General features: G+C 41.5%; 2 protein-coding genes across 3 annotated transcripts in view; one reads left to right on the forward strand and one right to left on the reverse strand.

Moving 5' to 3' along the window:
• lonp2 (lon peptidase 2, peroxisomal) overlaps positions 1-11,371 on the forward strand; it is a 67,409-nt gene extending 56,038 nt beyond the window's left edge. Inside the window, exons 12-17 of the mRNA XM_038274720.1 lie at positions 3,624-3,750; positions 7,694-7,815; positions 9,304-9,389; positions 9,474-9,681; positions 9,764-9,954; positions 10,049-11,371. Coding sequence (XP_038130648.1) covers positions 3,624-3,750; positions 7,694-7,815; positions 9,304-9,389; positions 9,474-9,681; positions 9,764-9,954; positions 10,049-10,279 — 965 coding nt within the window. The 3' untranslated portion in view covers positions 10,280-11,371. The remainder of the gene's footprint in view (positions 1-3,623; positions 3,751-7,693; positions 7,816-9,303; positions 9,390-9,473; positions 9,682-9,763; positions 9,955-10,048) is intronic.
• Positions 11,372-23,908: 12,537 nt separating this feature from the next.
• On the reverse strand, positions 23,909-48,811 carry siah1 (siah E3 ubiquitin protein ligase 1). Of its 2 annotated transcripts, none has more exons than XM_038274725.1 (5): positions 48,670-48,811; positions 34,540-34,596; positions 26,116-26,297; positions 25,633-25,929; positions 23,909-25,252 (listed from the first exon to the last, which is right to left on the reverse strand). In XM_038274725.1, exons 1-5 carry the CDS (start codon positions 48,740-48,742, stop codon positions 24,881-24,883), a joined length of 981 nt encoding a protein of 326 aa, XP_038130653.1. In that variant the 5' UTR covers positions 48,743-48,811; the 3' UTR covers positions 23,909-24,880. The 2 variants fall into 2 exon arrangements, with proteins under 2 accessions (XP_038130653.1, XP_038130652.1); XM_038274724.1 differs by lacking the exon at positions 48,670-48,811 and adding an exon at positions 42,339-43,288.
• Between the last annotated feature and the right edge of the window lie 12,137 nt (positions 48,812-60,948).

A 60,948-nucleotide genomic window follows, 5' to 3' on the forward strand; every position in this document is an offset into this window, starting at 1 on the left:
ATGGATGGATGGATGAACGGACGGACGGAATTAATGAAAGGATGAATGGAATTATTGGAAGGATGGATGGATGGATAAATGGATGGATGGATGGACAGATGGAAGGAGGAAGGATGGATGGATGGATGGATGGACAGATGGAAGGAGGATGGATGGATGGATGGATGGATGAACGGACGGACGGAATTAATGGAAAGATGGATGGAATTATTGGAAGGATGGATGGATGAACGGACGGACGGAATTAATGAAAGGATGGAGGGAATTATTGGAAGGATGGATGGATGGAGGGGTGGGATGGATGGATGATCGATAAATGGATGGATGGATGGATGAACGGACGGACGGAATTAATGGAAAGATGGATGGAATTATTGGAAGGATGGATGGATGGATGGATGAACGGACGGACGGAATTAATGAAAGGATGAATGGAATTATTGGAAGGATGGATGGATGGATGGATGGAATTAATGGAAAGATGGATGGAATTATTGGAAGGATGGATGGATGGATGGGATGGATGGATGGATGAACGGACGGACGGAATTAATGAAAGGATGAATGGAATTATTGGAAGGATGGATGGATGGGATGGATGGATGGATGAACGGACGGACGGAATTATTGAAAGGATGAATGGAATTATTGGAAGGATGGATGGATGGATGGGTGGGATGGATGGATGGATGGATAAATGGATGGATGGATGGATGGATGGATGGATAAATGGATGGATGGATGGATGGATGGATGGATGGACAGATGGAAGGAGGATGGATGGGTGGGTGGGATGGATGGATGAACGGATGGACGGAATTAATGGAAAGATGGATGGAATTATTGGATGGATCGATGGATGGATGGAATTAATGGAAGGATGGATGGATGGAAGGAGGATGGATGGGTGGAGGATGGATGGATGGATGGAATTATTGGAAGGATGGATGGATGGATGGATGGATGGATGGATGAACGGACGGACGGAATTAATGAAAGGATGAATGGAATTATTGGAAGGATGGATGGATGGATGGATAAATGGATGGATGGATGGACAGATGGAAGGAGGAAGGATGGATGGATGGATGGACAGATGGAAGGAGGATGGATGGATGGATGGACAGATGGAAGGAGGATGGATGGATGGATGGACAGATGGAAGGAATTAATGGAAGGATGGATGGAATTAATGGAAGGATGGATGGAATTATTGGATGGATGGATGAACGGACGGACGGAATTATTGGAAAGATGGATGGAATTATTGGAAGGATGGATGGATGGATGGATGAACGGACGGACGGAATTAATGAAAGGATGAATGGAATTATTGGAAGGATGGATGGATGGGTGGGATGGATGGATGGATGGAATTAATGGAAAGATGGATGGAATTATTGGAAGGATGGATGGATGGATGGATGAACGGACGGACGGAATTAATGAAAGGATGAATGGAATTATTGGAAGGATGGATGGATGGATGGATGGGATGGATGGATGGATGAACGGACGGACGGAATTATTGAAAGGATGAATGGAATTATTGGAAGGATGGATGGATGGGTGGGATGGATGGATGGATGGATAAATGGATGGATGGATGGATGGATGGACAGATGGAAGGAGGATGGATGGGTGGGTGGGATAGATGGATGAACGGATGGACGGAATTAATGGAAAGATGGATGGAATTATTGGATGGATGGATGGAATTAATGGAAGGATGGATGGATGGAAGGAGGATGGATGGGTGGAGGATGGATGGATGGATGGAATTATTGGATGGATGGATGGATGGATGGATGGATGGATGGATGGATGGATGGATGGATGGATGGATGGATGGAGGATGGATGGGTGGAGGATGGATGGATGGATGGAATTATTGGATGGATGGATGGATGAACGGACGGACGGAATTAATGAAAGGATGAATGGAATTATTGGAAGGATGGATGGATGGATGGATGGATGGATAAATGGATGGATGGATGGACAGATGGACGGAATTAATGGAAAGATGGATGGAATTATTGGATGGATGGATGGAATTAATGGAAGGATGGATGGATGGAAGGAGGATGGATGGATGGATGGATGGATGGAAGGATGGGTGGATGGATGGAATTAATGGAAGGATGGACAGATGGAAGGAGGATGGATGGGTGGATGGATGGATGGACAGTGTACGTATCGTTGGGATAAAGTCACATGACTGATAGAGGAGCTGTTTCTAACTGACCTGTTGAACTGTGTGTTGCTGCTTCTGCCAAATGCATCATTATCAAATTCATCAGAAATATAAAGATGCTTCAAAGCAAATGAGATTCAGCCTGTTGGAGCATTTTGACCTCTTAAATGGTTTAATTTTCTTGTTTCTCCTCCTGTTCCTCTGTTATTGAAACATCAGTTTACTTTAAATTGATTTTACTGTACTTACTGTTATAAATCCTAGTCCTAGCAAACATCCTGCTTCACATTTTTATTTTAATGTGCTCATATTATTTATTGACTGCATCTAAAAATAACAAAGATATTTTCAATTTAAACAAAGATGGGAAAATGATCCCATATAACATAGAATGACATCAAATCGAACGAGTTTAGTCCATGCATCCATAAAGTCGGTCCTCGAGGGCCGCTGTCCTGCAGGTTTTAGAGGTTTCCCTACTTTAGCGCAGCTGATTATAATGATTGCAGTAGACCAAAAGCCTGTTAATCAGTTTCAATGAAAATCAGCTGTGCTGGAGCAAGAAAGCCTCTAAAACCTGCAGGACAGCGGCCCTGAAGAACTGACTTTGGGGATGCCTGGTTGAGTCTGTCAGACAGGCTGCCTGCAGGGATTTAAAGGTCCAGCAGGTGTCAGTATTGAGTGAAACAGTATAGACGCAGCATCAGTACATTTTGGGGGGAAAAAACACAACAGTGGTGTAATAAGTACACACATTTGTTACTTAAATAGAAGTATAGATACTGCAGTTTAAAAACACTCTGGTAAAAGTTGAAGTATCAACTTGACCTCTTTACTCAAGTAGAAGTGAAAAAGTATGTGCTCCAGAAACTACTTGAAGTAGAAAAGTATAAAGTAACATTAAAAAAAACAGTCAGATGCCACTATATGAATTGAAGCTAAATTTTTCCGACTATTTTGAAAAATTGTTTTAGATAGAGCCAAGGATGAGGGAGGTCTTGTTGGTTTCCATCTCCCGATACGCTCTCGCCTGTGTCCGACCTGTCAGAATGCTTGTAAACGCTTTAAAACGGGGCGGCGGCGATCCGGTGGCTTTTGAGAGGTTAAAAATGTAAGGAATAGAAAGTTCAGATACTTGTGTGAAAATGTAATGAGTAGAAGTCAGAAGTAGGAAGAAAAATAAGTAATGGAGTAAAGTATAGATACCTAAAAAGTGGACTTGTTTACAGTAAAAAAGTATTTGTTCTTCATTACTTGACACCTCTGCTTATTAAATCATAACTAATGGTTGGTTAGTTGTTTAATCATAACCAGGATCACTATATTTGATCAGTTTGAACATCTGAATCAGACCTAAATAGCCGTCTTTTCCAAATCAGTAACCTAGAGTTGTTTGCCCTGAACATCCTCCATCTTTGACCATCAGGATACACACAGGAGGAGAAGCTGGAGATTGCTCACCGTCACCTGATCCCAAACCAGCTGGAGCAGCACGGACTGACCCCCCAGCAGCTGAACATCCCTCAGGAGACCACCAAGGACGTGATCAGCAGGTACCAGAACCGGGTCTAGGATAGGAACCCCTCTGCTGCTCTCTGGGATGGTTTAGACTTGTTTTTAGCAAGTTCTGATGCTACAGCTCGGTCTGCCCATAGAGGAGGAAATTGGTTGTCATCTCATCTTTATTTACCTGGAAGATTATTCTGACGTAACCATAACAACCAAAAACGTTCTGTTCCGATTCTTTCTAAAGTCCCTACAGGCTGGGCCGGATTTTAGCAGGGGCTTACCGGGGCTGCAGCCCGGGGCCCCGGCATTTCGGGGGCCCCGAAGGATGTTTTATATTTTTGTGAATGGATAGTGTCAGAATTTAATCAATGACTACGATGATTTTGACAGCACAGATTAAAAATGTTCCAATTTGTTCTGACAAACGTCCATCATGAATGCTTGCTTGTTATTGGTCCACTTTTGACGTATCTTACGCATTGGGGAGGAAGAGCGCCAAGGCCAAGGGCATATTATTTTACAATGGCGGACAACAGAAAATATGACAGCGGAGCGCAGAAAAGAAAGAAGAGAAAGGAAAAAGAGCATCGCGCCAAAGAGGCGACAAACAAAATGCCTAAACTGACAGGCTTTTTTAAACCTGTTAGCGGAGATGGAGCAGAAACATCATTATCCCCCGCTCCTCAAACCCTTAGCTATAACACCGGCACTAAGATCCCGCCAGAACCTTTAACCGTGACTGAGTCGGTGGCTGGACTGGCGTCTGTGGAGTCAGAGTTGGTGGAAGCGGGATCTTCTTCCGCAGATGGAAAGACGACTGTGGATCCGTACAGTACCGATCCGGCGCATTGGGGGGAAATTGACGAGTCCGTGCGAGCTTACTGGGCTGAGCGAGGACCGGAGAGCTGTCAAAATATGAATGTTGGCTTTCAAGCATCAGAACGGGTGTACAAGCATCAAAAGCGTCACTTCTCCAAATCTCACTTTAAACGCAAGATGTTAAATGGTGAGTACATCGAAAGACCGTGGCTGCTTTACTCTCCATCCACCGGAGCTGTGTTTTGTTTTGCATGCCGCATTTTCACCAATGCTAATACTCAGTCAAACTTTGAAACTGGATTTAGTGACTGGAAGCACGCGACTGAACGCATGAGATAGCACGAAAACAGCGAACATCATAGAAAAGCTATGCTGACATATGTTTCACTTGCAGCAGCCAGCGGGAGGATAGACACAGAACTGCAGAAACAATTTAAATCTGAGTGTTCATATTGGACTGAAGTGTTGAGAAGAGTTGTGTCTGTTGTCAAGTTTTTAGCAGAGAGGGGACTGGCTCTGAGAGGAGCCAGTGACAAATTTGGAAGAACTGATAATGGGAATTATCTGGGAATACTGGAGTTAATCAGCGAGTTTGATCCTTTTCTGAAGTCTCACATAGAGAAATATGGAAATGCAGGTTCAGGGAAACCCTCATATCTTTCTTCCCAAACATGTGAGGAATTTATTCAGCTGATGGGTGATCGTGTTCTATCAGAAATAGTGAGTGAAGTAAAAATGGCAAAATACTTCTCAGTCTCTGTTGACTCCACGCCAGATGTGGCACATGTTGATCAGTTAACATTTGTGTTAAGATATGTGTCACCTGAAGGACACTCGCAGGAACGCTTTCTGAAGTTTCTACCAATTGAAAGTCATACTGGGGAAGCTTTATGTGCGTCTGTACTTAAGGTTTTGGAAGAGATGGGGATTGACATCGCAAACTGCAGGGGGCAATGCTATGATAATGCTGCCAACATGTCAGGAGTATATAAAGGACTACAAGCACGTATAAAAGAACTCAACCCACTAGTTGAATGGGTTCCATGTGCTGCACATACCCTGAATTTGGTTGGAGTTAATAGTGTTAACTGCTGTTTTGAGACAGCTGATTTTTTCCAGTTTGTGCAAAACTTATTTAACTTTTGCTCCAAGTCGACAGCAAGGTGGAAGGTGGTAACAGATGGACTGCAGCCTAATGCAAACAAGCGCATTGAAACATTGAAGTCCCTTTCGAACACTAGATGGGCTGCACATGCAGATGCCACACAGGCAGTGCATATTAACTATGCAAACATTCAAAAATCATTGAAGAATATTGTAAATGACACAAACCAAAACGCAGCAATAAGAAATGAAGCAAGATCACTTGATAAAAAAATGGACAAGCTTGAAACAGTTTTTATGTGTACATTTTGGCATAGCATTTTACAGCGCTTTGAAAAAGCAAGTGCAGCTTTGCAGTCTGTGGAACTGGACTTGTGTACAGCTGTGGATTTGGTGGGATCCTTGCGGGAGTACATTGGAGGTCTGAGAGATCAATTTGATAGGTTTGAGTCTCAAGCAAAGAAGTTGTCTCCAACAGTTTCACAAGCTTACAGAGTTACTGGTCGAAGATCAAAGACTCCAAAACCATTTTTTGGAGAGAGCGCCACCTCAGAGGTTGACTTATCAGCTCAACAAAAGTTCTCCACCAGTGTTTTTTTGGTGGTTGTTGACAGATTGCTTTCTGAAATCAATCGCAGGTATATTGCATATGATAACCTCAACAACACTTTTGGCTTCCTGAACAATATTTCTGGTGTTACTGTTCCAGAGCTAAGAAACAAAGCATCTCATCTCCAAAGTAAATATTCAGCTGACTTGGAGATGGACTTTGTGGAGGAAATTGTCCAGTTTAAAGATTTTATTCATGATAAAGGCATCACATCTGCTCGATTGCTTTTACAATTCATTAGGGAAAAGAAACTGCAGGACATCTTCCCAAATGTGGATATTGCTTTCAGGCTTTACCTGACATTTCCTGTCACAAATGCAAGTGGTGAGCGATCATTCTCCAAGCTTAAAATAGTTAAAAATAGACTCAGATCCACAATGGGACAAGAAAGACTGAACCATTTGACTCTCATGTCTATTGAGAGTGATCTAGTGAGAAAGCTGGACTTCAGTGATCTTGTCAAGGAATTTGCAGTAAAAAAATCCAGAAAAGTGGGCAACTTTTCAAATTTCATATCAGACTAAGCTTAAATGTCTGATAACCCTTTCACTCATTACTGAAAGGCTTGGTGTTACTGGTTAGGGCAGTGGTGTCCAAACTTTTTGACATGAGGGTTAAAATTATCTCAAAAGAACTTTGGGTCTGTAAAATAATTTGAAAGCAAACTTGGTCTTTTTTAAAGTTTATCTGCTAAATTAAAGTAAAAATTTAAATGATTGTAGATACAAAACAAAGATTGTGCATGTGCATTATAAGACAGGCTCAAAGTTTCAAACTTTTCAGGGTTTAGTATTGTTTTCTTATTTGGTTTGCGTTCGAGTTCCTACTAAGAAGTTAAATGAAAAAGTGTCATTAATAATTGGAAATCTGTATTTTGTTCTTCATATTTTTCAAAATTTCTCTGTAAAAACCTTGGTCTAGAAGATGAAAATTGTTCATGTTCATGTCCACCTCTGCTTTGGACTGGACAGCACTTTGGACAGGATATTTTCTGAAAACTACAGTATGCCTGATCTCTTTTATATTGTTTATATCCATATTCTGTCTGACTGGCAGAGAAGTACTTTTTTTTACATTTATTTCCTCCAGAGTTGTTTGTAGTTTGTGACAACTGGCTTATTAAAGTTGTAAGTTGTCAAAACTTACTGTTCGGCCATTTTCTGCTCATCCTCTAAAACAAAACAAACACATACTATATATATATATGTATATATATTTTTTTTATTTTTTATTTTTTTTTTTTTTTTGACTCTAGCCCAGGGGCCCCCATCCTGACTCCAGCCCAGGGGCCCCCATCCTCCTAAATCCGCCCCTGCCTACAGGGCCGTCTCCTCATGTTTTCTTTCTTCTTCTATAGCTTTTCTCTGCTTCTGTAGGTGTTAACAGCGCCCCCTGTCAGCTTTTATTTCATTTTCATCAAAGTTTTTCCCATTATTCCGTCTCTGCTCCGACAGGTACACCCGGGAGGCAGGTGTGCGCTCCCTGGAGCGGAAGATTGGAGCGATCTGCCGAGCCGTGGCCGTGAAGGTCGCTGAGGGTCACAGAGTCCCGGAGACATTTTCCTCTGGACAAGAAGGTGGGGCCGTTTGTCTCTGGTGCTTTGGGATCAGCCTTAAAGCAGGACGTTCTGTAGAACTTCATGTTCTGGAGGAACTTTTTTTTTTTTTTTTTTACGTAATTATGGGATAATTTTGTCCCATTCTTCTTCTTCTTTTGTTGTTTTCTTGATGGACCTTGAGGGTAGATCCAGGGAAGGTGGGAGCTTCCACAGCAGATCTGAGGTGCTGCTGACATTTGGAAGGTTGGACAAGCAGCTCTGCTTGGGTGGTGTTGGTCCCCTTTCCAATCTCAAGAGGGTTTTCATGTCGTACCAGAGCAACTTAAGAGATTTAGGTTTGGACTTGGACTAGGCCACTCCAAAACCTTCATCCAGATGTGGACTTCCTGGTCTGCTAAAGATCATGAGCTGATGTAATCCAGCTTCTGAGGCAACAGATCAGCCCCAGAACATCCTCGTACCACCTTGACTGTTGCATTCATTCCAAACGTTGATATTCTGCCAAAGTTGAAATTCGTAGGGAAGCGGCCGTTCCAACCGTTTCCGAATTCTTCCGAGTGGTGCCGGACTTTTATACGAGAGAATAAAGGGAATGGGATTGGTTTATCAAGGAGGCGGGATTGTTGTGGCGGAAGGTCCGCAAACAAGTTTGGTTGTGGCCAGTTTGTTGGAAGCATCTTGCTAACCAGTTAGCAACTTAGTGCTAGTAGGTTCCCAATGGGAAATTCCATTGGGACCAAGTAGCACTAAATTGGTAACTTAGAAACGACGCTGTCAAGGAACGCTATGGACAGAGGAAACATGCAAGAGGAGGAGAGTTTAGTGTCGGAGGTCGTGGAGGAGTCTCCTCCGTTATCCATTTTTTATTTAGAGGAGGAAAGCGGGGATGAAGATGTTGTGAAAGAGGACGCCAGGGCGGCAGAAGCTTGGTTTGGTGTAGAAGGCTTCCAGCCGTACATGTTTGAGCCCTCGCCTCGCTACGCTGCCAGTTCTGTTAGCTCTACGCCTGCTGAAGACACAGACGTCCATCCCTGTGAACACTGGGACGCAACTCAATGGGAAAGGAAAGGATTCTGATTTCTAAATTTAGGTGTTCAGGCTGACGTATAACTAACTGGCCTGCATAAGATAACAAAGAAAAATAAAACTGAATTTAAGACGGGATTTTTTTTTAAATAGAAATTTTTAACTTTTGGGACAATACCTTCTGATAAAGAGTGCATTTATATACATGTTTAAGCCAGAATGATTTGACATTTAAATATGATTTCCCTAAGACTTTAAAACCAGTTTGACCGTTTTTCCGTTGAATAAAACAAGGTGCTTCCTCATCATCATCCTGCTGGTTCCTGTCGGTCAGAAGTGGTTCTGGCTTTCGAGTCTTTGGCCAAGTTGAATCATGAACTTTGACCTTCAGGGCTTTAAGTACGGTGATATTAAGGTTGGATGTTTTAAAAGCGGCCATGTTCCTCTGAGTCCGTAGCCTGATGATGCGTGTTTTGTCAGATAAGTCGGCGCCGCCTGAGATGCCCATCGTGATCGATCATCTGGCCCTGAAGGACATCCTTGGGCCACCGCTGTTTGACATGGAGGTGAGCAGGAACATTTCTGCTGATCTTTGGTGGATCTCAGAATTACCTGACCCCCCCCCATCATGCGGTTCTCTCCGTCTCCAGGTCTCTGTACGCCTCACTCTACCCGGTGTGGCTCTGGGTCTCGCCTGGACGCCGCTCGGCGGGGAGATCATGTTCGTGGAGGCCAGCCGGATGGAGGGTGAGGGTCAGCTGACTCTGACGGGTCAGCTGGGCGACGTGATGAAGGAATCTGCTCATCTGGCCATCAGCTGGCTGCGTGCGAACGCTAAGCGCTACCAGCTCACCAACCGTGAGTCCGTTTGGAGCGAAGCTGCTGCGGCTCAGTGAGGAGGGCAGGCTTCATCCTCTGTCTGTCTCTGTGTCCCCCATAGTGGTGGGAGGTCCGGATCCGATGGAAGGGACGGACATCCACCTCCACTTCCCTGCAGGAGCCGTTACCAAGGACGGCCCCTCCGCCGGCGTCACCATAGTAACCTGCCTGGCATCTCTGTTCAGCGGCCGGTTGGTCCGATCGGACGTGGCCATGACGGGAGAGATCACGCTGAGGGGGCTGGTTCTGCCGGTCAGTTTCCACCTCCACACACAGAGGAAGAACTTCAGTCCAGATGTTTCAACATTCTGTTGTTGAAACTACTTGTTTTCTCCAATCGCTGTAGGTGGGCGGGATCAAGGATAAGGTTCTGGCAGCCCACCGAGCCGGAGTGAAGCGGGTCATCCTCCCCAAGAGGAACGCCAAGGACCTGGAGGAGCTGCCAGCCAACGTCCGCGCCGACCTGGACTTCGTGATGACCGGGAACCTGGACGAGGTCCTGAACGCATCATTCGATGGCGGTTTTCCAGGGCAGGCCAGCGCCCGCCCCCCTCCTCAGCTCAGCAGCAAGCTGTGAGGAACCAACCATCTAATACCAGCGGTGACGGCATCAGGGGACTGGAGTTGGATCGGCGCCGAGTCTCTGCTGGTGTTTCACCGTCTGGGTTCATTTGATTGTTTTTATTTCTCTTTATTTCTTGGATGATGATGTAACCTGATGCAGCAGCAATCAACCAATAAAACCTCTAATCTAATGAGTTAAGCTCAGCTGGAGAACCTCTGGGCTGAGGTGGGAGATGTTTCCCCCGTTTAAAACAAAAAAAAACGTACTTTTGTTTCACACGTGGAGGGAAAACATTCCTGAACCTGATGCGGACTTTTACAGATCCGACCACCTGACCCCCTCCCTCTCCAAGGAGACTCCTCAGTAGTCGTCAGACTAGAGCGGACAAAACATTCCTCCAGGATAAAGACCCCAACCAACCTGATAGGAGACGCAATTTGTCCCTTAGTTTCAGAAACACGTTTTTTTACAAACACAACACTAAAACTAACGAGGATTAACAGGATAAAATGCAGGAAACTCCAAATTCAGTTAACCTGTTGAAGCAGAACCCCACCAGCTCTGTTTGTGCTGCTGTCACGGTTGCCTAGAGATGGACCAAACACCCACTGGTCACCCTCCATCTCTGAGACGTTACCACAGCCTCCAAAGGAATCGGCAACAAAAATATGGACCCGAGCGTGAAGAAGGAAAACCTGTGACTGAAGGGCGTCAGGAAACGATCAGAACCGACGGTGAGCGTTAAGAGACGCACAGCCGGACAGAAACGGTACAGACACAGCAGTGTCAGTCCTTCATAATCCAACCGAGGCTGATATGGTGCAGAACAGCGCGGTCATTAAGGTTCCACTGAATGTTTACGATGTGCAGTCGATGGTCGTTTCTTTAATCTAGTGTTAAAAGAACTGTTTAAATACGAACAGTAAACAAATATTACAGAGTTCAGCAGTTTTTCTGTCCTTTTCTAGATTAACACATTTCTATTCTGTGTGCCTTTGAGTCACAATGTTGATTGTTTTTAGGAATTAGTGATAATTTCAGATGAGTTTGTTCTTAACAGTGCAACAATATTTTTAATAAAGTTCTTTGTGTGCAAACAAACCACGGATGAAGCCCCTTTAGATGCAACAGCCAGAAGTTTCTAATTAACCAGGTTAAAACTAATTTTATTGGTCTCATTGTTAGCATAAGGATCCGTCTGCAGAGGCTCTTTGCTTCATTAATGTTTCAAACGATGAACTACTGCCTAGTTTTTCATTTTACGCTTCACTTCAGTGCCTCTTTAATCAAAACAAACACTGGCCTCCTTTAAATCAGGATCGGACGTCATCCGGCACGCAATTATGACCAGAGCCACCCTGAGCACCCAGCACAGGGTCTGCCTCCAATACTGGACGCTGAGGTTGGTCCTTGTTGGCGCACCAGAACTGGATTCAGGGACCCGGAGGTCCAGTCAATTCATTTTAGTCCAATAAAACTTTATCAAACTGAAAGGGAAATTAAATATTTACAAATTAAATTAAAGATTAAATTCCTTTAACTTGTTTTGCTTCTCAAATCATTTAGACTTAGACAACTTTTATTGTCATTTCGTATACACAGTGTATACAAAACATAAATACCAAATTTCATTGAGGTTGAATTCTGCTGAAAGAGAGCAACAGGACATTAAAGGTGTGGTTGGTCTGCAGCAATAGCTCAGTAGATGGGAGGGGTCTCAGCAGCATCCAGCTTCCACACAATGTTTGTTCACGTCCAGAATTTTGATGGATAAAACATTGATGTTCTTTATAAATGCAAGGCCGATACTTCTAAAGGTTTCAACATAAAAACCAGAAACACACGAAGTAAAGGAGGTAGGACAGAGGAAAGGAAGAACAGAAAAAGGTAAGGAAGGATAAAAAGGAGACTTTAGACCATTTCTTGTCCTCACTACCCGCTCTCTTTAAACTGTTTTTTTTTTTTTTTTTTGTTTTAGAAAGAGTTTACGTTTAAACTACAAAATATCAAGTTTAACATGGTTTGAGCTCTAAACGGATCAGACGTTTTAATTTATTTTAAAAACAACGAAAAAAGGAAAAAATCTCAGAAAAGCGCCTTTTGGGGTCACAGCATTTACTGACAGTAGGGGGCGCCGTTTCCCCAGTTCGCCTCAAAAGGCTTTCCATCAGTAAACAGCAATGGAAACAAATTCATTACTTTAGTCTGAATGAAAATTCATATTAAAATTACACAAACACACACAAAAAAAAAACAAAAACTAAATTCTGTGACAAAAACATTGCCCATTGCTGAAGGGAACCAAAACCCCATGTTTCTTTGTCTTTAACATTTTAAAGATTAAAACTTAAAATATAACACAAAACGACTCAAAAAAAAAAAAAAAATATATATATATATATATATATATATATATGATTGCAGATGTGTGAGTTTATTAAACCTTGGGATAGGCAGCCTGTTGCGCGTCAGAACTGATGTTTTAATCTAATTAAGACAGTTCCTCTATCTAGATATACAGTTATAGTCTTAATTTTGTACGTTGCAAAGATTTGGAATGGAATGAGAGCGGTTTCCTTCAGCTAAGAAAAAAATTTAATATTTTGATAAGGCTGGAGCCATGTACAGGTGCTGGTCATAAAATTAGAATATCATGAAAAAGTAGATTGATTTCAGTAATTCCATTTAAAAAGTGAAACTTGTATATTATATTCATACATTACATACAAACTCATATATTTCAGATGTTTATTTGGTTTAATTTTGATGATTACAAATGACAACAAATGAAAATCTCAAATTCATCATATCAGAAAATTAGAATATTACTGAAGACCAATAAAAACAAAGGATTTATAGAAATGTTGGCCAACTGAAAAGTATGAACATGAAAAGTATGAGCATGTACAGCACTCAGTATTTAGTTGGGCCTCCTTTGGCCTGTATTACTGCAGCAATGCGGCGTGGCATGGAGTCGATCAGTCTGTGGCACTGCTCAGGTGTTATGATAGCCCAGGTTGCTCTAATAGTGGCTTTTAGCTCTTCTGAATTGTTGGGTCTGGTGTATTGCATCTTCTTCTTCACAATACCCCATAGATTTTCTATGGGGTTAAGGTCAGGAGAGTTTGCTGGCCAATTAAGAACAGGGATACCATGGTCCTTCAACCAGGTACTGGTAGCTTTGGCACTGTGTGCAGGTGCCAAGTCCTGTTGGAAAATGAAATCTGCATCTCCAAAAAGTTGGTCAGCTGCAGGAAGCATGAAGTGCTCTAAAACTTCCTGGTATGTGGCTGCGTTGACCCTGGACCTCAGAAAACACAATGGACCAACACCAGCAGATGACATGGCACCCCAAACCATCACTGACTGTGGAAACTTTACACTGGACTTCAAGCAACGTGGATGAAGTGCCTCTCTTCTTTTCCTCCAGACTCTGGGACCTTGATTTCCAAAGGAAATGCAAAATTTACTTTCATCAGAGAACATGACTTTGGACCACTCACCAGCAGTCCAGTCCTGTTTCTCTTTAGCCCAGGCAAGACGCTTCTGACGCTGTCTGTGGTTCAAGAGTGGCTTGACACAAGGAATGCGACAGCAGAAACCCATGTCTTTCATACGTCTGTGTGTGGTGGTTCTTGAAGCACTCACTCCAGCTGCAGTCCACTCTTTGTGAATCTCCCCCACATTTTTGAATGGGTTTTGTTTCACAATCCTCTCCAGGGTGCGGTTATCTCTCTTGCTTGTACACTTTTTTCGACCACATCTTTTCCTTCCCTTCGCCTCTCTATTAATGTGCTTGGACACTGAGCTCTGTGAACAGCCAGCCTCTTTAGCGATGACCTTTTGTGTCTTGCCCTCCTTGTGCAAGGTGTCGATGGTCGTCTTTTGGACAACTGTCAAGTCAGCAGTCTTCCCCATGATTGTGTAGCCTATAGAACTAGACTGAAAGACCATTTAAAGGCTTTTGCAGGTGGTTTGAGTTAATTAGCTGATTAGAGTGTGGCACCAGGGGCCATCAATTTTGAACCTTTTCACAATATTCTAATTTTCTGATATGATGAATTTGAGATTTTCATTTGTTGTCATTTGTAATCATCAAAATTAAACAAAATAAACATCTGAAATATATGAGTTTGTATGTAATGTATGAATATAATATACAAGTTTCACTTTTTAAATGGAATTACTGAAATCAATCTACTTTTTCATGATATTCTAATTTTATGACCAGCACCTGTATGTCACATCTGCTAACATACACTTACCGGCCACTTTATTAGGTACACCTGTCCAACTGCTTGTTAACACTTAATTTCTAAGCAGCCAATCACATGGCGGCAACTCAGTGCATTTAGGCATGTAGACATGGTCAAGACAATCTCCTGCAGTTCAAACCGAGCATCAGTATGGGGAAGAAAGGTGATTTGAGTGACTTTGAACGTGGCATGATTGTTGGTGCCAGAAGGGCTGGTCTGAGTATTTCAGAAATTGCTGATCTACTGGGATTTTCACGCACAACCATCTCTAGGGTTTACAGAGAATGGTCTGAAAAAGAAAAAACATCAAGTGAGCGGCAGTTCTGTGGGCGGAAATGCCTTGTTGATGCCAGAGGTCAGAGGAGAATGGCCAGACTGGTTGGAGCTGATAGAAGGGCAACAGTGACTCAAATAACCACCCGTTACAACCAAGGTGGGCAGAAGAGCATCTCTGAACGCACAGTACGTCCAACTTTGGGGCAGATGGGCTACAGCAGCAGAAGACCACACCGGGTGCCACTCCTTTCAGCTAAGAACAGGAAACTGAGGCTACAATTTGCACAAGCTCATCGAAATTGGACAATAGAAGATTGGAAAAACGTTGCCTGGTCTGATGAGTCTCGATTTCTGCTGCGACATTCGGATGGTAGGGTCAGAATTTGGCGTCTACAACATGAAAGCATGGATCCATCCTGCCTTGTATCAACGGTTCAGGCTGGTGGTGGTGGTGTCATGGTGTGGGGAATATTTTCTTGGCACTCTTTGGGCACCTTGGTGCCAATTGAGCATTGTTGCAACGCCACAGCCTACCTGAGTATTGTTGCTGACCATGTCCATCCCTTTATGACCACAATGTACCCAACTTCTGATGGCTACTTTCAGCAGGATAATGCGCCATGTCATAAAGCTGGAATCATCTCAGACTGGTTTCTTGAACATGACAATGAGTTCACTGTACTCAAATGGCCTCCACAGTCTCCAGATCTCAATCCAATAGAGCATCTTTGGGATGTGGTGGAACGGGAGATTCGCATCATGGATGTGCAGCCGACAAATCTGCGGCAACTGTGTGATGCCATCATGTCAATATGGACCAAACTCCCTGAGGAATGCTTCCAGCACCTTGTTGAATCTATGCCACCAAGAATTGAGGCAGTTCTGAAGGCAAAAGGGGGTCCAACCCGTTACTAGCATGGGGTACCTAATAAAGTGGCCGGTGAGTGTATATGATGTAAAATAAGATGATGTGGCAGACTGGAGGTGTATAAAATGCCTTTTTAACTGTTAATCAGGGCCACTTCCTGAGAGGTGAGCAGCTGCCTTCTGTATATTCTAAGCAACTTCTCTGATCAGAATCTGTTGTCATGTCTCCTGGTTATTTAATGTATATAAGTTATGTCATTATAAGTGTCATTTAAAGAGTTTTTCCTGAGTGATCTCTTTTCAGGAAAAGATCCAGAGAGATAGAGCATCAGGGTGCAGACACAGAGCCTATCTTTAACAGTGACAATGGAATTTTGAAATAACTGAATGAAAGATAAAATTCCCAGCTCATTGTTAAATATATTTCATTATAAAAAAAAAAAAATAAAATATATATATATATATATATATATATATATATATAAATTCCAAACCAGAAGCTGCAATCAGATGCATATTTAGCTCAGTGCTTAGCAGTAAAAACTTATAATCCTAATCATTTCATAAATATGATTACAGACACTCAAAATAAGAATCTTAACACTAATCCATCCATTATATTATAGAAATAAAAGCTACTGTAAGTCATTTAAAAAATAAGCATCAATGGTAACGTCCATTACTGGGAGAAAATAATTGATTGGATAATTGATTAGATAATTTTATATTAATTTTATTAAATATTGAGCAGAAGCTGTTACCTGGAAACAGTTTTTTTTTTCATAACTTTATTGCCACATCGAATATCAACTTATTTAATCAAGTAGGTGTTTTTTGTTTTTTAATTTTTTTTTTTTTTTTTTTGAGAAAATTGAAAACCAAAAGATTTTACTAATTATGTTTTAAAAACTTCAGCCTCTAGATGGCGCTCGCATACTTTTCTGGTTGTTGTATCACCTCATTCTATCCAGAGGCCTGTCCACGAAGCAGGATTTTAGGTCAGGCTCCACCCAGCAGCCAATCAGCTGTTAGGAAACAATGACGTACCCTTTGATTGAAGACCTGGTTTAATTCAGAGGGAAAAAGAACTTAAAACATCAAAATATATTCATACATATATAACTATAGAATCTGAACCGGGCTTAGACTGCTTTGATCCAGTTGAACTTTCAGAATTAGCAAAACTATTGTCTTCATCTAAGCCTTCAACTTGTATGTTAGATCCAGTTCCAATCAGGTTATTTAAGGAGGTATTCCCTTTGATCTCCTCCTCCATTTTAGATGTGATTAATCTATCTCTGTTACAGGGATATGTATCTAAGGCTTTTAAGGTTGCTGTAATTAAACCTTTACTTAAAGGAATAGTACACCCAAAACATGATTAGCCTTCATTTTCTACTCACCCCCATGCTGAACAACACTCTGGAGTACTTTTTTGATATCTCAAATGCATCTGGAGATCTGGGAGGCTTCTTGCTGTCTGCTGACATTCAAATAATGGAGGTCTATGGCGCCCGAGGCAGAAAGGTCCATAAAAGTCCACAAAAAACGTGTCAATATTCCTCCATACTGCTCGTCCAATGTATTCCAAGTGTCCTGAGTGGGTAGCGTCCAGAATTTACTCGAAACGAAGTCATTTAGAATGTTTTTAGAGCATAAACAGTAGTGTATAGGATTTCCTGAAAGCGCGTTCACGACGCTACGGAAACCGCGGCAGACCAAACCAGATGAAAGTGCGCATTCAGCTCGGCAAATAACTCATGCTCTTCCTCAACACTGAAGTCCTCAGACATTTTTCTTTCGTTGTTTCTTTCTTTGCACAGGTAAACAGCACATTTCTTCTTCTATGCTTGCATTATCGGCAGAGCAGACGCTGAATGCGCACTTTCATCTGGTTTGGTCTGCCGGCTTCCGTAGCGTCGTGAACGCGCTTTTAGGAAATCCTATACACTACTGTTTATGCTCTAAAACATTCTAAATGGCTTCGTTTCGAGTAAATTATGGACGCTACCCACTCAGGACACTTGGAATACATTGGACGAGCAGTATGGAGGAATATTGACACGTTTTTTGTGGACTTTTATGGACCTTTCTGCCTCGGGCGCCATAGACCTCCATTATTTGAATGTCAGCAGACAGCAAGAAGCCTCCCAGATCTCCAGATGCATTTGAGATATCAAAAAAGTACTACAGAGTGTTGTTCAGCATGGGGGTGAGTAGAAAATGAAGGCTAATCATGTTTTGGGTGTACTATTCCTTTAAGAAACTGTCTCTTGACCCAGATGACTTAGTTAATTATAGACCTATATCCAATCTTCCTTTCTTATCTAAAATTCTTGAGAAAGTAGTTGCCAAACAAGTTTGCGATCACTTACACCATAATGAACTCTTTGAAGAGTTTCAGTCTGGCTTTAGAGCTCATCATAGCACTGAAACAGCTCTGGTGAAAGTCACTAATGATATTCTCATGGCCTCAGATAATGGACTTGTATCTGTGCTCGTCCTGTTGGATCTTAGTGCTGCATTTGATACAGTTGACCATAATATTCTTTTAGAAAGACTTGAATATTTTGTTGGAATTAAAGGAACAGCTCTAGACTGGTTTAAATCTTATCTATCTGATCGAATTCAGTTTGTTTATGTTAATGATAGATCTTCAACACGCTCAAAGGTTACCTGTGGAGTAGCACAGGGATCAGTGCTAGGACCAATTCTCTTTACTTTATACATGCTCCCAATTGGTAGAGTTATTAGACAGCATGGGATTAATTTCCACTGTTACGCTGATGATACCCAGCTATATCTGTCTATAAATCCAGATGAAGCTAATCCATTACATAGATTACAGGCATGTCTGAAGACATAAAAACCTGGATGACTCTTAACTTTCTGCTTCTGAATGCAGACAAAACAGCAGTTATAGTCTTTGGACCAGAGTCTCTGAAAAATAAGCTGATTAGTCAGTCACCTTACCTGCATGGGATTAAATTTATTTTAGGTAATGAAGTAAAATATCTTGGTGTTATTTTTGATCAGGACCTGTCATTGAAATCTCATATCAAAGAGGTTTCTAGAATTTCCTGCTTTATTACTTAAACTATAAATATCCTGTCCAGGGGTGATGCTGAGAAACTACAATGAAGCCAGGAGCTGCTGCCACAATTGATTCATATTTATACAAGAGGTATTGTAGTTTAGTATAGGGAGAATGGAGATGAAAATCGACAGACAGATCAGTGCAGATGCTATAATGCAAATGCTGTGGTTTAGAGAAAGCTGAGAGAAGCTCAGATTTAGTGGTCAGTCTACACTCCAACCCTCACCTATGGTCATTAATCTTTTTATATCTCTGCTTCTGTCTCCTTGAACCCCAGTCGGTCTCAGCAGATGGCCGCTCACACTAAACCTGGTTCTGCTGGAGGTTTCTTCCTGTTAAAAGAGAGTTTTTCCTCTCCACTGTCGCTACAAGCATGCTTAGTGTGAGGGATTGCCTTCAAGTCAATGAGTCGATGCAATCAACTGGTTTTCCTTAGATAGAAAACTTTCAATTTGATTGTATGATCCGGTGAACTCAAGTGCCTTGAGATGACGTGTTGTGAATTGGCGCTATAGAAAAAAATCTTGAACTGAATTGAAATAATCTGGATCATGAGCCAAAGAACCAGATCCTGGATCCAAGCGGCTTAAATGAGCTTCCTCTGTAGGGAGGCAAGGCTCTACCTTAGAGGGTGAGGAGCTCATCATCGGGGAGAGGCTCAGAGTAGAGCAGGGGTTCGTTTCATGAAGCAGGTTTACTGAAAACTCAAGTTTCTTTAAACCTGAAATATGGGAAACTCAGTTTTCTGTTTCATAAAGAGTCTCCTCAACCTGTTTCAGTCACCATAGTAACATTCTCCCCAGATCTAACCTGGTCAGTAGCAGGTTTTCTTCAGCAAACTGAGTATCCTCTCTCTGCTCCCTACAGCCAATCACGTTTTAGTTCCTGATTTAATCCGATTTTTGTCATAATTTTGTGCATAAAAAAGGTAAAAAAAAAAAAAAAATCATTCCACAAGGTTCGTTATACATTAGGTTTTAAAACAAACATTGCATGTCTGAGGAGGATCTTATTAAAGAATGATCTGCACGTTTTCACAGAGAAATACATACTCTGTAACAGGATAGATTTATGTGTCTTTGGTTTGTTTAATATGAGCGAGATGCAGATCATTTTATTTATATTTAAGGTGCATGAAGAACTACTGAAATTATTTTCAGATTACGCATAAATAGATCCACTAATTCCACAGTGAAAACCAATAAATTTAGGGTTAGGATTCACTCTATGATAACCTACTGAGCCTATTGGCACAATCTGAAGCCATTCTATGGACCTGATAGCTGCTTATAACAACCATTTATTGGGATAATATCCAAAGCACGGCTGCAACAGCCTCTTAGTATTTATTGTGAATCAACATGAGGAGGAACCCATGATGATGCACGGGTCCTATATATCGTAATGTTTTTAGACTTCATATTCCCCTAAATAGATAAACTGATTATTACTACCATTCAAAAAATAAACCCATAATGTTATTGCGGTCAAAACACTTTATAGTCCCGTTTACACTACCCTCAGAAAACCGAATCAGTTTTCACACCACGCTAGCACGGTTCCTCACCTCCTAGTTGCGATCTACGTTTCTACTGATCTCTATATGGGAAATTAGCAAACCAACATGGCGCTGACTGTAACTTTCAGGAAGTTTGCAGAGAGTCAGGCAAAGAAGGCAACCTTTGGAGAATTTAGTAGACAGAGTCGGCTTTGGGGAAGTGGATACGATAAACGCAGAAACAATGACAGACGTTGAGGTTCATCACACTAAGCAGAATCATCACTGGAAATCATGTGGCACGGTAGGGAAGCTATTATGAATGTCTAAAATTTCATGATTCTGGAGGCTGACTGTAAGGAGAGGACGCGGTCTGCTCATGTGCTCTATGTTATCAGAGAACCGAGCCAGAACCGAACCACACCGAGCCCTACTGATGAACTAGTACCATGTTAGCACAGTTCGGTTCAGTTGTGCATATCATCTACACATGGGCGGATTAAGGAAATTTGGGGCCCTAGGCAAAGACATGCATAGGGCCCTCTGAATTGAAAGGATAGCACATAAAAAAGCACCATTACACAGATACAGAATTTTATCTTAAGTTTTATTATTTATAAATAAGCACTTAAAATAAGTGCTATAAGGATCTGAAAAGTTGCTAAATAAAGTGACAAAAGCGCATAGGGCAAAGCTGGCAGCACTACTCTTGGCACCGTTTGTTTTCAAACGCTCAACTGCTGACTGGACCTTTCTGCACTTGCGCAGCAAATCGACTGGTCCAATGTTGTGGATACTAACGGGATGTTGGTATTCTGCATTCTGATGGCATTTTAGAGAAAGGACATAATTAATGTGCACAAATGAGTAATACCTGAATTAACCATACATGTAAAAGGAGGTTTATGGGGCCCCCACGAACTTGGGGCCCTAGGCAGCCTAGTTTTGCCTAATAGTAAATCCACCCCTGCATCTACACTCAGTTATCTCGGTTACGATGCTCTTGGCACGGTTTCAAAAGGTTAGCGTAAATGCGGCTTATGGCAAGCTGCTTTAATATGCATTAGCTTTACTGAATATATATTTCTTGGTCAAAATGAGCATTTCAAACACATCTAGAATAAACTTTCTGGATGTCTAGAAATTAATTTCAGATCTCCATATTCCTAATTTTAATGGTCAGCATTGGTATTATTTTGACTATGAAGAAATGTTTTTCAGATATAAAAACATTTTGTCAAGCTGATAAATGTCAGACCAGCCACTTAAAATGTGTAAACATTTTTAGATATATAAAAGTTTTTTAACTTTTTGAAATTCAGTTTCTGCTGAAACAAAATAATTTAGAAAATATAATACAGGTCAGTCTAGGAGCGTGATTTCGATTGACCAGCAGAGAGGGTGCTTTTAATAAATGTATAAAGGGCCTGCCATAGACCACTATACATAAACCTATGCATCAACTTGAGCAACAATCTTCTCCTTTGCAGCTCTAGAGATGTCTTTTCAACATTTTTTTTTACCAATTTCTTCATTCAAATCTCTGGCTCCAGTGGGGTGACATTGGCACCTCCTGTTGTCATGGCGACTCTTTGAATCAGAGCTCCACTGATTTTAAACTCGTCACGCACGCGCTGAACTCTGAGTGGATTTTCATAGCAGCTTGGGTGAAACCGGAGTTCCCGACTTTAGGCTAGATCAATTCAAGTCTAAGCTGCGGATTTCAATCTGAATTTGTTAAACCTGCTTCCTGAAACTGACCCCTGCTTCTCCTCCACATGCAGAGGAGCCAGCTGAGGAGGAGCAGAAATGTTTTGGAAAAAAGGTATTCAACTATACGGCCCATTTAAATAAGTCTGCGCTTCATTCCTTTGCAAAGAGAAGATGGCATGATCTAGTTTGTCTCACTGATTTAAACCCTGCAGAAAGGCTGTGAAAGTGCTAATACAGTTAATCAAACTGATAACTCTCCACAGCAGCTGCTGCTCCATCCATCTTCTTCTGCTTATCCAGGGTCAGGTTGCAGGGTAGGGTCCATTTGGCTCCACCAGTATATACAGCCCTTCGTTGTCATGCACATCCTTGTGACGGTTGGCATAGGGCGTCATTTCTTCAAACTGTAAAATCCTTGCAACAAACTAGATAATAATAAAACTAAATTGCTTTATTTAAACCAAACTCCAATGTTCCTCTTATATTTGGTGAATTTATGTTCGAATATTTAGCAAAAATATGTTGTGGTGCATGATGGGGTTTTGCAAATAAAGGATAATGTTTCCCGTCTTATGTGCATTGTTGCCAGGTTGGGATGTTTCCCAATCTGGCAGTTTAGGATGGCCGTCAATGGGTAAAAAATGTTTTTCCTTTAGATTTTGTTCAAATTGGGCAAGATTTCAGTGGCGGGGGGGGGGGGGGGATCCATAAGTGGTCTGGTGTAGATTGAAAAATGTCAGCGCCGAAAATCGTTCCCAGTCCGAGTCTGCATCCAGTTCAGTGAGGGCTGTTGATCACAGCCTGATGAAGCCAACAGAACATCATCTGCAAAAAGTAGAGATGGGATTTAAAACGGCCAAAGAGGATCCCCTCGGCTCGGCCCCTGGGCCGCACCTACAAACGCTCCATAGATGTTAAGAGTAGAATCAGAAAGAAAGGGCGATACTGGCAGAGTCCAAATCCAGTCCTACTTCTAGCAAGGCGTACCCAGCTCTGACAGCTGTCAACCAAGGACCTAACGGCCCCTAAAGGGCCCGGAGCTCCTCAAAGTTTGACGTGAAAAATCCTAAATAAATTAAACAATGTCTAACCTTTAAGGGTAGTTCCTCTCCTGAACGGGCTGAGTTTAGAAAGCACCGGAGAATCGTTTGACCAAGCCCCCTTTGGTTCCATCAAAATGTAACGATGGGCCAGATTTTTAACCTTTCCTAAATATTTAGGCCCCGTCCACACGAAGGCAAAACGAACACGAAACGCTAATATTTTCCAGAACGTTTGTCGTAAAGACGGAGACGTAAAATAAATGTGATCGTCCACACGAATACATGAAAACGCTGCAAAATGTATGCCAGGCCTGTAAGTGGCGCTGTGGTGCCAAAGCAAAAATAGGCGACGAAATGTTGGGCATGCGCAAGTAGAATCAGTCAAATTCAGGTGCTGAACTATGTCGTCGATATTGCTCTGTTCTTCCTGGAGATATTCCAGAATAAGAAGATTCTGTTGTAAGCCCGACAGCAGGGTGAGTAGCATGAGCAGCAACCATTCAACACAGTACGGCGCCATTGTTGTTGTGATACTGTGTCGCACATGCGTGTTTAGAGGCGACGCTATGACGCATGCGTGTAAGAAAAAAAAATGCGGTTAGAGCTTAAAGATGGAAACGCGAAAACGGCGTTTCAGAATCTTCCCACTCAGAAGGCTGAAGAAAAAAAAGATCGTTTACAGACCCCCGAAACGCCGGCTTCGTATGGATGAGAGGCTGGTTTGGTGAAAAGTTTGTGCGTTTAGGCCAGGGTTTGACTTCGTGTGGACGGGGCCTTAGGCCACTTTATTTCAGAGGAAAGGAAACAGTGACGATCCTTGGCAGCACTGATCAGGTCCCACCAGAACCAAACCCACAATCATCAACCTTAGAAAGGAGAGGAAGCAGAAAAAATGAAAAAGATAGATTTATTTAACGACAAATGAAAACAGAGAGAAGTCATGGAGCTTCTGAGGAAGAGCAGCAACATTACCGAGAAGAACGGGGGTGGGGTGGGGGGGTCCTCCACAGAGAAGAAAACTAAACGGTAGAACAGAAATATCTCACCAACATGAGAACAGAGAGGAAAACAACCCAACAGACTTTTCTTCTTTTCACCAGAAACACTGAAGTTTAGCCACTAATTTCACAAACTGCCTTTTAATTCATAAAATTCTTTACAAAAGATGAGAATTATGATCTATTTGTTTTTAACGACAGCGACGTCTGAACCGTAGAAAGTTTCCCTGGTTCCAGGCTGGGCGTTGGATGGCGGCGAGTCCGTCGACCTCTCAGACAAAAACGATAAAACAAAACAAAGAGTCTGAAGAACTGAAATGCAGCTTTGCCCTCGGACCGGATCGGACCGGACCCCGGCGATGCAATCAGAACCAACCGAGAGCAGCTGAGGTCCGCTTCCAAACTTCTAGATCTGGTCCAGATGGACCCGTATGCAGATGGGAGGATGAAGGTTTGGGTTCAGAGACGTTTTATATGAGAGGGGGCAGCCAGGTAGCAGGCTGGGTTCTGAAGGGCGGGTCAGAACGTCTTTAGTGAGACGGGCCTCGTCCTGAAATGTTGGGGAGCCTCACGTCGAGTCCGGTTATGACACATGCGCTTGGCGGGTCCGAGTGTCTGGGAAGATGTCCTCTACACGGTTACATCCTTGTTTTTAACATCCATCCATTCACTCATTCATCCATCCGTCCGTCTGTCCGTCCATCACCCCTGGGCCTTCAGCGCTGCCCCAGCACGGTCCAGTTCCACGTCTCAGGGGTGTAGCAGAAACAGGGTGGGGCCACGGGCTCCCAACTGATAGGGCCCCCTATTAAAATGGCCCCCTCCCTAGCAGCCTTGCACTCTAACGTTCGTCTGCCGAGCGTTCTCAGCACATGGAGATGGTGACGTTGATGCCCAGGTTCCCGTTCTCGGCGAACAGCTGCGCGATCGACGTGTCGAACACCAGGCAGTCGCTGTTCATGATAGCCGTGGCGATGCCCTCGTGGATGGAGCGGGGCGTGGCCTCCCAGGTGAGCCGGCGCCGGTGGCCGTTCAGCTCCAGTCGGTAGGCGAAGTTCTCGGCCTGCTTCCGAGTCCCGATGAGCTGCACGATGGCGAAGAACTGCTGGTGTCCGTCGTACTTCTCCTGCTTCTCCAGGACCAGCATGAAGTGGAAGCCGAAGCAGGACTGCATCATGACCCAGTCCACGGCGCCGGGGAGGTTGATGTCCGTGGCCAGGAAGACGATGTCCTCCCCCTGCAAGCAGGAAAAACAAACGTTCGGTTCATTCCTGCTGTTCAACCTGTCCTCCAGCAGAGGGCGCTCTAACTGATCACAGCTTGGTAGTGAGGAGGAAAACATCCTGAAGACAAATTCACAGAAATTCCTGCAGATTAGAATCTGAACTAGAAAACATGATAGTAGGAAGTTTTCCAGCCTCAGCACGTGGGAATGTTTCCCTGTGCTGAATATGACTGCTGCTTATAAATAAATAGTCTTAAACTGTTCATTTGATCCAGCTGTGTTGATGTGAAACTACACGGCGGCGGCACTCAGCGATGGACGCCGCTGTCCCCTGATCTAAAACCACTTCTCAATAAACAGAACCCAGAAGGTTTAAACTGTGCGGTTCTGACCTGCAGCGTGGTGATGGACTTGTGCTGATGCATCAGGTGCGGCATGACGGCGTCCAGGGAGCCCTGCCATTTGCAGGAGGCGCCGGGACAGGGGCAGGAGTACGGCCGGAACTCGCACAGCTCCTCGTGCTCCGTCTTGTCGGTGTGCGGCAGCGTGACCTCGCAGCCCGACGAGGCGTACTTACAGGGGAACAGGACCGAGTTGGCCACCTTCTCCATGGCCAGGTTCCTGATGGAGCCCAGGGGACCTCTGCAGGTGGGACAGCAGGTGAGCTTTGGCCGGCAGTTGGAGCACACCTGTAGGGGGGAGGGGGGGACAAGAAGAAGGTCGTGACTCGATTTGGAAAACAGACGTAAAACTGAGTTCATCTGCCTGAGCTTCAGGGTGAAATGTTGTAAAGAGGGAGAAGCTAAAGCTAAGACTTCACTACAGTTTGGAGCTGAAGGTTCTGGACGCCCGCGTGGTTCTGGGGAGGGACGTACCAGGTGTCCCGACTGACACTGCAGGATGGGGGGCAGCACATAGTCGAAGCAGACGGGGCACTCAAACAGGCTGGCCAGGTCACTGTTGGAGGCGTTGGTGCCCGACAGGGTGGGCACGCGCTGAGAGGGGGGGCACTTGGAGGTTCCTGTGGGCAGCGCGGTGGCGGTCTGGCGACTCATTTCTGTTGGTTAGACGAGAAAGCAGATCAGATGGTTAAAGCCCTTCAGATCCTGGATCCCAGCGTTTTAGAGGAACGCTGCGTCTGGATGTGGGGGCGGGACGACCAAGGAGAGCGAGGAAAAATAACCAGAACCAGATTTAAAAAATACATTTTCATCAACTGAAATAAAAATACAAAAAATAGACCTTGCAAAAAAAAAAAAAAAAAAACATCTAAAGACTAACAAACTATAATACATTTTTAAGAAACAAGGTTTTAGAGATGATCTTGGTTTGTTTGTTTATCATAATGCACTGATACAAGTTCTGCGTCGCATCAAAATGTTTCCTTCAGCTTTTTCTTGCTAAGGGCAGATAGAGTGAGAAATAAAAGCTGAACTTTCCCTCCAGCAACTACAACTATCGACTTGGGAGAAAGATCAAAGCTCCGACTTCAGAGATGAATCAGAACCAAAACCTGACTTAGAAACCTGAGAAACCTAAAGCAGCTTCCATTTATTTAAGCAGAAAAAAACAGGAGAACTTTAAGGTTTTCCAGCCGTTCCGCCTCCTGACAGGCTTGTTGTTTTGATTATCAGGAGTCAGACGGGGGGAGGGGGGGTGCCAATGTGTGTGGGAGGAGAAGGAGGCAGTAGAACAATATGTGCGCAGACAACCCAGCAGCTGAGAGAAGCTGTTGACTATTTCATCCTAAACCTGAGCTGCAGGAGCTGCAGCATTTCAATCAATCTAATTTATCAGATTTGATGATCAAAGAAACTGAAATATTTTGCTCAAATTCTGAAATGTTTGCAGAATGATTCAGGGGTTCAACCCGTCTGCATGCAGATGTGGCCGCTGGAACCCGCTATAGAGGTAAAGACAGCCTGCAGCGCTAGCTGCTATTAATAGGAGCTCTTAGCATGCTAACAGCAGAGACCAGATTAGCTCAGGACATTCAGAGGGGCCTTAAAGCACAACGGAAAGGTCACAGCTACGTGCGCTACGAGTTCTCGCAGCTCAACGCCGGCAGCTTCAGGTTCAGCAAACTTCATTTTCAAATTGGTGCAGAAAGACAAGGCAAAGTTTTTGGTGAATAGGCTGTATTTATTTCACCCTTTTCAGGAGACTTGACCAAAGTGCTGCATTCAGTCATTCACCCATTTTCTCTCACACTGATGGTGGTGACCCACACTGGGGTTCACTGACTGACCTCCATCAGTGAGCAATATTGGGGAAGTTTCTTACCCAAGGTTCCAACAGGACTTGAACCGAAGGGTTGACGGATCAAGGCCCAGGCAAACCAGGGCACAGCATTTTATTCTGAAAGAGAGACTAACAACGCTGTTGCCTAGATAAGTTATCATCCAGTCAGAGGATGGATCCGCTCAGACCGTTGGGTTCGCTCCTGCCTTGCAGGAACAACCTGATGAACTTCCTGCAGAGAAGAACTACGGTACACGAGAGGGTGAGACGACCTGCGGGATCCACATGACTTATCACTAAATAAAGGAAACTGTTCCTGTCTTCTTCTGCGTTGGCCTACAGAAAACATTAACCCTCACATAAAAACAGGAAGAAACTGAGTTAATTCATTCATTGTCAGCATCAAGGCTTTTATTTTGAAATGTACCTTTTAGCCAAAGAGCATCCAACGGATTATATGCTGCATCCATCAGTCATGGAATAATGATGCTCTGATCTGGATTTTAGCCACTGGTCCAGAAACCGATCACCCAGCAGGCCGACCACTGGTCTCTATTTACTCCCTGGATTGCTGATAGACCGTTAGCAGTATGGGGTTGAAGTGAAGCCACCGGCTGCCATATTGGTACTCCCTAATTAAACCGGCCACAATGGAAACAATATGGGCGCTACAGCATCAAACAACAATGATTTTCTCATTTTCAGGGGGGCTTAACACTTTTAAAATAAAGATAAATCCATAACTTGAACACACTTGCTGTTTCATAGAATAAGTAGATTATTACTGTAACTTAAGATTAAAAAAATAGGCACATCACATTGCATTATGAAGTCAATAAATCATGTAATATAACATATTATACAAATCCATCACAACAAAATGTATTTGTTAATTGAGCATTATAATAACGATGTTCCAAAAGTGATAAATTGCTGATGTAATATACATGTATTGATGACATTGTTGTCACAATAATATCTTGCATATAATTTCAAGATTTCACATTAAGGTCTGAATTACAAGCACCCGTCTGCTGTACACATGCTCTGTCCGTGCATTAGCCTTTAAAGATGTCTGTGTTGCTTTTTTCCCCCCTCATCAATATAACATGCAATATGACTTTTTCTAATGAGAAATAAAACTAACACTACAAAAACGACATCATTCACTTAAGAATTACTACATTGACATTTCAGTCAATTACTTTCTATTTACCGTATTTTCACGACCATAAGGCGCACCGTACTAAAAGGCGCACTCTCAGTTATGTGTCCCATTTCTGTATTTAACACAGACATAAGGCGCACCGGACTATAGGGCGCGTTTTTTGTATATACAGGTACATGTCCTCTACTACCTTTAAATAGCTCTACTGCGTATTTAAAAATACAGCGGGGGCAAAACTGAGTATATTTGTGCTTTATTCATGTATTTATTACAAACTATTAATCAAACCTGGGTGCTGGCCGTGAGACAGACACATCGCAGATGACACAGCGCTGTGATCACTCCTAAATTAAATTAAAATCCTGAAACCTGCCCACGGAATATGTTCGCTTTTATTACTGGTATCCTGGTGCCTGCAGCTGAAATTATTTAGATGAAAAACACCTGCCAGCCACCGCGGTGAACCCGGAGGCTGCCCAGCCTAGAGGCTGTTGATGAAGGGATTTCTGCTGTCAGCGCACCGCTGGTATGTGGGGGTCTGAGCGCCTCCGACAGAAATAGATAATCTGGATGAACTGACTGCAATTATGAAGTTTTCAGGTGGACTTTCTCACTTAAAAACATATTAAAACTACTTTATTCCCACTGATCACAGCAAATATAGCTGCAAGATTTAGATTATTTAGATGAAAAAACACCTGCCAGCCGCCGCGATGAAGAGGAGGAGACCCGCCCAGAGGCTGCTGTTGAATTAAGTTTTCAGGTAGAAAAATAGAGCGGGAGCAAAACTGAGTATGTTTGTGCTTTATTCATGTATTTATTACAAAGTATTAATCAAACCCATCAAAGTCATCATCCTCTGTTTCTGAATTAAACAGCTGCGCTAAATCAGACATGCCAATTTCCCCTTCTTCACTGTCAGAGTCACTTTCCGTGCAGCGCGGCTCCTCAGAAATAATGCTGGCCTTTGCGAAAGCTCGAACAACAGAGCCAGCAGACACGTTAGTCCAAGGATCTACAATCCATCCGCAAACGGTGGCGTAACTTGCCCGGCGCTGCCTTCCACTTATCCTGAAACTGTGGTCTCCGCCTGTCATCCATCGCTCCCACGCCGCTCGCAGCCTTACTTTGAACGGCCGCTTCACACCGATGTCGAGCGGTTGAAGCTCCTTTGTCAGACCCCCGGGATAACGGCGAGCACAGCGTTCATTTGATTCACCATGTTTTTCTCATCAGCTGTGAGATGGGCACGCATGGAGTCACAGATTAACTGCGATGGTGATGCGAGGAAAAAAACCACCTGGTCTCCTCACATACAGCTGCCTCAGCCACGCTTTCATCATCTCCTCATCCATCCAGCCTTTTTCATTTGCGCTAATATCATATGTCATCAGAGCGCTGTGTCTGTCTCGCTGTCAGCTCCCAGATCAGCTTCTCTGATTGGTTGATGCGGCGCGTCCAGCAGCAAAACTTCAATTTTTCCATCTCGAGCAGCAGCAGCGTGTTGGCGGTGCGTCAGATGCTTAAACGCTCCCGACGCTGCACCTGCTGCTCAAAACGCGCTGCGGGACCTTTTGCTGCGCCTATACGCGCGTCAACCATTGACTTTGCATGTAAACTCGCTGCTTCTGCTGCACCTGCTGGGTCCGGTTCACACCGATGTCGAACGGTTGAACAGCGAGCACAGGGTTAATTTGTTTCCCCATGTTTTTCACATCAGCTGTGAGATGGGCACGCATGGAGTTACATATTAACAGCGATGGTGATGAGTGGAAAAAAAAAACACCTGGTCTCCTTACATTCAGCCACTCTTTCATCATCTCCTCAATGAGGTGGTCTCAAAAGTCGCAGTTACAACACACATAAGGCGCACCGCACATTTTGAGGGAAAAAAAAGACGTTTAAGTGCGCCTTATAGTCGTGAAAATACGGTACTCTACTTTCTATTTTCTAACAGACAGAATGTCGATGGCTAACTCAGTCAATGTCTTTGAGTCGGTTCAAAATAGCCAGACTAATCTTATACTACATACTATTGGATACATTGCGTTTATATGGATTTTCTTGGTTAGTACATCCACTGACTGGAATTACCTGTGGAATGTCCTCCCACTGCTGGCAAACTGCCTGTTTTTGCAGCCAAATGCTGCACATGTAAGCATATTTATGGCTTCCCACTCAATGGGAGTGGCGGGTATGGCGGCCGGTGGCAATCCAGTGAATAAATAGAGATCAGTGGGGCCGACTTACAACTGGCTATAATATCTGTCAAAATGTAATCATAAAATCACCCAATTTATTCATTTAACAGATTTTCCTCAAATTATCTCTTTCATATTAGCGCACAGCTAAAGTTTTAATACACATGTGAAAACTTTTTTTTTTTAATAGATCCTGCAGCTTTAAAGCTACAGTGTGTAATAATTACAGGGATATACAGTCAGAAATGTAATATATTATACATAACTATGTTATTTATCATCATCTACGAGCTCAGCCTCTTAACCTTAATATTTGCGTTGCCTTAGAATTCGTTATTTATAATTACATAGGAGCGGGTCTGTCAGCCATGGAGGCAGACATCTTTGCGCTACGGCAGCGCAGAGCCAACAAACTAGCGATTGCGAGATCGCCCATTACGCTCGAAAGTAACTACGGCAAGTTGAGAGAGATGAACTGAGACGGTACTGAACAATAGATGGCAGTATTAAAATTATCTATGTAAACAAACCTCATCACTTGAGAAGGTAGGTGATGCGGACGTCGTGGAAGACATTTTGTCCCGTAACGCTCGCCGTACTGTTGGGGGGGAGATGTTCATGTTGCTGCGGTCTGCAGTCTGAACGTTAGATGTCGCTGAAAATTACACACTGTAGCTTTAAGGAGACGTTCGCTCTGAAACTCCACTGTCAGGTGGAGCTGAAACATTTACGCCCCAGCAGCACAGTCCCACATCCAGAGCAGTCGCTGGAACCTAAAGTTTTTCCCTGCTGCTCCTTTATAACATTCATCAAATCCTTATTTTTTCTGACCATCGTGTCCGTGGAAGAGAGTCATTTTGAGTTGCTCTAACTGCGGTCTATTCTTCTGTGGTGAGCCTCAATAACTTATCATACTGCGTGACGTGCATATTGCTAAATGTCACAATGGATTGGTGCGTTTTGACGCGATTCACCTCCAAGGAATTTTTCCGTGGCTAAAAGCAAAATTCACTTTACTCCCAAAGTGCAACATGTCCAGGTGTGCTCAGGATTTGATGCTGTGCTGTGCAGTGAGAGTTAAAGAGGGAAATACGCAGCAGGCAAAGCCAAGACAGACATTCAGGTGATCGGTTTCTGTGATCGCTAACAAAAGATGATCTGTGATCATCAATCACACTTTTTCATGAAAATCTGCCAATTAAGATAGGTGGCCAATCAATCAACACACCACTAGCAACGAGGGCCTGGATGCATGGAGGTCTGAGGTGCTTTTGAACAAATTAATCATTACACACAGTGATGCATATAAATCAGCAAGCAGCCAGCGACAGACTAACCCAGCATGGCATGATCTTCTGATGATCCTCCACTCTTCACTGTGGTACCAGCAGCTAATCATGCAGCTGTGAGCTTCCTTAGCACTGCGCCTGACAACAGCACCATGGACCAATAATCCAGGAACAGACCGGAGATGTTCTGTTGGTTTTCCCCCGGATCCTCCCTAAACCCCCAAAACTAAAAAGTTACATCCAGCTCCACATAAAAAAGAAAAGAAAAAAGAAACAGATCTGTTAAATATTTGATTGAATAGGACAGTTTTTGGACTTTTTTCCCCCATTGAACTAGACGAGCCGCCGGGAGACGAGCCGCCAGGTATCGACTATGGTAAAAACAGCTACTGTTTCCAAGTTTAAAGACGTTTCCCATCCCATCCAGGAAGGTTTTTCCATTTAAAATGTCAGAAATAGAGTTGAGTTTAAAGCTTTATATATAACTCAATGGTAATTCTGACATTTTGAAATGAAAAAGCTTCCTGCATGGGAAGTAAAAAATCCTCAAACTTGGGAAACAAATTGCAGTGGATTGTGCTATTTAACCTTTTTGGAATGACTATGATCTGGATGAATGAGAATCCTCACCAGCATATTAACACTGATACACATGAAGCTGCTGCAGAGCTGCATCAGTAACAGAGCTGCTGCCAGCTTGGAGCTTTTTCAAATGCAAACATCTTTAGCAGATTGTTTAAATTGGCCAACCCAGCTCCACCCTGCTTAGATTTCCCAATTAGCCATTTTCATTAACAATAACAGAACCATTTTCTTTCTTATTAAAACAAAAGGCTGTAAATTAAGCTTAAATTTGCAACATATTTCTACCTTTCTGTAAATCTGCATTTTACTTTCCTGCTGATGTCCCAGAGGTCCCCCACTGGGGGACAACAAGGTTTTATTGAACCTATTCTTCCAATTAAACAGGGCAGATATCGCTAACCGATGTTTAGCAGCCCTTTGTTTCCGTTGGTCATTTGGTATTTGTGACAGCGGTGCAGCGTTGCGTGTGGGGGAGAAGCATTGGAGAAGGTTCACTTGGTTTTTTTTTTTATTTCCTTCTAGAATAGATTCAGGTGTTTCATTTTTTTTAAATGCACCAGAAAACTGTTGTTAAAGTTTGGAGGTCTAATTCATCAAACGTACATCCTCCAATTTCAAAAACTAACCTGCAGCAGGAACATGCAGTCCCTCACATGACACCGTCATGAAAGCACTGATCAGCTGGCTGATGTAAACACAGCTTTGCATGAACCATTTCTGGTCGGATGTGGGTGTGTGCAGAGCGCCAGACATAAAGCCTTAAAGAAATAGTACACCCAAAACATGATTAGCCTTCATTTTCTACTCACCCCCATGCTGAACAACACTCTGGAGTACTTTTTTGATATCTCAAATGCATCTGGAGATCTGGGAGGCTTCTTGCTGTCTGCTGACATTCAAATAATGGAGGTCTATGGCGCCCGAGGCAGAAAGGTCCATAAAAGTCCACAAAAAACGTGTCAATATTCCTCCATACTGCTCGTCCAATGTATTCCAAGTGTCCTGAGTGGGTAGCATCCAGAATTTACTCGAAACGAAGTCATTTAGAATGTTTTTAGAGCATAAACAGTAGTGTATAGGATTTCCTGAAAGCGCGCGCCAGCCCGTTCATGACGCTACGGAAGCCGGCAGACCAAACCAGATGAAAGTGCGCATTCAGCGTCTGCTCTGCCGATAATGCAAGCGTAGAAGAAGAAATGTGCTGTTTACCTGTGCAAAGAAAGAAACAACGAAAGAAAAATGTCTGAGGACTTCAGTGTTGAGGAAGAGCATGAGTTCTTTGCCGAGCTGAATGCGCACTTTCATCTGGTTTGGTCTGCCGCGGTTTCCGTAGCGTCTTGAACGCGCTTTTAGGAAATCCTATACACTACTGTTTATGCTCTAAAAACATTCTAAATGACTTTGTTTCGAGTAAATTCTGGATGCTACCCACTCAGGACACTTGGAATACATTGGACGAGCAGTATGGAGGAATATTGACACGTTTTTTGTGGACTTTTATGGACCTTTCTGTCTCGGGCACCATAGACCTCCATTATTTGAATGTCAGCAGACAGCAAGAAGCCTCCCAGATCTCCAGATGCATTTGAGATATCAAAAAAGTACTCCAGAGTGTTGTTCAGCATGGGGGTGAGTAGAAAATGAAGGCTAATCATGTTTTGGGTGTACTATTCCTTTAAATCTTGGAGCCATTGCTGCATTTATTGATTCAATTTGCTGTTTTTTTTCTTCTGGTGTAGATCCAAGGCAATCTTTGATCAATTAAACCCTGGAAGTGAGAGGCTAGAAGACAATTAATCCGATATATTTACTCACCTTCGTCCATAAGATTTCCAAAGAAGGCTTTCGTCTGATCTTGAAATGTTGGGACCTCTGCAAACACAGAAACACAGACATGAGGGAGATGAAACAATCTTCTAGTAACCAAACAGAACATCAGCAGCTCAGCGTTTCCCTGTGGTTGGGATGACTTACAAGTATGGATATAATAAACTATCTCCATCTTGTTTATCTTATTCATCTCCCTTTTGAAATTCCAAACATTTCCATTAATCATGTTTGTTGGTCATTGTCGCTTTTAAAACGCTTCTTCTGCTGCAGTGATGAATTAGTCGACCCATCAGGGTCGAGGGTTATCTGACGTCACAGTGATGTTCATCTGCTGAATGCATGAAATTATCTGAAAGGTAAACATGTTCTGTGTCTGCCAGCTGAACTAGTTTCACCTCTGCTCATTTAAGCAAAAAAAAACTGTAGATTTAAACCACATTTAAAAGCATCATCTGTGTCCTTTAGGTAAAATATTGAATTCTTTAACAGCAGACTTTTTCATCCATTACAGAGGTTTTGATCATGTTACTGACAATATTTTAACACAAACTGCTAGTCAAGATACCTTTTAAAATATAAATGTCTCTATATTATGGCCGCAACTTTAAACCCTTTATGTAATGTTTCAGCATCAACACTCACTCCTCTCGAAAGTGTTTCTACTTTTGTCTGATTAATATTCTAAGCTATAATCTTTCATTATTGTTCTATAATGAACGTCTTCTATACAAGACTCCAACATAGCTAATGAATTAGCTACTGCTAGTGCCAATAAACACAAAAAAACAACTGAATGGATTAGGGATGCAGGATATTGGGATTTTGGCTGATATCCGATATGCCGATATTTTAAAACTCATGTAGCCGATAACCGATATCGATACCGATGTTAAAGCTGGACAAAAATAAGTAGTCATTAAAAATAGCAGTTTTGTTATCCATTACTGACACTTTGAAAAATAATATACTCAAATATATTTTCATATGCTGATATCAAATAGATTTTTAAAAACGCGGTATCTATTTTACTTTCAAAATCTCGTGAAATTTCATCGTTCTGTTACAAACTCTCGTGATATTTTGCAAATTCTTGTGAGATTTTGTTAGTAAAATAGATCGATACCGCGTCAATATATCAACATATAAAAATATGGCAAAATTTCGTGAATTTTCGGGGGATTTAATAGCATAACGATGACATATAGCAATATTTCATTAGTAAAAGAGATTGATATGGTGTTTTTAAATGGCAATATTTCAGCATATGAAGATATTGGGATATTTTAATGTATCAATATTTTTTCCCTTGTCTTTAGAAGTTTTTAAGTCTGTAAAAAAGAAGTTTTTGAGGAAGAAGAAGAAGTAGTATTTTTATTTTTATTTTTTTTTAGACTTTAGAAACTCAGAAGCTGATCAAATATCGGGTTAAATATCGGTAGGGTGGCCGATGTCCGATATTCAGTTTTAAGGCCGATACCGATAGGGGGCCGATTATATCGTGCATCCCTAGAATGGATCATAAAACTATTTGTGTGATACATTATCATTCAGTGACCTTAATCTACCGAGGAATTGAACATTTAGATTCACCAATTTGTTGCTTCAACAAACACAGATAACAAAAACACTGCGAAAGAAAAGAAATGCTGAATCTGGTGGATTGTAAACAGAAAGTCCAGCATTGTTTAGTTTTTCCACAGCAAATACACAGACGTAACAAAACGACGTCCGACAGAAAAAGGAGAAAACTAGGGGCTGAAAAATATCACCCGGGTTGATGAGGCGTCATAAATTTGCTTTGAAGCGACTTCATAGTTCTGATGAATTTGAAAGTAAAAAGCAAAAGATCAGAGATTTTTCAGCGGATGCATCCTGGTGACAGATTCAATATAAACACAGTTTAGTTTGCAGTCAGAAACAGCCCCTGTATCGGTCATGTGACTTTATGGTTGCACCGACACAGCGTTTAGTGGACCCATCACCAATACGACCCAAACAGGATCTGGAGAGAAAAAATGTAACCTTTCTGGTCATTTAAGGATGCAATATAGGAGTGGGCATTCATCATAAACTTCATAAATGTCTTGTTTGGAGAGGAAGTTTGATATGATGTATAAACTATATAATCAGCTGTGTTTCTTGGATGAAGCAACAGCAGCAGATAAACCTCATGCAGAACAACAGCTCCTGGGCTGATGACAGAAAGTCCCTGGAGAATTAGTGTTTTCCTCCCAGGTGGATCAGCTCTGAGGAACCGTTTGTTTTTTATGGCTGCTGTCTCCGCCGTGCCAACAGGCTGGCTGATACCAGGAAGCTCGCCGTCCATTGTGACCATTTAGGCAGACTGGAGAATGCTCATTCAGGCATTTAGGATGTTTAGCTTCTGCTAATGTCAGATGCATCACCGAGGGGCTGCAGTAATCGCTCAGTCCTGCTGCGCCGGCTGCTGGTGCTGCTCATTTATATTTCATAATGCAAACACAGCCACGGTCTTATCCCTAATCTGTGAATCCTACCAAATCAAGATGGGAATAATCCGACTCCCTGCAGAGTGCAGTTAATCCACACAGCAGTTTGGAAACAAGAAGAATTTATTTCCATTAGGGGTCATGTAAAATTTCTCGAATCCGGATTCAAACGGACTTTCACCATCATGCCGTCCTGTATGCAGCCTTACAGGCAAATAATTGTTATAGAAAATAAGACACAAAGCTTCAGCCGTGGCTTGAAATGACCAACCAGAGAGCAGACGACATGTTCTAGTGTCCTAAGAACCCTCGGCTCAGTGGTTCCCCTGTCCAAATGCGGCTGCACTGGTGGACCTGTGTTACCATGACGGGCCACCCATATCTGGGCGGACGTGCTCGTTTTTGTTAGAATGCTGCTGTGAGGTTGACCCTCAAAAATCAACCAGTGGATGTGAATTTGAAGACAGCTGATCAGCAGAGATGGCAACAGAGGAGCTTTGCCTCGTTCCTGTGGGCTGTGACTCTGTCCGGGAGAGAAATATCAGCTGTGCTGCTGCCACCAACACCCTTGTTTATAGATGTTTGAGATCGGCCTGTTTTCCAGTGTAGTCCTGTTTCTCTGACTGTGTCTAACTGGATGTGCTCTCTTCATCCTCTGACATGGGAGCTGGCTCGGAGCTTGTCTGCCTGGCTGTGTATTTCCGCAGTCGGCCTCAGCAGATGGCCGCTCACACTGAGCCTGGTTCTGCTGGAGGTTTCTTCCTGTTAAAAGGAAGTTTTTCCTCTCCACTGTCGCTACAAGCATGCTTAGTGTGAGGGATTGCTGAAGGGTCAATGAGTCGATGCAATCAGCTGGTTTTCCTTAGATTTTGAATCAATTTGACTGGATGACCTGGTGAACTGTAAAGTGCCTTGAGATAACATGTGAATTGGGGCTATAGTAATAAACTGAATAGAAACTGAATTGAGCTCAACAACAAACCAATGCTACCAAACACACAACCTTCCAGGAGAAGCTGATAAATATGGCCAGTATTCAATATCTGATTATAACATCAGATATCAGTGCTGGTCCCAATTTATTCGGACCAAAGCTGCTTTAAAACTCAGCAGGAGATTAGGAATCCCTTATTTATTATTGTTGGAGCAATTCCTTTTGATTTTTTGTCATTAGGACCTCCAGAAAACATAGTTTTGGATTCAAGACTGGATGATATGATAAAAACTATCTTTATTTTTGTCTATATAAACTTAAAGCCTCAGAGAATCGACTAAGGAAGCAAAACAGAATCCTTTAAAACTTCATTACAACAAAAAAACTAAACACAAAATGACATGAAATAACTGTTACAGAATTGTTAAGGCTGATGCTGGCGACTCACATTAGTCCAAGTGATCCCTGTAATGTGATGCTTAAGTTTTTGAGCCGATTCTTAGGATTAATGTTGCTTTTATTCCACCATTTCCACCATAGACCAACAATAGAGAGCGGAAGGAGTGAGCAGCAGTGAATGGCTTCCCCCAATCCGAGTGTACGGCTGCTGAACGCACTGATGAACCAGTGAACGCTGCACGCATCAGCAGAACAGAAAACGATTTCAAACCACAGAGGAGCAACTTTTGGTCATATTATATTTAACCCCAGTGAAATACTGACTCCCACCCTTAGGTGGTGATAAAACGTTTAAAGTGGGTTTATCGTCGACAAATATCCCTTTTTTTATAGTATTAATTCAAATTAATGCCAAATATATCTTAGATAAAAAAGAATATTAATAAGCTAACATTGAATTCATTCTTTTATATAATTAAACCTCCAGCCACTAGATGGCAGCCTAAGAGCAGAGCAACACAATCTTGTTTTTTCCAGAACTATATTATAAAAATTACAAAATAGTCTGTTTTTATGTATAAGGAAAAAAGTTATTATTCTGTGTGTAGCAACATTTTTGCCAATTCACTCCCGTACGCAGAGGGGAAGAGAGCGTCATGACTAGCACAGATCCATACATGGGAGTAGACGTGGGTAATTTACACACAACTGCAACTCCATCCAATACGATGCAAATTTTAAGCAAAGTTTTAAATAGTAAAAAATAAAAAATAAAAGGAAGAACATGTGAATTAAGGGCAGATTATACTTCTGCATCCGCACACATCAAATGTCGCTTGGGTCTGGTCGCCAACCAGCTTTGCTGGTATGCTTCTTCTGCACCGTCGGTCTGGACACACAGCAGTTTCCCGCCAAATGGCAAGAGGGAGCCTACTCTAGAACTCGCGAGAACTTCGGCGGATGGTCACGAGAACTTTGGCGGCGTCGGCGGGAGTGTTTATCTTCCACGTCTGAAAAATATCTGGGTCACGGAGATGGATCTAGAGTTGCTTGACATCGAAGAGGGACAGGTTCTGTTAATGGAGATGGCAAAAAGAACGATTAACCTTTCGTCGCAGTTGTCCATTGTAGTTGTTCCTGCAGTTGTTGTTAAAAATGGTGCGCCCCGGAACCGAATCGAGAAGGAAGACCACACATACAGCCGGAAAGGAGTACCAAGGACCAATCACAGATGCTTTGTGTCTGAGCACTTCTGCTTGAGGTCTGCATGGCTTTGCGACCGTCCGACGTGTAGTCAGGAATTTTTTGAGGTGCGCACACAGAGACAGATTTGATGGATGCAGAGGCTATGCGTCAAAAGCATAAATTGGCCTTTAGACACGTTTGAGGTGCATAGAAGCGATGCCAAACGAAACACTGTAGTTTAACATCTACAGGCTGGTCAATAGAGCAAAGCTAATTACAAATAGAATCAGTATTTGTTGGGGAAAATTGCATATTTACATCATAATTTTCAAATCCTTTCAGCTCCACCAGGAAGCTAAATAAGGAAGTTAAAGCCAAACTAATAAGAGTTTCTGGGCTTTCTGGATACTTTTCCACCAGATTAGAGAACCATCTTGCTCAAACACAGTGTCGTCGTCACTTTAAGACCCAGGCTGCTTTCTGCAGAACCCCCTCAGTTACAGATCGAAAATGTCATCATGTCTAAACCATCAACAAGTTTGCCCCTCAACACGATTAATTTTGTTTCTGAACAAAACAGGAAAGAGCTCAGGTGGACAGATGTTTGCTTTCTAAACAGCTTCTCCCTGCAGGACTGAATTCACAGCCTGGCATCAAAAAACAACAGCGGAGGGTTCAAACATGCCGCTTCCCTCCGCTGAGCTTCAAACACAGGCTGAGCAGGTTTTTACTGGAGGCAGATAAATTGATCTATTTTCCTCCTAAAAAGCCATGAATGCCAATCAAACTTCCATTTTACTCTAATTATTAAATTTAATATAAAATAACTGCTAAAAAAAAAAAAAAAAAAAAATTCTGCTAAAGTTCGAATACATTTTAATAGATTTTCAACATCTGAGCAGCCAATCAGCATTCAGGAACGGTCAGAGGAAAACGTCAATAACTGGTTCATGGTTCATTTAAACCAGGCGTAGTAACCAGCCAAGAAAAATGAAATCTAACCCCGAATAAACAAAATTATTCGCCTCAAAACAGACGGAAACTGAAGACCAAAGATGTCGTATGGTAGCCTGATGACGCGATCCGTCCTGGAAGAACAATCCGTACCATCAGCTCATTTTAGATGTGCAACCACATATACATCCAGGTCGCCCTCGATTTTATTTGCTATAAGACCTAAATTACGTTTTTCCCTCCTTAAAAATAGCAGGCGTACTAATCTATAAAGTGTTAAAGGTTAATAATGTATTCCTTTATGTTTTATCAGTCGTCTGTAGCCGATCTGCACCGGAAATGGAATCCTACGCTACTTCCTGGAGCTAACTTTTTCTCCTTTGGACCCAAACATAAATCTAGTCTTTTTGAGTTTTATTTTTTATTTCATGTTAACTTTACGGTATTTAGTGCCTAACTAAAGAGATGAATAAAACCAAAAATATAAAACATGGTTTAATCATATTTTGCTGGACTACTCTAAGCATGTCCGATGAGGAAGACAGACAAGCTGTTTAACTGAGAAAATGTAAAAAGCATAAAAACTATTTGTGTTAACATTCTTTAATGATTCTTTAATGATGTGTTAACATTTCTTTAATGATTTAAGGATAAAAATAAGTACTTTTAGTCCAGAACCAGCTCGGCACTCTGGGGGATGTAGGCAGAGGAAAGGATTTAGCTGACCAAACTCGTATAGACTTTCCTTCTCATAACAAGAAAAAACAAAATACTATTTCTAGAAATATTGACTTTTATTTTTCTGGTTATTCCAAGATTATGCTCAATAAAGACTTTAATGAGGGATTCATCTACATTTTCATTGCTCAGCTCTATATCTGTGTGATTCTGGAGATTAAAGTCCAGCATCTTAACTCTGAACGAGCTTGAACGGCAGCTGATGTTGAAAGTTTGATCCAGTCACATATTTTTGGTATCTGAACTACGATTAGAATTATTTCAAAGCTAAAACTCATCTATTCATCAAAAAATATGTTGTTTCTGTTAAAGCTTCAGTTCTGGTCCTTAGGTTCCTTTTCCTCCTAAGAACAGCAGCTTTAATGTTTTATTTCTATCACAGATTCAGTGTAAAAACTACAGGATGAGTTGAACCTGGATTTGGAGTTTTGTAGAGACGGGAACTATTTTCTATTAGCGGGCATTCATTTAGCATTATTAGAGTTTCTCACTGAAGAAACAATAAAAAAATAAATAAAAAATGTCAATACAGCAAATTCCTGTATCTACATAAATTTTTTCCATATTTATTTCAATTGGAAACATCTTGGAAGCAAATTCTAGACTTTTGAAGACTGCAGAAATCCTGTTAATTTGATTGTAGCAGACATCTAATTCATCACAAGATGTGATTAGGACCAAATACTCTCTACTGAAGCTCTCCATTTTTAATCCAACATGTAGTAACTCATGTTTATCCTGCCAGCAGAAAGTGAAGGAAGGAAATAAAGGAAACGGATGGAGAAGGAAGATGGACTGAGCGGGGTTAGAGGATGGGGTTCGGCACAAAAATGCGGTTCTTTGTTCTGAACTCGTGGCCCACTTTCTCTCAGCCCCCAAACATCACAGCGTTAACAGAGAAACATCGTGTCTGCAGTTTAAAGAGCCCTCTGTTCTCAGCCACATCCAGCTCTCTGCACACAGCCTGCATTCATGGAGCCGTCACAAACACCAACAGCTGAACCAGAGCCGGAAATCGCTGCTCTGCTCGCCACCTTAAGCTGCACAGCTGCAAAAACACGGCAGCCCAATCAGGGAGACACGCATCAGCTTTCACGCTCGTTCACCTTTATTCGAAAGGACGCTCCTTGCGGTCACACATGGGAAGAGTCTCAACAAGGACTTCCAGGGTGGAGAATGCAGAGCTACACTTGCTGGCTTGGGTTTCACCACAGACATTCATGCGGCCCCCCCGTGCCACATCACTCCAGCCTTTTTTCCAGAATCCAGGCTCACATTTCCTCCTCCCACTCCCCAGTATAGGAAGCTTATGGTGGTCCACAGAAACAAAAATGGTGTCCATATAACGGGAACAGGATCCTTAGCAGCCAGATAAAAGCATAAGCTTCAAATTGAGAAAAATCTTGGATGTGCTCCACAGCATGTTTTGAAACTGATGAGTGGAACCTGGCTGTGAGGAATCAGGGGGGCGCTGACGGGACGGACTCTGACAGCAGCGCCGCCGACTCGTTACGTTTCCCCTCACACAACGGGCAATAAACAGTGTCCAAGTTCCAGCGTCGCCGTGCCTTTGGCCAAACGATCATGGACTACTCTGCCCTCCTCTGCTGCAGTTTGAACAGCTCCATGTTCCTCCAACAGCCATTTCTAAAACTGGAGCTTTCGGGGGAAAAAAAAAAAAAAAAGAACAGGGCTGAGGAAAATCCATACGGTGCAAATCTGTTCCTACAGGACACAGGAAGCCATGGCTCAGAGCGCCTGGTGTCCTCAGAGGGAACGTCTGGAGGAAATTCCTCTTCTGCTCCTGTTGTTTTTATCCCACTGATGATCTTTTTGTCCCCTGCAGTGGGGTAGGTGTCTCTGCAGCTGCCTGCTTCTGTGCAAGGACCAAACTAAGCTGGCATCCAATGTCAGTCCGAACAGAGCATGCTCACTCACGCCCTTCCCTCTCCCCAAGACACAACTCCTCTCCCAAACAGAGACGTTTTCTCCTGCAGGACACCAAAAAGGAGATTTCCACTCTGTTGTCGCCTCAGCAGCGTTCCTTCTTCCTATCACGGTTATGTCAGCTTAAATCCTGCATATTCTTCCCTTTCTTCCGACTTTCCCTCTCCCCCCTCCCTGCGTCCGAAGTTGGTTCTGCAAGTGTCAGATTTCAGTCTTCGTCTCGCTGCAGGCTCTACATCAGCTGCCCCCACTGACACCACACTTTCCTCCCTCTTTCCTTCGGTCCAGGCCGTTTTCCCCTCTGCCTTCAAACAGGAAATCAGGTATTCCAAAAACCCCATAAAACAGTCTTTTGGTTTTTTTTACAGGCATTTGCACACGTTACGTCCAGGAGAATTTTAGGAATTTTACATTCAGTTTGCTTGCTCTGCTACACAAGCTCATTCCTGGTCACATTAACACTACATTGAGCTGAGCCAACCAGAACCAGCAGACTCAAATAAAAGTAAAATCAAAAACAGACTAAACAAAAAGCAGCTCATTCTCTTTTTTTAAAGACAGAAACCAAGATGCAGAAGAACTTCTAAACTCATCAGATCAAACTTTAGCTCCCAGAACAGAGTGGAAGCATCTGGACACAGAGTGCTGTGGACCTCTGAAGGCCTCTGGCTCTGAGCCGTAAGCAGTTGACCACCTGGAAATCATCAGGTTCTCCTCAAACTAGGGCTGCAACAACGAATCCATAAAATCGATAAAAATCGACTTTTAAAAGCGCTGGCAACGAATTTCATCATGGATTAGTTGTGTCGTGCGATTAATGCGTCATCCGCCGCCGCCGTCATCACTGCCACTTGACTGAAACGGGGGAAGAAAAAAAATTACGTCAGAGTGAGCCAGCGCTGCAGGTGCAGTGTTGCCAACTCAGCGACTTTGTCGCTATATTTAGCGACTTTTCAGACCCCTCCAGCGACTATTTTTCAAAAAAGCGACTAGCGACAAATCTGGCGACTTTTTACGGTGTCACTGGCGGCTTTTGGAGACTCTTACGTGAAAGCATGTATCATTCCTACTCTGCCGTGGGGCGCCTCCCCCATCCCAACCATGTTCTCCCGCAGGAGTCCCTCTCAGCGCTGCAGTCAGAGCCGCAGGAGGTTTACCCTCAGCGTCCAGACTGCAAATGAAGCGCGCATGCGCCGGGATTGACGGCGCAAATTGATCACAATAATTAAAATAGCCGGCGCTTTGTAAAGTGAAAAAAGTCGTAACATGCAACTTTTGTCAAAACAAATGAACATGGCACGGAAGCACCATGTTTGTTTGGTTTTAAAGTGGGGAAACGTAACGTTAGTTTCTCAGGTAGCTCATCTGATGCTTTCCTTACCTTGTTAGTAGGTTACAGACAGTGATAAGGTTGGCTACTTATTTTACTTTTAATTTAATTTGAATTAGCTTAAGCAGCGTTTATATTTACTTTATAAATAATTAACTTGCAAATTATGAGGGCAAGGCTTTTAAAGTTTAAATCTTCTGGCAAAGATAAAGTAAAGAGGATCCTGTATTTTATGGAAGTAAAGCAGAATAAAATCCAGCATCTCTATGGTTCAGTATTTTCTCAAGTAGCAACTTTAACTGCTATACTTTCCTGTCTGAAAAGGCAGAACTCTTCTAGTATAAAAAAAACCTCATTTGTTGAAATGGGGGGGGGCTATTGTTTGAGCCCCTTAGGGGCTTTTAAAAACAAAAATTTCTTTTTTGCACTTTATGAAACAAACTACCCTATATTTTGTGGATGTACAGCTACATTTCTCATGTAAGTTTGCGTAGTTTTAACACAAACATTTATTTTTCATATTGCACCAGTACAGTTAATGAGCAACCTGTACTTGTGTGCTTGTTTGTTCTGTCTAAAATGTTTATTTTGGAATAAAGAGGTTAAAAATAAAAATATTTTTTGTCCGATTCATCGATTTTTAAAATAATCGTTAGTTGCAGCCCTACCTCAAACCCTTGTGGAGGCATTCAGCAGTCAAACAGAATCTTCTTCTGTTTAAAAAAGCCAGTTTGGATGAAGGACTGGTCTTATTCATCTACTGGGACTTTAATACGTAATGTCTATGCCAGTGAATAGTAGATTTCTTAATAATTAATTATCACCTCTTATCAAAGTCAAGCCTGAGTCCATATCACTCGCCAAGCAACGTGTTGGTGGCAAATACCAGATACTGAAGGTCAGAGAGCATCCTTAAGCGTCTGATTGGTTGCAGCAGCAGCTTTGCTACTCAGTGCAGCAATAACCCTCATGAAGAGCTGCTAGAGCGGTGACGGTCTTCTCCTAGGCTTTGAATCATCAATAAAGGGTGTTTTCATAACAGGATACTCTTTTGGTTGGAACCAGAGGCCCCCCACATACTCAGGTATAATACGCTCATACTGTCAGCTGCATGGAGTCCACGCATACTTTCTGCAGATGGTTAAAAGGGAACGCCGGGGTTTTTTTTGTTGACATTTGGCCCTTGATTTTACGTTATTGCATCATGTTCTACTCACCCATATGAGTTTTGTGTCATTTGGAGCCGTTCTGAAGATATTCCATTAGGTTATATCCAGTAACGTCTTCCTATGGGCAACGACTTGAAGACACAAACTAAACTGTTCATCATTTATTCTTTACGGTACGCCACCATTCATAACATGTAGGCGAATCAATGTCCCCCAGAAATCTGCGGTTATATTTTTATATTTATATCTTTTAAAAACAAAGCGCAGTGTGTATGACATCATCCGTGTGCCGGCTACCGTTCATTCATCCTGTCCGCTGAACTGCTGCTAGTTTTACTTACATGCCTGGAAGATGTCTAGTGCTACTACCACAGATAATCGCGCTATCGAAATGGAACTGAACGATTCAGATTAGCTAGCCGAATATATAAGAGGTAGAGCGTAGCCGCCTGGTGTAATGTACATTGGTTAAATAAAGTATTTTTTTAACCGGATGGCGTCATACACTCCCCGCTACCTTCAAAAACAATGGAGTGTAGTGCTGCAACTAACCATTATTTTCCAAATCTATTAATCTGTTGATTTTTTTTTATTTCTCAATTAATCATCAGATAGCAAAAGGTTAATAAAAGAAGACTTTTTACAAAATTGAACCAGTTGAAACCAAAACATTTTCCACTTTAAGAGCTATGGATAGAGTATATTGACAGACAAAAAAGTTTATCATAAATGCAAAATGTTTACATACTTCTTTTTACAATTTCGTCTCCAGTCCTAACGGAGTGCATAAAATTACACCGATGTACTCATTCAAACTTTTGGTTTAAAATTTAAAACATTTTATTTTAACCAGTTCAAAGCTTTTCACTATTAATATTCCAACATTATGTCTTTCGGTGTCAGTAATAGACCTTTTGAGAAGATCCCAGCAACCAAATAGCAAACAATGCAAAAACACACAATACTAAATAAAATATAAAAAGGGCTGTTTCGTGCATAATTAAAAATAAGCAAAATAAAAAAAAGAAATTGACTCCAAATTACAAAAACAAAAGTTGAAATACTGTCCAGAAATGCTTTTTGCACTGGGTTGGATGTAAGCCAGATTATTATAGGGATGTAAATAAGGGATGCACGATATAATCTGCCCCCTATCGCTATCGGCCTGTATCGGCCTTAAAACTGAATATCGGACATCGGCCACCCCACCGATATTTAACCCGATATTTGATCAGCTTCTGCGTTTCTAAAGTTAAAAAAAAAATACTTCTTCCTCAAAAACTTCTTTTTTACAGACTTAAAAACTTTTAAAGACGAGGGAAAAAATATTGATACATTAAAATATCCCAATATCTTCATATGCTGATATATTGCCATTTAAAAACACCATATCAATCTCTTTTACTAATGAAATATTGCTATATGTCATCGTTATGCTATGGAATCCCCTGAAAATTCACGAAATTTTGCCATATTTTTATATGTTGATATATTGACGCGGCATCGATCTATTTTACTAACAAAATCTCACAAGAATTTGCAAAATATCACGAGAGTTTGTAACAGAACGATAAAATTTCACGAGATTTTGAAAGTTAAATACATCGATACCACGTTTTTAAAAATCTATTTGATATCAGCATATGAAAATATATTTGAGTATATTATTTTTCAAAGTGTCAGAAACGGATAACAAAACTGCTATTTTCAATGACTACTTATTTTTGTCCAGCTTTAACATCGGTATCGATATCGGTTATCGGCTACATGAGTTTTAAAACATCGGCATATCAGATTTCGGCCAAAATCCCAATATCGTGCATCCCTAATGTAAATAACTAATGTATAATCAACTTTCTATTAATGAATTATTAGATTTAAAATTGGTTCCATCTGATTAACTGATAATGTCCCTTAAAAGAAATTTCTTTCCATGTTGTAATATTACTGCCGTCCACTAGAGGACGTCACTTTAAAGCGAAGCCTCACAATTACTTGAAATAGAAGTTATGTCAGTGGAGAGCCATGAAGGGATCCAGGGGCGGTCCAGATTATTTCCACTGTTACATGGATCCAAGGATGCAGAATGAACTTTGTGTGGTTCTGTTAGTGGATATAAACTCTGGATAAACTCCTTCAGTTCTCCTAAATGGGTCCATTTAGCGGCGCTGCATGGAGGAGCAGCAGAACTTCTCTGCTGTGATCAGAAGGAGAGGATGATTAAAAAAATGGAGGGAATTACAAAAAGCATTTGGAACAGAGGAAGAAGACATGCTAACTGTTAGCATGGTAGATGGAGAAGCTTTATGGGGTAATGACCTTCATGGAGCCAAGTTCTAACATTCCTCTCAGAGGAACCAGAACCACCTCTTTAAAAGCTTTGCTAGCCGAACCAACGCTGTTTCTCAGTTCACAAGAACGCGGGTACGGACTTGTGTCCTCGCCAAGTATGTTCCTGACAAGTAGACAGGAAAGCATGGACTAGGGGAGAACAGAAGCACAGCATAAATATGGGTCAATTGGAACTGAAGCGTACTGCAGCCCTTCATGTTGTGGAAAGGATACCAGAGAAAACTCAGGTTTAGAGAAAATGTCTGTTTATCAGTAAACTGTCACCAATATGATCAATCAACTTTAGATTCATTCATTCATTGATAAATTGCATCCCAATTTGCAATCATACGTGAAGCGAACCACACCGCAGTTTGTTTGGACTAATATCCGTTTGAAGAAAAAAAAAAAAAATTTTAAAACAGGAATGACGCGTTTATTAGCATGAAGACAACTAACGCGCTGAACGACCTGTTCTATCACAGACAAAGGCTGTGTAGATTTACATGGTATAGATGTAAACAAAGATCACATATATACATGCAGGTACAAGGCGACACATTGGACACTGTTTGCATTTTTTTACCCTGGTCCATCAATCATCATTCATTAATTCTGCTTCGCATGGTAGATAACAGAACCTAAAGGGTCAAAGGTCACCTCTGGTTGTTGGAGCTGTGATGAAAAACCATGAGGGTGGATCTTCATCACAGTAGTCATCCATTGGCAGCATCTTTACATCCCGGGATTAGTTCCTCAATCTGTTCGGGTACATCTGGTCCCATAATGACCAGACAACTTAAACAATGATGCAGGCAGAAGTCCGGCAGCAGAAAAGCTCAAACACACATGAGACCCTGCTGGTCCCACATCCCAACTGTGCGCTAGAGAAGCAGCAGCGGTGAACCCCCCTCATCCCGCCTGAAGTGTGTCATTAAAGGGGCCGGCCGAGGGAAACAACAATGAGCCATCTGGACCCGGCGGCAGTTCATCAGCACCGACCCAAACACTTCATCACCTCCAGCCAGGAAGTTTTACAAAGAGGAAGAGGGGGTGGGGGGGCACCATGTCGGCTCATTTACATGTTAAACGGCTTTAATCCGTCACTCTAATCAAAACATCCTTGAGCTGAGGTCCAGAAAGTGAAACACGGAAACCAGGCAGTCAGGAAGCAGTGAGGGGATGGGTCGGGGTGAGGCCCAGTAAAACACGAGCTCCCATTTCCATATGAAACAACACCGCCTGTCCTTTTCTCTCAAAGTCTCATACTGAGACGGAAGCAGGCAACAAAGGGCAGGAAAGCTTCATCTGCAATGAAGATGTGGCAGAAATCCCTTCCAGCATAGATTTAATCTGCACATCAGATTAACCGTGTTTCACCGCAAAGCATAAATAAAAACATCTTGCCCTGATGTATCCGCTGTATGTCTGACTACAGAAGCTCAGAGCCCTTAAGTATCAGTGTTTAGACCTGAATATCATGAAATATAAAACAAAACCCTGGAAGGTGAAAAGAATGCCTCAACCTAGATGCTTGCACATTTTGAATTTTCAGGCGTTGCGTGTACTTGAAGCAAAGGGTGCTGAGTTGCTTTGTTCTTTCCTTGAGATCTAGATGAGTGGTTTTCCAGCTCTGGCCTCAGGAACCAGTGTCCAGCACTAAAAACTCCAGAATATTCAATATATTACATTTCACTGGAAGGTTTTGACATTTTTAGTCAATGTAGGCAAAAGCCTCATTTACACTACCTCTGAAAACTGATCCGTGCCGAGCTTGGTACCTTCTGACCGTTTACACACCACGCTAGCGCGGTTCCTCGCCTCCAAATGGTGATCTACGGTACTACTGCTCTTTAGAGGTAAACAAGCAAATCAACATGGCGGCGCCCGTAACATTCAGAAAGTTTGCGGAGTCAGGTGAAGAAGGCAGCCTTGGATGAATTTACTTGGAGAGTGGATACAATAAACAATAGTCTAATCAGGGCTTACAGACACAGAAACAATGACAGAAATTGAAGTTCATCACACTACTCAGGAGAATAATAACTCGAAATCACGTGGCACGGTAGGAAAACTAGTATTTTTATGAATGTCTGAAATTTCTGCGTGCCATTTACACTCAGTTATCTCAGTTACCGTGCTTGGACCGATCAGGGAAAGGTTTCAAAAGGGTAGCTTAAATGGAGCATCACAGTGTTTGTCCACAATTCAGCAGGATAACAACTATGTGTGGTAATAATGACCAGGGGACCCTTTATATATAGAATGATTTCTCATACTTTCTCATATGAAGCAAACAGCTTTGGTTTGATTGCTAAAACAGATTTAAAGCGTTACCAAACTGAAAACATGTCCATTTAATACTTTATACATTTGGAGAGGACAGCTTGAGTCAAATCCAACCTGTAACTACGGTGGCTGAGAAGTGCAAAACACATTTACAATTCAAAAACATATTAACAAATAAAAAACAAAATAACATTTGAAGAAACAAAATTATATTTTATGAAACAAATGTATTTTTGAAAAAAAAGTTTACATTTTTAAAAACACATTTACATTTTAGCAAACAAATTTACATTAACAAATAAACAAAATAACATTTGAAGAAACAAAATTATATTTTATGAAACAAATGTATTTTTGAAAAAAAAGTTTAAATTTTTAAAAACAAATTTACATTTTAGCAAACAAATTTACATTTTAGGAAACAAATTCACATTTTAAATACGTTAGATTTTAGGTGAGAGAAAGTTTCATTTTAGAGAAAAAAAAATACATTATAGGGAAACAAATTTACATCTAAAAAAAAATTGACCGTTCGGAAACACTTGCACAAGTGCAAAGACAAAACTGCAAGTGGCAAAACACATTTACATAGCCAAAAACAAATTAACAAAAGACGGCTACACGGAAAGGGAACGTCCCAGTGGCCGGATGTGACGTCACGATTACCCTGACTTGTAGTACAAACAGCTCAATCTGTAGTCCTCCTGCTTCACATGAAAAGTCAGCAGCGATTTTAGATGGAAAGAATTGCACTGAAGCTGTTTTTCTTAAGTTTACGCTAACCGAAAAATGTTTTCAGCCAATTTACACCATTTTGTTCTTCGTGCGGACGGTCTCTGGAACTTTTACGGGACACGGTACAAGGTGGCAGGACCAAGCAGCAGGGCCGGGCTCAATTCGTGGCAGTGGCTGCGGCAGAGCCTGCCATCGGAGAGGCCGATGGTGGCTGCTGCCGGCCGAGGCCACTTATTGGCAGATAAAGTACTCCGTTCCATCAAGTAAATGTGACATTATAAAAGTTTTAATGCAGTTTATTAAGCAATAACATCACAATAAAAAGAAACCCATAAAGAATACATTTTAATACAGGTTATTAAGCGATAACATCACAATATATATATATATATATATATATATATATATATATATATATATATATATATATATATATATATATAAAAAACAATCTAGTTAGAAGTACTATAAATAAGGCATTTGCCGAAAAACGGCAGGAAAAATACCCGAAAAATAATTAAATACCAAAGAAAAGTAATTAAAAAACTACATGACAAAATAATAGTGGCTCCGGCCAGTAATACGCCCGGCTCTGCTGCTTGGTCCTGCCACCTGGTCCATGTCCCGTAAAAGTTCCAGAGACCGTCCGCACGAAGAACAAAATGGTGTAAATTGGCTGAAAACATTGTTCGGTTAGCGTAAACTTAAGAAAAACAGCTTCAGTGCAATTCTTTCCATCTAAAATCGCTGCTGACTTTTCACGTGAAGCAGGAGGACTACAGATTGAGCTGTTTGTACTACAAGTCAGGGTAATCGTGACGTCACATCCGGCCACTGGGACGTTCCCTTTCCGTGTAGCCGTCTTTTGTTAATTTGTTTTTGGCTATGTAAATGTGTTTTGCCACTTGCAGTTTTGTCTTTGCACTTGTGCAAGTGTTTCCGAACGGTCAATTTTTTTTTAGATGTAAATTTGTTTCCCTATAATGTCTTTTTTTTCCTCTAAAATTAAACTTTCTCTCACCTAAAATCTAACTTATTTAAAATGTGAATTTGTTTCCTTAAATGTAAACGTGTTTTTAAAAATGTAAACTTTTTTTTTCAAAAATAAATTGTTTCATAAAATATAATTTTGTTTCTTCAAATATTATTTTGTTTTTTATTTGTTAATGTGTTTTTTGAATTGTAAATGTGTTTTTAAAAATGTAAACTTTTTTTTTCAAAAATAAATTGTTTCATAAAATATAATTTTGTTTCTTCAAATGTTAGTTTATTTGTTAATGTAAATTTATTTGCTAAAATGTAAATGTGTTTTTAAAAATGTAAACTTTTTTTTCAAAAATACATTTGTTTCATAAAATATAATTTTGTTTCTTCAAATGTTATTTTGTTTATTTGTTAATGTAAATTTGTTTGCTAAAATGTAAATGTGTTTTTAAAAATGTAAACTTTTTTTTCAAAAATACATTTGTTTCATAAAATATAATTTTGTTTCTTCAAATGTTATTTTGTTTATTTGTTAATGTAAATTTGTTTGCTAAAATGTAAATGTGTTTTTAAAAATGTAAACTTTTTTTTCAAAAATACCTTTGTTTCATAAAATATAATTTTGTTTCTTCAAATGTTATTTTGTTTTTTATTTGTTAATGTGTTTTTGAATTGTAAATGTGTTTTGCACTACTCAGCCACCGTATGTAACCCATTTACAGGTGGAACATTTGCAGTACTACAGGCTCTGCATCCTGCTCACAATACAAAGTGCTTCCTTTGCATATTATGCAAAAATGTCCCCTTTAAAACCAAAGAACTACATTAGCTACGTGTGTACTAGAAATGTGCTCCAAACTTTGTTGATGTTCTGCTAATGCGCACAAAATTTTTCATAGTTTCCATAAGCCGACCCGGATGTAAGGACAGAAATAGACAGCCATGCTAACAGTTTAGCAATATATAGCATTACCAAAGCTTTTATTTTTATTTTGTCTGTGAAGTTTGGGTTTAAAACATTTCAGAGCGCATTATAGAGACTCCAGTCCAGGTGGGCCGGCATCTTGCAACATTAAAGTTCAAATACAAAACATATACTTATAGTTTCTAATTTGATAGCATGTACAAAATTACATACATCACAAGTGAAAAAAATGTTAACCATTTTGTTGTTTATAGTTTAAAATATTTCACTAAGATAGCAGACAACCCAAAATTCCTTATTCGGTCACGTGACCCACTAAGGGATGCTGTGACGTCAGTTTAGTCAGGAAGTAGTCACTTAACATAGTGAGTCAATATTTATTCACCTTTGTGATGTTTTTATCTTTTAACGAGGACGAATACGAAGCAATCAGAGTCTTAATGGTTATATTAATGCTCGCTGGTTTAATCACCGCTGCTAAATGCTCTTTGATCTTTCACATTTTCCAGATGGTTCTGTGTTTTAATTGGTTTAAACCAGAGTCTAACCTTTTCGCTGAAAAGGGGATCACAGGATTCGGATTGGGTCTGTGATGGCTGGGTTCGGTTCTGTTGGCGGTCCTGGATAGCAGGCTGTGCGGCGCTGCTGTGCCTGGACAGGGAAGGCGGTCCCTCTGTAACCTGATCCCAGCGAACAGTCCAAGAATCAGGTCCTTTCTGTGGTTTTTACCCGGTTCGGCTCATGGCTCTGGGCCGGTGGGGTTCTTGCTGTGGGTCTCCGCCTGCGGTAACTGACCGTTTTCCATCGCGGTTCTTGTTGTTCTGGAGCCTGGATCATAATGATATGGAAATCTGTCTGGAGCTGCGGCTATACTAAACTCTTCAAATAGCTAGTATTCGTTGTTTTATCAAATAAAATAATGCTGTGACTCAGCTTAATTTATTAAAACTATACAACATTGAAAACAAGCCGTTGCAACTTTGGTATATTGAATCCAACTGATGCTGTGAAAGAACGTTTGACTACACTGACGTCACAGTTGGGGATCGCTAGAGCAGCATACTGTAAAATTCTCTCGATTTTTATTATTTGGAGCATTTTTAGCGCGATTTAGACCAGCCACATAGAGAAAAGAAAGGATAATCTACCATCAAACACGATAAACCTGCTCTAGACACACAATACAATTTGACCTTTAGAGGTAGATCCTGAATCAAACACCTGATCCCCAAACACCTCACAATTATTTAATTAATACCAATATTATTAGTTCTGCTCCATTTTTTTTTCCTTTCAAAATTAATTAATCAATATGGTTTACACTTAAAAATGACGAATGACATTACTTTGAAAAGCTAGCTTTGTTTTCAATCCTCCCCTCTGGGAAGAGATGACTTAATTCAAAGGGCAATGAAATTCAAGTTGTGATACCTGAACGTAAAAATAATCCTGTTTTCCAACAATCAATGAAAATATAACAGACTTAATGTTTGCAGTTGCTGGGATCAAACAGAGAGCCGGTTTACCAGCTATGAGGGGACCTTAAAAAAACAAGGATGCGATGGACTGATGACAGTCTGAGGTATGGAAGCCCAAGGACAGGATTGGTGGAAAATGTTTATATTTAACAAAAATTAGATCCTCTTAAATTATTCAATATATATATATATTTAAAAAAATTAATCCTTCAGTCAATCGCTCAGCCATGGCGTACTTTAAAACAGTATTTAACCTTCATGCTATGGAAACTCCACGTGATACAAAGAGAAAACTCAATAAATGGCTGCTCAAATACAAGTCGATGGATACCATCAATCATCTTCAGGTTCATTCCTTAATAGATAACTTGCTTCACTAATCTGGACTTGTTTGCATCCAATCATTTAATTAAAATCATTTAATGAAATGGCCTTAGGTTTTGGGAATATATAAGCTCACGAATGAGTCTGGAATGGCTTGAGAATGGCTTAGTCGCCATTCAAATGCAGGTTTTAAAGCCTTGCAGGGCAGCATAAAGCCCAATACTCTCATTAAACCAGAAAAAAGAAAGAAAAACAACAAACGTTGAGGTGTTAAATAAAATATGTGAATCAGGAAATTGTCTATATACCAAACTGAATCATTGTTGTTCTCTACTTCAAAAAGCACTTTAGATTTTAAAATGGAAAAATTTTCTTTTTTTATTATATTTTTTTATTAAAAAATTCAATGTATAACATGAATGCATAAAAACCTCATTTTATTTCAGTGTTAAATTCTGTTTAAAGTAACAGATTATAATTAAAAATGTCACCGGACCTTTACTGGTTGATGATTTACTTTATTTGCTGATTTTTAATTGGTGACTCTTGCTCTATAGAAACGTCTGTGCTGCCTTTTCCAGGGTAAAACAAGCAGTTCATGTTTAACTGCAACCTGATGCCTGTTTTAATCCTTAGGCCAACCTTCCTGATCCCTGTTTCTAGACTAGAAGAATGAAAGATGACAGGATTTGGACAAACTGACGGATTAAGCTTATCCAAGAGTACAATGAATCAGCTAAGAGCTTCAGCAGCAGCAAGGAGCCAGATTCGACGTTAAGTAAACAAATATTTTTCCTACATTCATGCAGGCGTGTTTTCATCTTATTCACAGTAGGAAAAACAACAGAGGAGCGCCTCTAAGCTGCCTGTTACCATGGTGGAGTCATACCAGGCAGGAAGAGCCCATCACACAAACCAGATGCTGTGCAATTACAAAGAAAAGACGTGAACCACACTAAAAAGGAGTCCCTTTGGCATCAGCACCAGATTTCCTTTCTATTTCATACTTTGCCTTTCAGGGAAAGTCATCTCTCCGTCAGGCTCAAAGCCGTCATCCCTCTAAACATGCACTGAGCTCCGTTCAAAAATAAATATGACCTCAACCGAACACTTCCCTGTCAGGAGCGAGCGCCATCCACAGAAAATGAGGGAAAATGCAGAAATAATCCTGGTAAACCATGTGAGATGTCAAAAAAACTAATTATTTGACAGAACTGATATTTCAAGAGGTAGGTTATTAAATCATCCATTTCCTGTATTCAAAACACTGAGTCTGTGACCACACCTCATTCAGCTGAACACCTGTGCAGCATCAGACATTCAATGTCAACATTTAGCGGCAAATATCACAGATATCTCAGAGAGTTTGGTTTCAGCTGGCAGGAGAAAGGGTCAGCATTAAACAAAGGCGTGTTTATTTACCTGCTCCAGGTTCAGCAGCTAAGGCCCCATTTACACTACCCTCTGAAAACTAATCCATGCCGAACCTGGATCAGTTAACTGTGCCAAGCTTGCTACCTTACAACCATTTAAACACCATGCTGGCACGGTTTGTCGCCTCCTAGTGGTGATCTACGGTACTACTGATCTCTAGATCCGTAGTACCCCAAGTAAACCAACATGGTGGCACCCGTAACATTTAGGAAGTTATGTTTTGTTATCATTGTGATATTTCGTTGTTTGCGGAGAGTAAGGTGAAGAAGGCAGCCTTCGGTGAATTTACTCAACAGAGTCGGCTTTTAGAAAGTGGATACGATATTCTAGTTAGGGCTTACGGACGCAGAAACAACGACAAACGTTGAGGTTCATCACACTGCTAAGCAGAATCCTCACTGGAAATCGTGTGGTGCGGTAGGGAAGCTAGTATTTTCATGATTACGGAGGCTGACTGTAAGGAGATGACGCTGTCTGCTCACGTGCACTTTGTTGTCTGAGAACCATGCCAGGACTAGGGCTGGGTACTGAACTTCGGTTCTTTTATGGTACCGACCGAAATGCTTCGGTTCTACAGAGTATCGAAACATGCCTCGTCTTTCGGTGCCAAGTTTCGGTGATTGGCTGTAACACTTAACGTGATTGCGTCATCCAGGAAAAATACATAGGTGGTCACGCCTACAGCCAAGGGTTCATGTGTATCTGTTGTGAACTGGTTGCGAGCGTCGTGGAACCCCTTTAAAATGCCCCCCAGGTCAAAAGTGCGGCTTCACTTTATTAAGACCGATGCCAATAGTGCGCAATGCAATACATCGTGCACAGAAACAATTTAAGAGCAGAAAGTTGCTAGGTGTTTGACTGCAAGGTGAGCGGACCGCAGCCGGTGCGACCATCCTCCTCTCAGCAGCCCGTGGGCAGAGCAAAGCCAGAGCGGAGTGAATCATGCTGCTTTCAAACTGGACGCAGCAAGAGCAGCAAAATTGTGTCTGCTGCTTCCTTTTTTGCTGCATGTACCGGCTTCTGACACGCGGCTGAAGCAGCTTTGTATGGCTTGCCATAGCTTTGCTGCTCTGGCTGCGCGGTCGAAAAGTGGCTCTGACGCGCGTTGGGCGGAGCTACTCTATCCTTTATTTGCCTTGCAGCTATATTTGCTGTGATCAGTGGGAATAAAGTAGTTTTATTATGTTTTTAAGTGAGAAAATCCACCTGAAAACTTAATCAGTGCAGTCAGTTCATCCTGCCTTCCAATATTTCTGTCGGAGCCGCTCAGACCCCCACATACCAGCGGTGCGCTGTCAATAGGATCCCATTCAACGGGCTCGTTTGTCAGACATGGTAATTTTTCTAAAGGAAAACTGCTAAGTAAAAGGTCCTCACAATGTAACAGTGAATATTAGACACTGATTTTTTTTTTTATGTAAGAGGAAAAATATAAATGGAAAAATCAGAGCTTAAAATAAAACTCAAGATTTGTACTTTTTTATGTTGTGTAATTTTCTTTTCCTTCGAATTGATATTATAAAACTGGTATCGAAAAAAGTATCGTCCAGGAACCGGTATCGAAGTGAAGGTATCGGTATTGGTACCGGAACCGAAAATTTTTGAACAATACCCAGCCCTAGACAGGACTGAACCACACAAGCCCTACTGATGAACTAGTACCGGTTTTGCTCAGTTTGGTTGCGTCTGACGTCTGTTTTGGGTGCCATTTACACTCAACAGCTATCTCAATTACCATGCTCAGCATGGTTTCAAAAGCGTAACGTAAATGGGGCTTTAGATGCAATCCTTCAGGACAAATATCAGTGCCTCGGGTGTAGGACGGTTGTTATGAATGTCCTGGTCAGCAGGTTGCCTCCAGGTCTGAGGGAAGAATGTTTCTAAAACCGTCCTCCACTTCTGAGGCTTGATTCCCAGTCGAACCAAACTATCAAATTATGCCAATGACGCTGCTAACTGATTAGAGTTGTGTTTAACTAGTTTGAGGCAGACAGAACAGCTGGAGGTCAGTGAAGAACATCAGCTGAGAGATTAACTGAACTCAAAACAAAACTGATTCTAGGAAATGGAACAAAATAATCACAAACTGGAAAAAAATTATAATCTGGATAAGAAAAAAAGAGAAATAAGTAATTGATGCTAACTGCTGGATCTGTCAGATGGACCTTCTTCCACAACAGTGACTGCACCTCATAATGATGCAGATGTTTTTCTAATGGGCCCTACAGTGTAAATGGTACCTAGACCTTTAATCTATACAAGCACAATATCCATCACAACAAATTACAATGAGAAAAGGAAACACACCCCCCAGACCAGTTTTATCAGACGGACTTTCATTTAAGAGAAATCAGGAAAGCCAGTTTGTGATGCGAACATCCATCCCAAAAGGAATCAACATTACAGAGCGAACCAGAGCTGTGCGTAGACGGACGGACAGAGCAGACCACGGCTCCTAGCTTCCCACAGTTCACTGAAAGGACACATACCAACAAGAGCAGCAGGTCATTCCTCCGAGCTGCAGAAAGGTAAAGCTCTCAGGAATTTAACAATGGGTCAAAATCCATCTAGATTTAAAGCTCACTGGGTCATATGATGCGGTTAACAATGAAGAAACCAAATAATTGTTAACTATTAATCAAGGCTGACAGTAGAAGCCTCTGTACTAAAGCCTGGTACAACAAATGGGAAAGGTAAGAGAGAAGGAAGTCTTTGGTTTGGTATTAAAAATTAAATCTCAAATAAAATGTTTGAATGTGACAAAGCCATGTAGAAAACCAGAGTCTAGGACACCGTCTCTTACAGCTTATCCCGCAGCGTACTTGAATATCAGGAATCTTGAACAGACTTTAGTGTTCAGCTCTCTAATCCAACTGCAACAGTTCCAGGAAATCAGGTTATAAAACCAAATCTGGATATTTCACCATGAAAGCTGGACTCCTCTGCGAGCTGGCAAACTGCAGCTGAAACAGAACCAGTTTCATAGTCCCTGAGTTAGAGTTTACCAACAAAAAAACTAGCCAAGTTAACCAATCATCTACTCAAGATTAAGTGTTGGTTAAAGATTTATTAAATATTAATTGGTTTCATCTGATTATCTGATAATGTTGCTTAGAAGAATTTTCTAATGCTGTAATATTACCGTTGTCCAATAGAGGGAGCCGCTGTCCATTCAAAGCAAAGCGTAACAGTTATCTGAAATAGAAGTAATATCAGAGTGGAGCCATATTAGAACAGAAGCATGAATGGATCCAGAGTCCGGTCCAGATTATTACCACTGTTTAGAGGATCCAGAATAAACTTTCAGTTGTTTTGTTAGTAAATCTTAAAGGAAAATTCCGGTTTTTAACACTTTTAGCCCATTTTCTGTAGTGTCCAGGATGAAATCGAATGATCGACACCAAAATTTTGACAATTGGTCCTGTCTCTGCTATTTGGCTCATGCAGAATCCCCCCCTGGCTGCTTCAGAATGGCTTCCATAGTGCATGTCCGATAATGTCCTTAAAACAACCTTAAACGTTCTTTTTTTAAAATATGCTACTCACCGGGTCGTCAGCGCTGTTTAATGACGTTCCAAAAAAAGTTCCGTGAAGAAAAACCGTTCCTGTCTTGTTTTATTTAGCATTTTGTAAATCCCAGAACTATTTTTTCCGATACATCACAACCGCTTATAAACTTCCGCTTCCCGTTCGAATCTGAAGCGTTGCACACCCCAGACCACTAGTTGGCGACGGTATCCTCTATCGTCAAACTCAAAGTCCAATATGTCCTCCTCAAGAATCCACCTTTCGTATTCCATTTTCAGAGTTTTTTAAAGTGTTTAACAGAGACGTTAGCACCTCGACGTCGGAGTACACAGAGTGAAGCAGAAACACTTGGGCCTTGCGAAAAGACTACAACTAAGCGTAAACAGGCCCCATTTCCGTTTCTGGTGGCGGAGGTATATTGACTATTCCAACAGAACTCAATGGGATTTACAAAATGCGAAATAAAACACTACAGGAACGTTCTTTCTTTACGAAACTTTTTTTGGAACGTCATTGAACAGCGCTGACGAAACGGTGAGTAGCATATTTTTAAAAAAGAACGTTTAAGGTTGTTTTAAGGACATTATCGGACATGCACTATGGAAGCCATTCTGAAGCAGCCAGGGGGGGATTCTGCATGAGCCAAATAGCAGAGACAGGACCAATTGTCAAAATTTTGGTGTCGATCATTCGATTTCATCCTGGATGACACTACAGAAAATGGGCTAAAAGTGTTAAAAACCGGAATTTTCCTTTAACTCTGGATAAACTCCTCCAGTTCTCCTAAATGGGTCCATTTAGCTGAGCTGCATGGAGGAGCAGCAGAACTCTGCTATGAACAGAAGGGGAGAATGATAGAAAAGTGGAGGGAATTATGCTAAACAGTTGGAACAAATGCTGTTAGCATGGTAGTTACCATGAAAAGATCCTCTTAATACAAAAGAAAACACGTGTTTACAAAAGAAAACACGTGTTTTCTTTTGTAAACACGTGTTTACAAAAGAAAGGAAAAATGGAAACAAAGTTTTCAAAGTTAAGTCGGGCATACACTGTGCGAGTTTTTTTGCCCTGTTTGGACCGACTCCGTACAGCGTTAGCTGTAGCTGCGTCCAACGATTGAAAAAAACCCCCACACATTTGCAGAGATAAAAACTGACATTAAAGATCCGGAAGGAACCTAAAGGCTGGTGGTGTGATGTGGGTTGTTAATGTTCTTGGATCTAACCATTTTTCAGGCGCTGG

This window comes from Cyprinodon tularosa, unplaced genomic scaffold (assembly GCF_016077235.1).
Source record: "Cyprinodon tularosa strain WSP-4 unplaced genomic scaffold, ASM1607723v1 ctg927, whole genome shotgun sequence".
Classification (NCBI taxonomy): domain Eukaryota; kingdom Metazoa; phylum Chordata; class Actinopteri; order Cyprinodontiformes; family Cyprinodontidae; genus Cyprinodon; species Cyprinodon tularosa.

Bases quoted from the DNA above. Each gene is read 5' to 3' on its own strand.
- siah1 (XM_038274724.1), bottom strand. From the start codon at position 42,450: ATGTCTGTGGTGAAACCCAAGCCAGCAAGTGTAGCTCTGCATTCTCCA. The intron at 25,930-26,115 runs GTACGTCCCTCC...TCCCCCCTACAG, and splicing joins AGTGTCAGTCGGGACACCTG to GTGTGCTCCAACTGCCGGCC. The intron at 25,253-25,632 runs GTCAGAACCGCA...TCCTGCTTGCAG, and splicing joins AGTCCATCACCACGCTGCAG to GGGGAGGACATCGTCTTCCT.